Source organism: Acipenser ruthenus, chromosome 54 (assembly GCF_902713425.1).
Source record: "Acipenser ruthenus chromosome 54, fAciRut3.2 maternal haplotype, whole genome shotgun sequence".
Taxonomy (NCBI): Eukaryota; Metazoa; Chordata; class Actinopteri; order Acipenseriformes; family Acipenseridae; genus Acipenser; species Acipenser ruthenus.
Genome location: NC_081242.1, coordinates 1,721,895 through 1,793,983, shown reverse-complemented (window position 1 = coordinate 1,793,983; position 72,089 = coordinate 1,721,895). Strand labels below are relative to the sequence as shown.

Below are 72,089 nucleotides of genomic sequence, written 5' to 3'. Positions count from 1 at the left end.
GATGCTGAAACAGGCGTGCTCTGAGTCGCATTCTCCAGCACTGTGGTGACTGTGAAGCTGTAATGTCTCCCAGGCCTCAGCTTAGAGATGACAGTGGAATTAGAGGGTGCAGTAGTGGTCGTATCTTGGTCATTGTCATCAGAGCTAGAGTAGGTAATGCAAAAGCTGTGTGGGATCCCATCAATATTGCCAGGTCTTCCCCAGCTCAGAGAAACAGAGTCACTTTCCACTGAGTCTTTCTTTATCTCTCCAGGAGGGGACACAGACGCTGGGGTAGTGTATGGACTGTATGGACCGTTTGCTGGATCCTCAGGAACTGTACCGTCTGGAGGAGTGGAGATGACAGATGATGTTTCTGATGGACCCATGACAGGTGTAGTGTTTCCTGTAATCTCCAGGATATTGTGTGCTGGTGCACTGGAGGTGACAGGTGACACATCTTCAAATTTAGGGATGCTGTGACCTTGAGCAGTGGTGGTGACTGATGTAGTGTCTTCAGCAATCTCAGGGATATTGTGATCTTCAGCAGTGGAGGTGGCAGGTGCAGTGTCTTCAGCAATCTCAGGGATGTTGTGATCTTCAGCAATGGAGGTGGCAGGTGCAGTGTCTTCAGCAATCTCAGGGATGTTGTGATCTTCAGCAGTGGAGGTGGCAGGTGCAGTGTCTTCAGCAATCTCAGGGATATTGTGATCTTGAGCAGTGCAGGTGGCAGGTGCAGTGTCTTCAGCAATCTCGGGGATATTGTGATCTTGAATAGTGGAGGTGGCAGGTGCAGTGTCTTCAGCAATCTCAGGGATATTGTGATCTTGAGCAGTGCAGGTGGCAGGTGCAGTGTCTTCAGCAATCTCAGGGATGTTGTGATCTTCAGCAGTGGAGGTGGCAGGTGCAGTGTCTTCAGCAATCTCAGGGATGTTGTGATCTTCAGCAGTGGAGGTGGCAGGTGCAGTGTCTTCAGCAATCTCAGGGATGTTGTGATCTTCAGCAGTGGAGGTGGCAGGTGCAGTGTCTTCAGCAATCTCAGGGATATTGTGATCTTCAGCAGTGGAGGTGGCAGGTGCAGTGTCTTCAGCAATCTCAGGGATATTGTGATCTTCAGCAGTGGAGGTGGCAGGTGCAGTGTCTTCAGCAATCTCAGGGATATTGTGATCTTCAGCAGTGGAGGTGGCAGGTGCAGTGTCTTCAGCAATCTCAGGGATATTGTGATCTTCAGCAGTGGAGGTGGCAGGTGCAGTGTCTTCAGCAATCTCAGGGATATTGTGATCTTCAGCAGTGGAGGTGGCAGGTGCAGTTTCTTCAGCAATCTCAGGGATATTGTGCTCTTGAGTAGTGGAGGTGGCAGGTGCAGTGTCTTTAGCAATCTCAGGGATATTGTGATCTTGAATAGTGGAGGTGGCAGGTGCAGTATCTTCAGCAATCTCAGGGATATTGTGATCTTGAGTAGTGGAGATGACAGGTGTAGTGTCTTCAGCAATCTCAGGGATATTGTGCTCTTGAGTAGTGGAGGTGGCAGGTGCAGTGTCTTTAGCAATCTCAGGGATATTGTGATCTTGAGCAGTGCAGGTGGCAGGTGCAGTATCTTCAGCAATCTCAGGGATATTGTGATCTTGAGTAGTGGAGATGACAGGTGTAGTGTCTTCAGCAATCTCAGGGATATTTGGTCCAGGAGCAGTAGAGGTGACAAGAGACATGTCTGCTGGACCCTCAGAGCTGTCTTGGTCTTCAGGATTTGGGATAATGGGTGTAGTGTCCAGAGTTCTCTCTGAGCTGGGCACTTCTCTGGTGTCCTCAGGAAAGTGAGTGATTTGGCTGACCTGCGTTTTCTTCATTTCTACCTGGAGTTCAGCCTCTTGAGCCCTCTCACCTGGCACGCTCTTCTCTGATGACATCTCCGAGGTTCCTGCAGAGGGATATTTCACAGAGACTGAATTACAGGCATATATTGAATCTGAAGCAAAAGCAAAATCTAGTCCTCAGTGTTCATACTATATAGTAATAGCTAACAGAAACAGGTTTCACAAAACTGTATTTAATAGCATTTTCTTTTTATGAGTAGAAGAAATAAGATACAATAAGATACAAAAAAACAGTTATTAAATACAGTTTTGTTAAGTGTGATTAGCGGGTTGTCAAAGTTTTGATTTGGTCCTAGCCCTAATCACATTTGATAAATGGGTAGATTGTTACTGCATCTTTAGTTTGATACAACCAGCAAAATACCCTATAAAATGGTGTCAGAAAGTGGTACATAGTCAGACTGTGGTACCAGCACCAAAACTTGTCCCATGTAATCACTATGAAAAGGCAAACTGTAGTTCACCCACAAAATCATATATGTTTACAATTTTAGATAACCCAATGTGTTATCAGTTAAAGCCACATAAATGTGTTGAATTGTAAAAAAAAAAAGATATATTAAAAAGAACTTTAAGGGCCAAACTCAGTACATGGTACCCCTTTCAGACGGACGTTTCCTTGTTTTCTGAGCTAAAATCATTTGGGCTTGCCCGGGCACACATATGTTTTGACCGCATAGCACGAAATAACACAACACCAGTATTGTCATTTCTTTTCACAGTATTTAAACACGTTGGATACAGTTTCTCTTGTGTGACTTTTAAAGTGTTTTACCTGATAAACCTGTTTTGTGAGAAGACATTGTCTTGTGTATTTAAATACCTCTAATAACTGTCATTCTTTACGGTTGTCTTTTTACCTCAAACACACGGGAACAAACTCGCCTCCGCCCCTTTCTTTTTTAAAGAAATGAACTCATCTGCGCGAGACAGCCTGCTTAAAGTTCACTCTGAGGACAATTTAGCTTGGGACAGCAGTACCTTTCTGCATAATTATTAACACGCTGCAATATCGATCTCTTAACACACTGTTCAATATCGCAAGATAAAATCACCAATACAATATATATATATATATATATATATATATATATATATATATATATATATATATATATATATATATATATATATATTTATATATTTATATATATATATATATATATATATATATATATATATATATATATATATATATATATATACACACAGACGTGCTCGAATTTGTTGGTACCCTTACAGCTCATTGAAATAATGCTTCATTCCTCCTGAAAAGTGATGAAATTAAAAGCTATTTTATCATGTATACTTGCATGCCTTTGGTATGTCATAGAATAAAGCAAAGAAGCTGTGAAAAGAGATGAATTATTGCTTATTCTACAAAGATATTCTAAAATGGCCTGGACACATTTGTTGGTACCCCTTAGAAAAGATAATAAATAATTGGATTATAGTGATATTTCAAACTAATTAGTTTCTTTAATTAGTATGACACATGTCTCCAATCTTGTAATCAGTCATTCAGCTTATTTAAATGGAGAAAAGTAGTCACTGTGCTGTTTGGTATCATTGTGTGCACCACATTGAACATGGACCAGAGAAAGCAAAGGAGAGAGTTGTCTGAGGAGATCAGAAAGAAAATAATAGACAAGCATGGTAAAGGTAAAGGCTACAAGACCATCTCCAAGCAGCTTGATGTTCCTGTGACAACAGTTGCAAATATTATGAAGAAGTTTAAGGTCCATGGAACTGTAGCCAACCTCCCTGGGCGTGGCCGCAAGAGGAAAATCAACCCCAGATTGAACAGAAGGATAGTGCGAATGGTAGAAAAAGAACCAAGGATAACTGCCAAAGAGATACAAGCTGAACTCCAGGTGAAGGTACGTCAGTTTCTGATCACACCATCCGTCGCTTTTTGAGCGAAAGTGGGCTCCATGGAAGAAGACCCAGGAGGACTCCACTTTTGAAAGAAAAACATAAAAAAGCCAGACTGGAATTTGCTCAAATGCATATTGACAAGCCACAATCCTTCTGGGAGAATGTCCTTTGGACAGATGAGTCAAAACTGGAGCTTTTTGGCAAGTCACATCAGCTCTATGTTCACAGGTGAAAAAATGAAGCTTTCAAAGAAAAGAACACCATACCTACAGTGAAACATGGAGGAGGCTCGGTTATGTTTTGGGGCTGCTTTGCTGCGCCTGGCACAGGGTGCCTTGAATCTGTGCAGGGCACAATGAAATCTCAAGACTATCAAGGCATTCTGGAGCGAAACGTACTGCCCAGTGTCAGAAAGCTCTGTCTCAGTCGCAGGTCATGGGTCCTCCAACAGGATAATGACCCAAAACACACAGCTAAAAGCACCCAAGAATGGATAAGAACAAAACATTGGACTATTCTGAAGTGGCCTTCTATGAGTCCTGATCTGAATCCTATCGAACATCTATGGAAAGAGCTGAAACTTGCAGTCTGGAGAAGGCACCCATCAAACCTGAGACAGCTGGAGCAGTTTGCTCAGGAAGAGTGGGCCAAACTACCTGTTAACAGGTGCAGAAGTCTCATTGAGAGCTACAGAAAATGTTTGATTGCAGTGATTGCCTCTAAAGGTTGTGCAACAAAATATTCGGTTAGCGGTCCCATCATTTTTGTCCATGCCATTTTCATTTGTTTTCTTATTTACAATATTATGTTGAATAAAAAATCAAAAGCAAAGTCTGATTTCTATTAAATATGGAATAAACAATGGTGGATGCCAATTACTTTTGTCAGTTTCAAGTTATTTCAGAGAAAATTGTGCATTCTTCGTTTTTTGTGGAGGGGTACCAACAAATTTGAGCACGTCTGTATATATATATATACACTCTAAGAAATGCTGGGTTAAAAATAACCCAACATGGGTTGAAAGCCAACCCAGCGCTGGGTTACTTTTGCACCTTCCCAACGCTGGGTTATTGTAACCCAGCCAGTTTGGTTAAAGTTATAACCCAGCGTGCTGGGTAAAAAACAACCCATTTATTGGGTTATATTATATCACTGCTGGGTTAAATTAACCTTCATAGTTGGGTTGAAATTAGAACCTGCTATTATTTGATGTAAATGCTTTTTTTCTAATGCATCTTAGAAATCAATCCAAACAATCCAAACAGTGTCTTTATAAAGACATAATCTGAGATTGGTTTCCAAAACTCATTTGAAAAAACAGATGAACCTTATAATTTACAAGATAATAATGGTTTTGTCAAGTTCTTTACATCAAATAATTACTTCTGAAACACAAAAAAAGCTAAATACCCATAAGACCTATACAGCATGTATGTGTGTATATATGGAATGTTCGCGGTACGACGCTATATCGTACCACCTATTTAACATGATACACAATAAACCCACATTAGAAAAATTAATAATAATAATAATAATAGTAGTAGTATATATGACAGTTACCTGTATCTGTGACTTTCAATCTTGGCTGCCCGTTCTCAAATCACCTCAGGAGAAATTTGAACAACTTTTCACACTCGCGAGACCCTGGGGAAGCTCAAGCTACCTGGAGTTGATTGTGATTGGTTAAGAGAAATAACCCAGGCGCTGGGTTAAGATCTGTCCCTGCTCAGAACGGTGAACAACCCAACAAAGTGACCCAACACACATAACCCCATGGTTGGGTTACAAAAATAACCCAGCATTTTTTAGAGTGTATATATATATATATATATATATATATATATATATATATATATATATATATATATATATAGGTAAACAAAAATGTCATTTTGTGATACAGTGTGCAAGCATTCGGCTTTCAAAAAAAAAATACAGACTAAAACAAAACACAGCACACTTATCAGGAAAAGCGTACCTGCATGAAACCAACAGAGTGTGCGTTTAGTATATCAGATGTGTAAAACTTGTGTAAAATGTTGTGTGTTTTATGCTTAACACTTGGTAATTTTACAGTATGCAATCAGAATCAGATCATCTGGTTGCTCCTCAGTTGCAAAGTATTATATAGACAAGATATACATTTTAAAAATTGTACAGTATTTTAAGTTACTGTATTGTGTACATAACATGTCTTGGAATAATCAATCACCAAGATTTTCTTTTTTACACATTTTGGGGTTATTGGTTTAATACGGTTTAAAGGTTTAAAAAGCCGTTTTTTTTGTTGTTGTTGTTTTTTGTTTTTGATTTTTTTAGTATTTAACTTCTATTTAATTAGAGCATAGCGGTAGTAAAAATTTAATGCACCAGAAATAAACTTTCATTAACAAGTGAGCATTATTTTACATAACTTTAATTATTACATTATATCGTTTTTATCTAATACCCTCCCAAATAAAAAGTAAATTTCGCGTTGTCATGATTTTCCGTGTTCACGACAGAATCGTGCCCCTGATAATTGCACGTAAAAATAAATTGCACAATAAATGTTTACTAATTATTGATTTGTCCCAAACACAAAATAATGCATTTATGTATTTTACTTTAATATTTGTAACATTAACAACTTAAATTCGGTACCCAGGGTTATTATTATTATTATTATTATTATTATTATTATTATTATTATTATTATTATTATTATTATTATTATTAATTGGTCATTCAGCAGACTTACAAAGCGACTTACAGAGACTAGTAGGGGGTGAGCTATGAATCAACTACTGCTGCAGCGTCAATAGGACCTCGGTATATCTCATCCAAAGTTAAAATGACAAATTGTCTTTTAACTCTGGTGTGAGTTTACCACGTCTTTGTAAACTATGTGCTAAGGTAAAGTTAACCGCTCTAATTAAATAATACTAACGAGATTCCTTCCATTATAATAATGAATTTAACGGTATGTCATATTACAAAATGGTATTGTTAAAACTATACGATATTTTTGTCCCACGTATAATGTAAACTTTCATTAAACGATCGCGGAAGGCTTGTGTAAACGCACATATTATCTTGTCCGCTGATGTGAGTGAGTGTTGGATGTGAGTCTGTTTCGCCGGCTAATCTCTCTCTCCCTGCATCTCAGTTCTACTTGGGTGAGTATGAATGCGAGTGGTTATCGATGGGCCAATGGGTGATGAGTGGGCGGAGTCAGCGTCCATAAAAGGGCATGCCATAAAGCGCATATGAATATGAGAGAGAGACTCACTCCATCATAAAGCCCTGCAATACCAAGAGCTCAGCCCAGAAAAGAGTCCCCTCAGCCAGCTGGTCCTGAAGCTCACTGAGCTGAGCAACACTGACATCAGTCAGCTTCAGGACAGCACAGCAAAAACAATTCCAATTACTTTCAACCAAATTATAAAACACCTGAAACACTCCTATCTGGACCAATGGGATACAAACACTAAAACACAAAACAAACTAGAGTCAGATCCTGACCAAATACCGGCTCAGTGACCACAACCTGGCCATTGAAAAAGGCCGACAGAGGCAAACCTGGCTGGCCAGGGAGAACAGGCGCTGTGGTCACTGTGAGACAGGAGAGGTCAAGACAGAGATTCACTTCCTGACACAGTGTGAAAAATATAAAAACGTAAGGGACATTTTCTTCCCCAAATTCTGCGATTTAGTCCCAGAATTCCCCAAAATGTGTGATACCCAGAAGCTGTCAATCCTGCTGGGGGAAAACAAACACACAGCCAGGCTGGTCAATACGTGGAGACCTGTCATAGCCTGAGGGACAAACCGTGAACACGTCACAATAGAGAGGGAAAAGAGAGAGAGGGAGGCACTGTTTAATATAGAGGGAGGGATTCTGTTTAATATAGAGGGAGGGATTCTGTTTAATATAGAGGGAGGGATTCTGTTTAATATAGAGGGAGGGATTCTGTTTAATATAGAGGGAGGGATTCTGTGTAATACAGAGGGAGGGATTCTGTGTAATATAGAGGGAGGGATTCTGTTTAATGTAGAGGGAGGGATTCTGTTTAATATAGAGGGAGGGATTCTGTGTAATATAGAGGGAGGGATTCTGTATAATATAGAGGGAGGGATTCTGTTTAATATAGAGGGAGGGATTCTGTTTAATATAGAGGGAGGGATTCTGTTTAATATAGAGGGAGGGATTCTGTTTAATAAAGAGGCAGGGATTCTGTTTAATATAGAGGGAGGGATTCTGTTTAATATAGAGGGGGGATTCAGTGTAATATAGAGGGAGGGATTCTGTTTAATATCGAGGGAGGGATTCTGTTTAATATAGAGGCAGGGATTCTGTGTAATATAGAGGGGGGGATTCTGTTTAATATAGAGGGAGGGATTCTGTGTAATATAGAGGGAGGGAAGGGGGTACTGTTTAATATAGGGAGGAGGGATACTGTTTAGTATTATATATATATATATATATATATATATATATATATATATATATATATTAGGAGGCTGTGTGGTCCAGTGGTTAAAGAAACGGGCTTCTAACCAGAAGGTCCCTGGTTCACCTCAGCCACTGACTCATTGTGTGACCCTAAGTAAGTCACTTAACCTCCTTGTGCTCCATCTTTCGGGTGAGACGTTGTTGTAAGTGACTCTGCAGCTGATGCATAGTTCACACACTCTAGTCTCTGTAAGTCGCCTTGGATAAAGGCGTCTGCTCAATAAACAAATATATATATATATATATATATATATATATATATATATATATATATATATATATATATATATATATATGTCATGTATGTGCTTTGGCAACACAATTATTTTGATTGTCATGCCAATAAAGCCAATTTGCATTGAATTGAGTTCAGACAGATAGACAGACAGAGAGAGACCCTTTGAATAAAACAGCATGAAAACGACGACCTCCAGAACCCCCACACATAGCCGACAGCTACAATATATTTCTTGCCACTAAGCAGAAAGTTAAGTGTTTTGCAATATAAATTCCAAGTGCGTGCTGATTGTGGAATAAACAATACATGTATCTCAGGTTTTGCATACAACCAGACATATTGTATTACATGTAAGTCTCGCTGTGGTACTGGAACCCTCATACACAGGAATGCACAAAAACATAAAAAAGTTAATTCAAAAGTAGCACATTTTTATTATTATTATTTTAAATGCTTCATTGCGTTTCATTTATGCCTCGCTATGGTATTGGAATCCTCATACACAGGAACGCAGAATAACTACTTGCTTGTACTGTACCTACATTGCTGTATAATAAATTCAACAAGGTTTAACTTTTGACTGAAAAAAAAAAAATCACAATCTGAATTTAAACACATCGTGTACACAGTTGTTGCTTTTCATAGACCAAAATAAAAATAATTAGAAATGCAATCTATAATAAGTTCCTTACCTTCCTCCTTCTTCTCTTTCCTTCGTTTTTCTGACGCTTTTTTACTTTTTCTCCAGGTCCGGTTCTGGTTTTCTCAAGAAAGCGCTCCAGTATATATAGGGAACCTCCCCAGCAAATAAATTATCCATATAGCCTATCCCACAAATAAATATCCATATCGCCTATCCCACAAATGAATATGCATATAGACTATCCCACAACTAAAAAGTAAATGCTGACTTGCTTTCAGTTTCGATATCATGGAAGTTTTTTTTTTTTTTTTTTTAGTCAGACAGAAGCAGGGGATGGATTTCCAGGGAATCACGTGATAAGCTGACATACCTGGTTGCCAGTTCCGCTTAAAATCCGTGGGATCGGGCTTGGCCGTGCCGCCAGACGCCCTTATCCAGGGAGACTTACAATTGTTACAAGATATTACATTATTTTTACATACAATTACCCATTTATACAGTTGTGTTTTTTTACTGGAGCAATCTAGGTAAAGTACCTTGCTCAAGGGTACAGCAGCAGCGTCCCCCCGCCTGGGATGGAACCCACGACCCTCCGGTCAAGAGTCCAGAGCCCTAACTACTACTCCACACTGCTGACCCGTATTTTGGGCTCGTTTTTGTTCCTGATCGCCTATGTAAAAAAAAAAGTCTCATAAAGTACTGTCCTTGTTTTGAAGAACGAGGTTGCTATTTATTGTACTCTACTCACACATCACCACACGAGCAGAACATTTTAGGGGGGTTGTTTATAATACTTTTCATTCCTGCTCTAAAGTTAATAACTTGTAGTTCTCAATTTACAATGAAAGATTTTTTTTCTTTTTGGACAAAACGTTTTGACTCAAAGTCACTATCAAAGACACTGAGGCCCAAATTTATAAAAGGGAAATATGCGTGTTCAGTATGGCCGCACTCAGCGTCAAAATAACGACTTATTTTATAAGACTAATTAGGTAAAAGCAGGCGATTCCGCAAGCAATTTAAATACCCCTCACTGCAATTAACGGTGGAGAATTACACACCTCTCACTATAAATAGCGGGTTTGGGTCAACCCTGCGTGTGTTGGCCACACATTCCAAAATGAGCGCACACAAAGACCTCAGCCAGGTACTAGCCATGGTGATGAGGATGCTCGGAAGCGACAACTGAGACGTACCAATATGGAAGTGGAGATTTTGGTACAAGCACTATTTGTAACACATGAAGATGTGTTACAAGCTCGAAATACATCACCAGGACATAGGAATAAAATATGAAATGTGCGGTGGCTTCTTAATAAACAAATGAACCACTTCAGAGTTTGTATTCTAGGTTGCTTATACATTATGACGCATCATCCAGTTACTGTGCTTGGCATATTAGCTTCTTATTTTGTATAGAATAATTCCAGACATATAGACTTTTCAAACTTCAGAAACAATACGTTTTATTTACTTACATCCATGGCAGTCAAACGGGTGGAAAATCCTTCCATTGTACAGCAGTATGTTCAACAACAATAACTCCATACAGCTTCATACGAACAGTCTTCAGTTTAACTACGACTTATATCTTTTTAAAGTCTTATGCAGTTACAACTCTCCTTTTCTTATGTTTGTCTGTATTTCTTACTCTATGTATGATTTTAAAACATATCTTTATGGTGTATATGGTGCAACGGTTATTGTTGAAGCTGACACCCTGGGATCCTTCAAGAAGCTGCTTGATGAGATTCTGGGATCAATAAGCTACTAACAACCAAACGAGCAAGATGGGCTGAATGGGGCCTCCTCTCGTTTGGAAACTTTCTTATGTTCTTATGGTCGAAAAACTGTGTTTGCTGTAGCTACAAACTAACTGCGTCATCTCTCCCTCTTTATAACTCGATTTTAACAATACCGCATGCACCAGTATTGTTAAATACTAGAATGTCATATTACAAAAAATACATTCTGTAGGCATTACTCAAATAACAGTGGAGGATGCGCCCTCATTGTATATGAAACTTTTTTTTTCTTTCGTGCGCCTTGGAATATCGTTCCATCTTTTCTTAATCTCCTCCAGCGTTCTTTTAATAATGCCTACACTCTCGAAGTAAAGACTCTCGTTAGAACCTTGCTTTGTCACTGTGGGGAGAACTTTTTAGGTACTTCTAAGAACCTTTTTTACATGGATTCTATATTCTCTATTTGCAGACTTTCTGTTTTGACATGTAAAGCTATGAAATATGTATTGAAAACTGGAGTTTGCAAAACAATATGGTACTGGTATTATAAACCGTAATTTACAAACTGACTTGATCAGAAGGGTTAAAAAATAAGTTATTTGCAAAATGTTAATAAATGTTTAAATGTCCTTTGAAAACGATGTCTCCTTCTTGCTGCAGACAAGTCTGACTGCGGCAAATTAACGCCTGCTTTTCAGAGTTCTTAAATTAATCACGCAAATACGAGGCCCGCAATTACCGGCAGCTTCAATAAATTAGACGAAATATTTAATAGACCTCATTTGCAAAATCCTCTCAGAATTTTAGCGGTTTCGTTCAGAAACGCTACAGAATTACATATGCAAATTTAGGATTACATATGCATCAAGGGCTAAAGCGCACAGAGACATTGCCCCCGCAGATCACGTCTTAATTGCGTGTTTATTCCATTGCGTGTGTTTTATAAATCCCATCCAATAAATAGCTTCAGTAACGTTTCTGCATTCCCATTGCCTATGTTTGAAAAGTACAGAAGCGTATAGCTGCCATGCAGAGCAGTAAATAAACAAATCAGCACATACAACGCTAAAACGTAACTAATATTTCCGTTTTTAGGAGATCATCTTTTTCAGCTTCTGGGCCAATCTAGAATCGCCCGATTGGACGCGGGCGAGCGCCGAAAAAGTGGTTACTTGAGATTCATCCAGAAGCCCTTGTCGAAACTAGACTAGCCAGACCACCGGGTTTCAGCCTTACAGTGTACAATTTGTTTTGGCACTCGCCCACAGGACTACTGAGACACAGCCATCAACTAGTCCTCATCAGTTTTAATTCGTCTCGGGCAAACGGGCTAGCGTTAGTTTCTAACCCTGATAGACTTTCACATCATTACATGCATGAGAAGAAAGCGCGTTTGTAATACGTAGCATTCCTGCTCTAAAGTTAGGAATTTGTAGTTCTCAATTTACACTGAAAGATTTATTTTTTGGACGAATGTTTTGACTAGAAGTCAATATCGACGAAACTGAGAGACACTTGTCAATGAAGCTTCTGATCGCGTGAGACGACGTGTTGCTTGTTAAAATATTTTTGCATTACCCGTGTTTTAAAAGTTTGTGATGATTCTGTTTTTTTTGTTTTTTTTTATGAAATAGTTGTGTAAATAATTTAATACAGTTTTTTGAAATGTTAAAGCCTTATACAAGTTGCATTATAAAATAGATACACAGATAAGAAACTTAATGTGGTACAATTGTGCACGCAGTGACTGAAGGGGATATACCATTCACAATAAGGCGTCTGTTCAAATACTTCACTAAAGATACAAAAAAATATACTGTCAAGATTCAAAATACCTGGTCATTTTCAAAACCTAATATACGATTATCATATTCCAAAATAGGCCACTCTAAAAAACCACTTGCTCAAATTAACGGAGTTGAATACAAACTATTGAACTCTTATGGCAAGGCATCGGTCTTGGACTGCCTAATGTTATATTAGGTAAGGTAATCAAAAAATATTGCTAAATCAGGTATTGTGAAACCAGCCCTTGAACGAACGACTAGAAGCTACTACGCCCCTGTCCTGTTTGAGCTTGTAAAGAATTTAATTCAAGAGTTTCGTTTCTGCTCTACTCTGCGGTTTCAGATTTTAGTAGGGAGGGGTAACTAAATTACCAACACAGGACAAACAGGTAAATTTTAAAGCGAAGCAATGTGCACCTGTGGCGTGCAGACCCAGTACCAAATAAAGCCTTATTTTAAAACTTATATAAAACCTTCAGAACACACAGGAGATATTACTGATTCCACAGCCTTGATGTATCAAGTCTTAACACAGATATCAGTCACACACTTTGATACATTGCCACTGTTCTTAGTAGAGAGACATTATTTTATTTTATCAAATACAATCTTCTTACCCCGGCAATGGTTGGTTTTGTAAACTTCTTCTGTCCCAAATTAAAGCATTTGTGTTCATCCATGCAAGCTCACCCCTCCCATTAGATAAGTAATGTATTTGTTTTTTCTACTGTTAGCTGTAAAAAGAAGCAATAGTTTTGCTGATACGGGCTTGCAATGTATGCTTTACTTATCAATACTAACTATTCTGTAATAACACAGGGCAGTGGGGTCGCGAAATCATTTGTATTGGTAGCTGTATATCCATCTGTCTGTATGTTAAGCTTGCATGTTCCCATGTGCACACAGTGGCTCTAGGTCGTGGTGATCTGCTTTTCATGTGATTACAGCTCAGATTTTGTATTTACAGAAGTGGCAGATATTAAAGAGTAATTAATTTAAACAGTAAATGTTGCTACAACATTTACTGTTTAAATACCATAGGCTACCTGTCATTTTTCTTTGTATTGTTAACATCCTGACAATTTCTTATACAAAGTCTGTTTCAAAGCTCTTTTCAAAATGTCCGCTCTAGTGCACTCGGGTTTGAGATCTGTCCTCTAAATCACTGCAGGAAGACAGAAAAAAACATAACAAGTGCTCTTTTCTGTTCCGTACCACATCATGGAACGTTATTGTTGTGTTACTTGTCTGACAATGTGGGCAATAATCCTTACACTATCAGTGCACTAGAGCAGACATTATGAAAAGAGCTTTGAAACAGACCTTAAACTGAGAAGTGTAAAAAGTTGTCAGGATGAAATGAAAAATGACAGGGACATTATTTAAACAGTTGCAGCAACACATGGGGATGTGTAACGCTATATTTTTCTATATAGGAAGGCTGTGTGGTCCAGTGGTTAAAGAAAAGGGCTTGTAACCAGGAGGTCGCCGGTTCAAATCCCACCTCAGCCACTGACTCATTGTGTGACCCTGAGCAAGTCACTTAACCTCCTTGTGCTCCGTCTTTTGGGTGAGGCGTAGTTGTAAGTGACTCTGCAGCTGATGCATAGTTCACACACCCTAGTCTCTGTAAGTCGCCTTGGATAAAGGTGTCTGCTAAATAAACAAATAATAAAAAAAAAAATTCAGATATACTGTACATATTCTTGCTTTAGACATTTTCAAACTTTCACAAAGTATTCCAAGTTAATTACCACTTTGGAAACACACCCTCTATTTATTTAGGCAGGCTTTTATTTATATAGACATTAGTTGAAAAAAGTCAGTTTTGGTGTCAAAATGCAATATGTATCTCAAAAGTCAAATCTTTTTTTATATATATATATATATATATATATATATATATATATATATATATATATATATATATATTTGTAAAGCGTTTTTAAAAAGATATTTGTCTTGTTGCGATTGTGTATTGTTGATCAGGTCCGCAGTGTGGAGTAGTGATTAGGTCTCTGGACTCTTGACCGGAGGGTCATGGGTTCAATCCCAGGTGGGAGACACTGCTGCTGTACCCTTGAGCAAGGTACTTTACCTAGATTGCTCCAGTAAAAACCCAACTGCATAAATGGGTAATTGTATGTGAAAATAATGCGTAAAAAATAATGTAATTATATGTAAAAAAAAAAAAATAATAATAATAATAATAATAACGTGATATCTTGTAACAATTGTAAGTCGCCCTGCATAAGGGCGTCTGCTAAGAAATAAATAATAATGAAATTGTCAAACTGATATAAATGTTGTATGTTTTGATTACTGGTAAACTTTCAACAGAGTATATTTAAATGATCTATACTCCAGTCATCCTTTAACCTTAGCAGCATACTCAGCAAGAATAAATATTTAATAACATTAAAACACATTACATGTTTAAGTTGAATATGGTCATGCAGTCATTATAAATCTGTTTACAAGAAGTCACGTGCTATTCAGGAAAAATGGATTTTCCAAGAAAAGGACATTTTGGGGTGTGCTTCCAAGTTTCGTTTCTGGCATCTGATATAAACAGAGTTTTTGCACACTGTGCCATTGTTCATGAAGACCTGCAGAGGACAAGGTGTGGAGCGTTTGAAATTCTTCAGCAGGGAGTCTAACAGGTATTCACTTCATTTCTGAAGATTAAAAACACACACAAAATAAGAAAACTTAGTGCTGTTATGTACAGAAAAAGCCATTTGTGTTATGCAGATGAATATATGTATTATTATTACCTGCTGCTGTTTAATACTGGTGGTGGGTGAATGCAGTTCTTGGTTGTTGCTGTGCTTCAGTTACAGTAGATTCCCTTTTTTATTCAGTAATGTGTTTTAGGCACAGCTGTGTGGTTGGATCAGGTGCAGTAATTTACACAGAGGAGAACGAAAGAGAGAGGGAATGAGAGAGAGAGAGAGAGAAATAGAGAGAATAAAGTTGTTCATTTTGTTGTTGAATCTATAATGGGTCATTATTATTATTATTATTATTATTATTATTATTATTATTATTATTATTATTATTATTATTGCAACATGTAGATTCAATTGCCAGTGAGAATTAAGAAATGGAGAATTAAGTCGCACCATTTTTTGGCCGTGCGTGTCCTACAGTGTGAGGAATGTGCTGGTATATGTGCTGCTACGTCACATTCTCACAACAATACAGAGAGAATTTAGAGTTTCCAAACTGCATGGAAATTCTGCCTACGGGAATGGTTTGGTTTCAACAGGCTTTTTGCGTTTGAAGTTTGATGAGGCATTATTGTGTTTATTATACTGTGTATGTACAGTAATGCTCAAATAGTTTTCTCATTTTTTTGTGTAATTTGAGAACTACAAATTCCTAAGAGCAGAAACACGCACCTGCTTCATACACATACATTTGATGATGCGAGAGTCTGGTTATGCAGTACCGGTTAGCACACAGCGTACAGTACAGCTTTCAAATTGCAGGTATGTAACTTCATGTATATATAGGGTAGGCGTGGCATCCAGTACATTAGTTATTGAAACAAAATGATGAAATGAACAATATAAAGATCCATATATAAGGGTGATCATTTGTTTTTGTTTTTTCCAATATTGCGGTGTGTTAATAAATAATGGACCCTCTCCATAAAAAGTTTAAATTAGGTTTTGCATGAACCTGTTTCTGTTAGCTATTACTATATAGTATGACCACTGAGAACAAACTCCTGTGTCTGTAGCTTCAACTGCATTTAATCCTCAAGACCAGGACAAACCTCAGGGTCCAGCAGACACCTCGCCTGTCACCTCTACTGGTCAAGGGATCCAGAGCATGCCTGATTCAAGATTTCTCTGTACAAGTAAGAATTATTTATTTACAACTGAATATTAGTCTCTCAATCTACTTTGATGTTACATCAGTTCTCTTTTCTCTTCCAGAACCGTCTCCTCCTGGAGAGGTAAAGATAGACTCAGTGGGAAGCAACTTTGTCTCTCTGAGCTGGGGCAGACCTGCTGGTATGGACGAGATCCCTCACAGTTTTAAAGTTACCTATTCAAACTCTGTCGATGACAACCCTCTTTCCATCACTGCACCCTCCAATTCCACTCTCATCTCTAAGCTGAGACCTGGGAGAGAGTACAGCTTCACAGTCACCACAGTGTTGGAGAATGGGACCCAGAGCATGCCTGTTTCAATGGCTGTCTGCACAAGTAAGGCTCTCTAAAACTTTTTCCCATTGAGGGTCCAGGACTCTGAACTAAAAAAACTGAAGGTCCCAGAGGAAACTTTGGGGGTCCCAGTGAAAATGTTGGTGACCCCAATAAAGTACAAAGTCTTAAAGGGCACATAAGGACCTTTTTATTTTATCGTGTTACATGTTCCCATGTGTTTGCGTAAGGTGTGTGTACTGTTTTAATTTTTTTTTACATTTTGACCACTTCTTTAAACTTTGAATTGCATTCCCTGCCTTAAGATGGCTTCCCATGTACCCACATGGACATCTCAGAACTACATTTCCCATCATCCTCCTGCTCACATATGTAACTGAGATGGATTAACCAGTGAGCAGGAGGATGATGGGAAATGTAGTTCTGTGATGTCCATTCGGGTACATGTTTGGGTAAATGTTTGCATTGTTTACATGGAGGAGGCAGGCTTCCGTCCCTGTCGAAGCGATGCATCATGGGAATCCAAAGGTAGCGACTTCTTCCCTATCTATATAATTAGGACTTCTGTTTTTCGGTTTTTATTAATTGTATTTTTCGGTGCTTATTTTTAGCTATTTTCGAGATTTATGTAAGTAGTTTTTTAGGGGGCTTTCGTTTTTTATTTACTGTATGAAATTAGTGTTTTTGGTTACTTTCCAAAATGCTTGAGCATTTTTTTTTCTGTCAAAATATGTATAGTAGTAACTCGACAGCACTTGCACACTTAAGTTGTACCTTCTTTCCTTTGCTGTCTTCCACAACGAAATTCCTATGATCACGGGCACATTCTTCTGGGGTTTTTATGACAGGCATTTTTGTACATTTCGCCACAATTCTGTTTTAAATCCTCCGTATCTTAACTGTAATACAGTTTAAATCCCGCTAACAAGCCTCCTTCCTGATTGTAATCTCGTTTTAAATCTCGCAAGCGGAGTCTCCAATAGAAATGTAGGAATGTGCTGTCACTCAGTAGTTGGGGGCGGGTTTAAAGTCTTCAGAACGAATCAATGATAGATGCAAGTAAGGAAGGCGGGACATTTCTCAGCAGCACTGGGAAATGTATTTATTATTATTATTGTAGGTGGTTTTATTTTTTAATGGGAAAAGGGTAAAGTCAACATGAATTGCATGTCACGTCTCAAAGTTTACCCATGAAACTCACGGTTTTTCACAATTTTGAGAGTCTCACGGCCGTGCAATGGATTCTCACATATGTGCATAAGTTTGTTATTGTTCGCGAGGCTGCGAAACCCTTTATTATTTATTTCTTAGCAGACACCCTTCTCCAGGGCGACTTACAATTGTTACAAATTATCACATTGTTTTTATATATAATTACCCATTTATACAGTTGTTTTTTTTACTGGAGCAATCTAAGTAAAGTACCTTGCTCAAGGGTACAGCAGCAGGGCCACCCCACCTGGGATTGAACCCACGACCCTCCGGCCAAGAGCCCAGAGCCCTAACCACTACTCCACACTGCTGCCCTTTATACATGATACAGCGGTAAAGCCAATACAACTGTGCAAGCGATAGATAGAATTGCCTTGTCTCAGACTGACGGTTTGTCTGCGCGAGCCTTCTGTGTTTCTGTACACAACACGTCATCACTCGGACAGAGTCGAAGGAGAGGCTGTCACAGAAATAAGAGAGAAGTGGACATCAATGGGAATGTAATTATTCAAGTCGAAAAATATAATGTTCTTTATGATGCCAGTCAGAGGTTATAAAGACAATAATAAGAAAGACGCCATATGGTAAGAAATAACAGAACAATTGGAAATTGATGGTATGTTTATGACTTTATTTCACCTTAATTTTGGTCAAAGTGACGGGGAGCGCCGCACACTGGTTTCGTATTTCTGTAAAATGACGCTTCGTTGTTTTAAAAATGTTGACCAATAATAATAATAATAATAATAATAATAATAATAATAATAATAATCACAATCACACACTAACTGAAGATTTTATTAAAACTGATTTTTTTTTTTTTTTTTTTTTTTTTAAAAGTATATTAAACTAATTCTCAGTATTTACAAAGAAATATGTGTAGACGTATTATTTTTATGATTTTACATGTTAAACCAGGGCACATTCACTGTTAAATGTCATTTTTTAGTGTGTGGTGGACCCAGACTATTTCTTTGTTTTATTTATTTTATTTCGTCTTTACAAAAGGAGCAAAAGCAGACAGTATTTTCTTTTCATGACTAGCAAAATTATCTTTTTTTTAATGTACTTGTGCTGTATTTGTGTCGTTTGCTTCGCTGACAAGAGCTCTTCATCGCCGAAGTGCTTTCAGAAATTGCCACTGTCATGAATATTCATGAGCAGTCGAGACGGGGGCGTCGACAGGGACAGAAGAAAGGCGGAGTTGACTGACTTGTGATTTTTTTTTTTCGCAGCTCTCTTTCCCGCCTCTTCCATGCAAACAGTGTTTACGTAACCTCAAATGGGCGGGACTCATTTGCATGTCAGCGCTGGATGTGTCTAAATCTGCTCGCGGAGTGTAAAACAAAGAATTAAAAAAAGACATTTATAAATGTGCTCTCCGAGTGAATAACACAGAATTAAAAACTGGAGCTCTTTTTCTCGGATTTATTTCACATGCTGGATTTATATGTTTTAACATTGCTAAATATTTTCAGATTGATACATTATCTGGAAGTACACATTTAAACATTTATTTAAGAGATTTATAAATCTGAAAAACCCTGATTTAACAGTCAGCTTATATATTTATTTTGAAATTAAATATTTATTTGACAGAAAACATATTTATTTGCAAGCAGCAAAGATTTAACCAGCTAAATCTCTTCTCGACAAGTGTTAAAAAAAAAAAAAAAAAAAAAAAAACTGGAGCTTTTTTCTCGGATGTATTTCACATCCTGGATTTAAATATTGAAATTTACTAAATATTTTCAGATTTATAAATTATATCTGTAAGTACACATTTAAACATTTATTTAAATGTTTTTATAAAAAAAAAATAGACATTTTTTGTTTAAATCTGTGAAAAAATACAAGATTTAAGCTAAATCTGGGGAAAAAAAGACGTGTTTAAAATGTTAATGTTTTTTGGTTTTTGTTACACTTGGCGCCCCATATAAATGTTTATTTTATATCTAAAAGAACAAAGAGGCACAACAACAGAATCCACAAACCAAAATTCCATAAATATCAAACAACAGCCAACTGTTCTACTCAACCAGGCACCCCACTGCTCTTAATATTAAAGCAGACCAAATGCTTCAGAACCATAAAATATTTCAATATTTAGGAACATTTGTTTTGGAGAAAATAATCCATTTTGAATGTGACAACGCTATTTTTTTTTTCTGCATTATAACTATTATGCTTAATCGTGAAATATCTTGAAATAACTATTTTTAGACTGAATCAAGACGTTTTTAATACAGCCCTTCCTATCAGGGGAGTTGGTTCCAGACCCTCACAATTCTCTGTGTAAATAAGTGCCTCCTATTTTCTGTTTTCAATGCCCCTTTATCTATCTCCATTTGTGACCTCTGGTCCTTGTTTCTTTTTTCAGGTCCCCTGGGTCGACATTGTCAATACCTTTTAGGATTTTGAATGCTTGAATCAGATCGCCGCGTAGTCTTCTTTGTTCAAGACTGAACAGATTGAATTCTTTTAGCCTGTCTGCATACGACATGCCTTTTAAACCCGGGATAATTCCAGTCGCTTTTCTTTGCACTCTTTCTAGAGCAGCAATATCCTTTTTGTAACGAGTTGACCAGAACTGAACACAATATTCTAGGTGAGGTCTTACTAATGCATTGTAAAGTTTTAACATTACTTCCCTTGATTTAAATTCAACACTTTACACAATGTATCCGAGCATCTTGTTGGCCTTTTTTATAGCTTCCCCACATTGTCTAGATGAAGACATTTCTGAGTCAATTAAGCTCCTAGGTCTTTTTCATAGATTCCTTCTTCAATTTCAGTATCTCCCATATGATATTTATAATGCACATTTTTATTTCCTGCATGCAGTACCTTACACTTTTCTCTATTAAATGTCATTTGCCATGTGTCTGCCCAGTTCTGAATGCTGTCTAGATTATTTTGAATGACCTTTGCTGCTGCAACAGTGTTTGCCACTCCTCTTATTTTTGTGCCGTCTGCAAATTTATCAAGTTTGCTTACTATACCAGAATCTAAATCATTAATGTAGATTAGGAATAGCAGAGGACCTAATACTGATCCTTGTGGTACACCACTGGTTACCTCGCTCCATTTTGAGGTTTCTCCTCTAATCAGTACTTTCTGTTTTCTACATGTTAACCACTCCCTAATCCATGTGCATACATTTCCTTGAATCCCTACTGTGTTCAGTTTGAGAATGACTCTTTTATGCAGGACTTTTTCAAAAGCTTTCTGGAAATCTAAATAAACCATGTCATATGCTTTGCAATTATCCACTGTCGATGTTGCATCCTCAAAAAAATCAAGCAGGTTAGTTAGACACGCTCTCCCTTTTCTGAAACCATGCTGACTCCCAGGATATTGTTACCATATAGGTAATTTTCGATTTTGGATCTTATTATTGTTTCCATAAGTTTACATATAACAGAAGTCAGGCTTATTGGTCTGTGGTTACCTGGTTCAGTTTTGACTCCCTTTTTGTGGATCTGCATTGCGTTTGCAATTCTCCAGTCTGACGGTACAACCCCTGTGTCAAGAGACTGTTGCATGATCTTGGTTAGCGGTTTGTAAATAACTTCTTTCATTTCTTTGAGTACTATTGGGAGGATCTCATCCGGCCCAGGGGATTTGTTTATTTTAAGAGCTCCTAGTCCCTTTAACACTTCTGCCTCAGTTATGCTAAAGTTATTTAAAACTGGATAGGAACAGGTTGACATGTGGGGCATGTTGTCCGTATTCTCCTTTGTAAAAACTTGTGAAAAGTAAACATTTAATATATTTGCTATTTTTTTTTCTTCGTCTATGATTTTGCCATTTGTATCTCTTAGACATTTAACCTCCTCTTTGAATGTTCTCTTGCTCTTATAATATTGGAAAAACATTTTGGAATTGGTTTTAGCCCCCTTAGCAATATTGATTTCTATCTCTCTCTTGGCCTTTCTAACTTCCTTTTTGACTTGCGTTTGCAGTTCCAAGTACTTTTTCTGTGTACTTTGTTTTTGGTCCCTTTTAAACGCTTTGTAAAGTGCCTTTTTTCACTGAATATTTTTTTAAATTGATCTTTAAACCACTTTGGCCATTTTGTATTGATTTAGATTTGTCTATTTTTGGGATGTAATTGTTTTGCGCCTCTAGTGATACATTAAAAAAAACAGCCATCATTTTTCTTTGGATGTTTTCTCTATTTTACTCCAGTCTACTTCTGTTAGTCTCTGTTTCATACCTTCATAGGTTGCTTTTCTAAAATTGTAAACCTTAGCTTTAGTCATTACTTTTTGGGATTTAAATCACTTCAAATATATATATCCGTGGTGGGTCTGCCAGTGTCAGACAGACAGACACTTGTCCCTGGGACACAGACAACTGCAAAACTTAGAGTCCCAAGAACGCATGCGTGCGTAAAGGTACCCACGTCACCAAAAGCCTTGCAGTTAGTATCATTTTAAACAGTGTTTTGTATGCACAGGTAAGGATTTCTTATTCACAACTCTTGTGTTGATTGTTCATTTACCATTCTGCTCAAAGGTGACACCACTTTCTCTTCCAGAACCGTCCCCTCCTAAAGAGATAAAGATAGACTCAGTGGGAAGCAACTTTGTCTCTCTGAGCTGGGGCAGACCTGCTGGTATGGACGAGATCCCTCACAGTTTTAAAGTTACCTATTCAAACTCTGTCAAGGACAACACTCTTTCCACCACTGCACCTTCCAATTCCACTCTCATCTCTAAGCTGAGGCCTGGGATACATTATAGCTTCACAGTCACCACAGTGCTGGAGAACGGGACCCAGGGCACGCCTGTTTCAGCAGCTGTCTTCACCAGTAAGAATGATTTATTTACAACTCGTCTTTTGAATATTAGTCTCTCAATCTACAGTAGAACCTCAGAGTTACAAACCCCTTGGGAATGGATGTTGTCGTAAGTCTGAAATGTCTGTAACTGTGAATGTGAGTTTTCAATGGTTTTAATAAACGTGCACACCTGCTATCGACACCCTCAATCTGGAGTATCATACAAGGATGCCGCACAGTAATGCAATACTCATATTGTTATGGTTGGTTCTAGTCTTTCAAATGATACTGTAAATGGAATAAGGCTAAATTTAAGCTACCATTGAAATCGTAACTGTAGCAAGAACACAGAATTAAACGTCCAGAAGAACTTTTTATTTTAAATGTACTCATGCTGCTTGCTCAGTCATTCAGCCTAATTTGGCTTTGAAAACAAAAACCTGTGCATTGTTAAAACAAAAATTTTCCTTGTAAAATTTCTCATACTACCTTTGAGATCTGCCTCACCTTTGTCCGGATACATTTATTGGTTCAGTAATTTTGCCCTCTCCATGACCAGCACACTGCTTATAGGAGCGCCTATCTGGTTGCATTGCACGCATGGCTGAGTGATTGCATTCTTCCGGTTGAAAGTGGGGTGTTCGCTAGAGCGGTCAGTTCGGAGGTTTGGTGATTGTTACTCTGGGGTTCTACTGTACTTTGTCATTACATCAATTCTCTTTTCTCTTCCAGAACCAACCCCTCCTGGAAAGATAAAGATAGACTCAGTGGGAAGCGACTCTGTCTCTCTGAGCTGGCGCAGTCCTGCTGGTATGGACGAGATCCCTCACAGTTTTAAAGTCACCTATTTAAGCTCTGTCGAGGACAACCCTCTTTCCATCACAGCATCCTCCAATTCCACAGTCCTTTCTGATCTGATACCTGGGAGAGAGTACACCTTCACAGTCACCACAGAGCTGGTGAATGGGATCCAGAGCACACCTGTTTCAACATCTGCCTGCACCAGTAAGAATTATTTAATTACAACTCTAGTTCTGAATATAAGTCTCTCAATCTCCAGTGGAACCTCACAGAGTTACGAATCCCTTGGGAATGGAGGTTGTTTGTAAGTCTGAAATGTCTGTAACGCTGAATGAGGGCTGTAGAATGTTCGTGCCCACGAAGACAGTCCGAAACTCGCTGTCTACGTCTGTTTCAGTTATTGTAACAAAATGTTGAAATGAACAATACGAAGGTCCATATATGAGGGTGATCACTTGTTTTTTTTCCAATATTGAGGTGTGTTAATAAATAATGGACCCTCTCCATAAAGACTTTAAATGCGATTTTGCATGAACCTGTTTCTGTTAGCTATTACTGTATAGTATGACCACTGAAGACAAACTCCTGTGTCTGAACAGTCAACTGCATTTAGTCCTCTGATTTCTTAACTGCCCTCACTCAAAAACCATGCCCTAGGTTGTTACTGCAAGCAATGCACTAGTTTTTGCTCTTGCTTCAGATGTAAGACTTGCCTGTAATTCAGTCACTGTGAAATATCCCTCTGCAGGAACCTCGGAGATGTCACCAGAGAAGAGCGTGCCAGGTGAGGGGGCTCGAGAGACTGAACTCCAGGTAGAAATGAAGAAAACGCAGGTCAGCCAAATCACTCACTTTCCTGAGGACACCAGAGAAGTGCCCAGCTCAGAGAGAACTCTGGACACTACACCCATCATCCCAAATCCTCAAGACCAGGATAAACCTGAAGGTCCAGCAGACACATCGCCTGTCACCTCCACTGGTCAAAGGATCCAGAGCATGCCTGCTTCAAGATTTCTCTGTACAAGTAAGAATTATTTATTTACAGGTCTTCTTCTGAATATTAGTCTCACCTATTCAAGCTCTGTCAAGGACAACACTCTTTCCATCACTGCACCCTCCAATTCCACTGTCATTTCTAAGCTGAGACCTGGGAGCGAGTACAGCTTCACAGTCACCACAGTGCTGGAGAATGGGACCCAGAGTACGCCTGTTTCAATGGCTCTCTGCACAAGTAAGGCTCTCCAAAACTTTTTCCCATTGAGGGTCCAGGACTCTGAACTAAAAAAAAACTGAAGGTCCCAGAGGAAACTTTGGGGGTCCCAGTGAAAATGTTCGTGGTCCCATTAAAGTACAAAGTCTTAAAGGGTACATAAGGACCTTTTTATTTTATTGTGTTACATGTTCCCATGTGTTGCTACAACTGTTTATGTAAGGTGTGTGTACTGTTTTAAATGTTTTGGTTTTTTTTCACATTCTGACCACTTTTTTTAACTTTTAAATTGCATTCCCTGCCTCAAGATGGCTTCCCATGTACCCACATGGACCTCTCAGAACTACATTTCCCATCATCCTCCTGCTCACATATGTAACTGAGATGGATTTACCAGTGAGCAGGAGGATGATGTGAAATGTAGTTCTGGAGGAGGTGGGCTTCCGTCCCTGTTGAAGCGGTGCATCATGGGAATCCAAAGAGTTCCGGTAGCGACTTCTCCCCTATCTGTATACAGACGTGCTCAAATTTGTTGGTACCCCTCCACAAAAAACGAAGAATGCACAATTTTCTCTGAAATAACTTGAAACTGACAAAAGTAATTGGCATCCACCATTGTTTATTCCATATTTAATAGAAATCAGACTTTGCTTTTGATTTTTTATTCAACATAATATTGTAAATAAGAAAACAAATGAAAATGGCATGGACAAAAATGATGGGACCGCTAACCTAATATTTTGTTGCACAACCTTTAGAGGCAATCACTGCAATCAAACGTTTTCTGTAGCTCTCAATGAGACTTCTGCACCTGTTAACAGGTAGTTTGGCCCACTCTTCCTGAGCAAACTGCTCCAGCTGTCTCAGGTTTGATGGGTGCCTTCTCCAGACTGCAAGTTTCAGCTCTTTCCATAGATGTTCGATAGGATTCAGATCAGGACTCATAGAAGGCCACTTCAGAATAGTCCAATGTTTTGTTCTTATCCATTCTTGGGTGCTTTTAGCTGTGTGTTTTGGCTCATTATCCTGTTGGAGGACCCATGACCTGCGACTGAGACAGAGCTTTCTGACACTGGGCAGTACGTTTCGCTCCAGAATGCCTTGATAGTCTTGAGATTTCATTGTGCCCTGCACAGATTCAAGGCACCCTGTGCCAGGCGCAGCAAAGCAGCCCCAAAACATAACCGAGCCTCCTCCATGTTTCACTGTAGGTATGGTGTTCTTTTCTTTGAAAGTTTCATTTTTTCGTCTGTGAACATAGAGCTGATGTGACTTGCCAAAAAGCTCCAGTTTTGACTCATCTGTCCAAAGGACATTCTCCCAGAAGGACTGTGGCTTGTCAATATGCATTTTAGCAAATTCCAGTCTGGCTTTTTTATGTTTTTCTTTCAAAAGTGGAGTCCTCCTGGGTCTTCTTCCATGGAGCCCACTTTCGCTCAAAAAGCGACGGATGGTGCGATCAGAAACTGACATACCTTCACCTTGGAGTTCAGCTTGTATCTCTTTGGCAGTTATCCTTGGTTCTTTTTCTATCATTCGCACTATCCTTCTGTTCACTCTGGGGTCGATTTTCCTCTTGCGGCTGCGCCCAGGGAGGTTGGCTACAGTTCCATGGACCTTAAACTTCTTAATAATATTTGCAACTGTTGTCACAGGAACATCAAGCTGCTTGGAGATGGTCTTGTAGCCTTTACCTTTACCATGCTTGTCTATTATTTTCTTTCTGATCTCCTCAGACAACTCTCTCCTTTGCTTTCTCTGGTCCATGTTCAGTGTGGTGCACACAATGATACCAAACAGCACAGTGACTAGTTTTCTCCATTTAAATAGGCTGAATGACTGATTACAAGATTGGAGACATGTGTGATACTAATTAAAGAAACTAATTAGTTTGAAATATCACTATAATCCAATTATTTATTATCTTTTCTAAGGGGTACCAACAAATGTGTCCAGGCCATTTTAGAATATATTTGTAGAATAAGCAATAATTCATCTCTTTTCACAGCTTCTTTGCTTTATTCTATGACATACCAAAGGCATGCAAGTATACATGATAAAATAGCTTTTAATTTCATCACTTTTCAGGAGGAATGAAGCATTATTTCAGTGAGCTGTAAGGGTACCAACAAATTTGAGCACGTCTGTAATTAGGCCTTCTGTTTTTCGGGTTTTTTTAATTGTATTTTTCGGTGCTTATTTTTAGCTACTCGACAGCACTTGCACACTTAAGTTGTACCTTCTTTCCTTTGCTGTCTTCCACAACGAAATCCCTATGATCATGGGCACATTCTTCTGGGGTTTTTGTGTGTAGGCATTTTTTTTACATTTAGCCACAATTCTCTTTCAAGTCCTCCATATCTTAACTGTAATACAGCTTTAAATCCCACTAACAAGCCTCCTTCCTGATTGTAATCTCGTTTTAAATCTCGCAAGCGGAGTCTCCAATAGAAATGTAGGAATGTGCTATCACTCAGTAGTTGGGGGCGGGTTTAAAGTCTTCAGAACAAATCAATGCTAGTCAGGAAGGCGGGACATTGCCCAGCAGCACTGGGAAATGTATTTATTTTTATTTTTGTAGGTGGTTTTATTTTTTAATGGGAAAAGGGTAAAGTCAACATGAATTGCATTTCACGTCTCAAAGTTTACCCATGAAACTCACGGTTTTTCACAATTTTGAGAGTCTCACGGCCGTGCAATGGATTCTCATATATGTGCATAAGTTTGTTATTGTTTGCAAGGCTGTGAAACCCTGTATTATTATTTATTTCTTAGCAGACACCCTTCTCCAGGGCGATTTACAATTGTTACAAATTATCACATTATTTTTATATACAATTACCCATTTATACAGTTGGGTTGTTACTGGAGCAATCTAGGTAAAGTACCTTGCTCAAGGGTACAGCAGCAGTGTCCCCCCCACCTGGGATTGAACCCACGACCCTCCGGTCAAGAGTCCAGAGCCCTAACCATTACTCCACACTGCTGCCCTTTATACATGATACAGCGGTAAAGCCAATACAACTGTGCAAGCTATAGATAGAATTGCCTTGTCTCAGACTGACGGTTTGTCTGCGCGAGCCTTCTGTGTTTCTGTACACAACACGTCATCACTCGGACAGAGTCAAAGGAGAGGCTGTCACAGAAATAAGAGAGAAGTGGACATCAATGGGAATGTAATTATTCAAGTCGAAAAATATAATGTTCTTTATGATGCCAGTCAGAGGTTATAAAGACAATAATAAGAAAGACGCCATATGGTAAGAAATAACAGAACAATTGGAAATTGATGGTATGTTTATGACTTTATTTCACCTTAATTTTGGTTAAGGTGATGGGGAGCGCCACACACTGGTTTCGTATTTCTGTAAAATGACGCTTCGTTGTTTTAAAAATGTTGACCAATAATAATAATCACATTCACACACTAACTGAAGATTTTATTAAAACTGAAAATTAATTTTAAAAAAAGTATATTAAACAAATTTTCTCAGTATTTACAAAGAAATATGTGTAGACGTATTATTTTTATGATTTTACATGTTAAACCAGGGCACATTCACTGTTAAATGTCATTTTTTAGTGTGTGGTGTACCCAGACTATTTCTTTGTTTTATTTATTTTATTTCGTCTTTACAAAAGGAGCAAAAGCAGACAGTATTTTCTTTTCATGACTAGCAAAATTATTATTATTATTATTTTTTTTTTTTTTATGTACTCGTGCTGTATTTGTGTCGTTTGCTTCGCTGAGAAGAGCTCTTCATCGCCGAAGTGTTGTCAGAACTTGCCACTGTCATGAATATTCATGAGCAGTCGAGACGGGACAGAAGAAAGGCGGAGTTGACTGTCTTGTGATTTTTCTTTTTCGCAGCTCTCTTTCCCGCCTCCTCCATGCAAACAGTGTTTACGTAACCTCAAATGGGCGGGACTCATTTGCATGTCAGCGCTGGATGAAGCTAAATCTGCTCGTGGAGTGTAAAACAAAGAATTAAAAAAGACATTTATAAATGTGCTCACCGAGTGAATAACACAGAATTAAAAACTGGAGCTCTTTTTCTCTGATTTATTTTACATGCTGGATTTAAATATTGAAATTTACTAAATATTTTCAGATTTATAAATTATATCTGTTAGTACACATTTAAAAATTTATTTTAATGTTTTTATGAAAAAAATAGACATTTTTTGTTTAAATCTGTGAAAAAGTACAAGATTTAAGCTAAATCTGGGGAAAAAAAGATGTGTTTAAAATGTTAATGTTGTTTTGTTTTTATACTTGGCGCCCCATATAAATGTTTATTTTATGTCTAAAAGAACAAAGAGGCACAGCAACAGAATCCACAAACCAAAATTCCATAAATATCAAACAACAGCCAACTGTTCTGCTCAACCAGGCACCCCACTGCTCTTAATATTAAAGCAGACCAAATGCTTCAGAACCATAAAATATTTCAATATTTAGGAACATTTGTTTTGGAGAAACTAATCCATTTTGAATGTGACAACGCTATTTTTTTCTGCATTATAACTATTATGCTTAATCGTGAAATATCTTGAAATAACTATTTTTAGTCTGTGAATCAAGACGTTTTTAATACAGCCCTTCCTATCAGGGGAGTTGGTTCCAGACCCTCACAATTCTCTGTGTAAAAAAGTGCCTCCTATTTTCTGTTTTCAATGCCCCTTTATCTATCTCCATTTGTGACCCCTGATCCTTGTTTCTTTTTTCAGGTTGAAAAAGTCCCCTGGGTCGACATTGTCAATACCTTTTAGGATTTTGAATGCTTGAATCAGATCCCCACGTAGTCTTCTTTGTTCAAGACTGAATAGATTAAATTCTTTTAGCCTGTCTGAATACGACATGCCTTTTAAACCCGGGATAATTCTGGTCGCTCTTCTTTGCACTCTTTCTAGAGAAGCAATATACTTTTTGTAACGAGGTGACCAGAACTGAACACAATATTCTAGGTGAGGTCTTACTAATGCATTGTAAAGTTTTAACATTACTTCCCTTGATTTAAATTCAACACTTTACACAATGTATCCGAGCATTTTGTTGGCCTTTTTTATAGCTTCCCCACATTGTCTAGATGAAGACATTTCTGAGTCAATTAAGCTCCTAGGTCTTTTTCATAGATTCCTTCTTCAATTTCAGTATCTCCCATATGATATTTATAATGCACATTTTTATTTCCTGCATGCAGTACCTTACACTTTTCTCTATTAAATGTCATTTGCCATGTGTCTGCACAGTTCTGAATGCTGTCTAGATCATTTTGAATGACCTTTGCTGCTGCAACAGTGTTTGCCACTCCTCTTATTTTTGTGTCGTCTGCAAATTTATCAAGTTTGCTTACTATACCAGAATCTAAATCATTAATGTAGATTAGGAACAGCAGAGGACCTAATACTGATCCTTGTGGTACACCACTGGTTACCTCGCTCCATTTTGAGGTTTCTCCTCTAATCAGTACTTTCTGTTTTCTACATGTTAACCACTCCCTAATCCATGTGCATACATTTCCTTGAATCCCTACTGCGTTCAGTTTGAGAATGACTCTTTTATGCAGGACTTTGTCAAATGCTTTCTGGAAATCTAAATAAACCATGTCATATGCTTTGCAATTATCCACTGTCAATGTTGCATCCTCAAAAAAATCAAGCAGGTTAGTTAGACACGCTCTCCCTTTCCTGAAACCATGCTGACTGTCTCCCAGGATACTGTTACTATATAGGTAATTTTCGATTTTGGATCTTATTATTGTTTCCATAAGTTTACATATAACAGAAGTCAGGCTTATTGGTCTGTGGTTACCTGGTTCAGTTTTGACTCCCTTTTTGTGGATCTGCATTGCGTTTGCAATTCTCCAGTCTGACGGTACAACCCCTGTGTCAAGAGACTGTTGCATGATCTTGGTTAGCGGTTTGTAAATAACTTCTTTCATTTCTTTGAGTACTATTGGGAGGATCTCATCCGGCCCAGGGGATTTGTTTATTTTAAGAGCTCCTAGTCCCTTTAACACTTCTGCCTCAGTTATGCTAAAGTTATTTAAAACTGGATAGGAACAGGTTGACATGTGGGGCATGTTGTCCGTATCCTCCTTTGTAAAAACTTGTGAAAAGTAATCATTTAATATATTTGCTATTTTTTTTTCTTCGTCTATGATTTTGCCATTTGTGTCTCTTAGACATTTAACCTCCTCTTTGAATGTTCTCTTGCTGTTATAATATTTGAAAAACATTTTGGAATTGGTTTTAGCCCCCTTAGCAATATTGATTTCTATCTCTCTCTTGGCCTTTCTAACTTCCTTTTTGACTTGTGTTTGCAGTTCCAAGTACTCCTTCTGTGTACTTTGTTTTTGGTCCCTTTTAAACGCTCTGTAAAGTGCCTTTTTTTCACTGAATATTTTTTTAAATTGATCTTTAAACCATTTTGGCCATTTTGTTTTAGATTTAGATTTGTCTACTTTTGGGATGTAATTGTTTTGCGCCTCTAGTACTACATTAAAAAAAACAGCCATCATTTTTCTTTGGATGTTTTCTCTATTTTACTCCAATCTACTTCTGTTAGTCTCTGTTTCATACCTTCATAGGTTGCTTTTCTAAAATTGTAAACCTTAGCTTTAGTCCTTACGTTTTGGGTTTTAAATCACTTCAAATGTATATCCGTGGTGGGTCTGCCAGTGTCAGACAGACAGACACTTGTCCCTGGGACACAGACAACTGCAAAACTGAGAGTCCCAAGAACGCATGCGTGCGTAAAGGTACCCACGTCACCAAAAGCCTTGCAGTTAGTATCATTTTAAACAGTGTTTTTTATGCACAGATAAGGATTTCTTATTCACAACTCTTGTGTTGATTGTTCATCTACCATTCTGCTCAAAGGTGACACCACTTTCTCTTCCAGAACCGTCCCCTCCTAAAGAGATAAAGATAGACTCAGTGGGAAGCAACTTTGTCTCTCTGAGCTGGGGCAGACCTGCTGGTATGGACGAGATCCCTCACAGTTTTAAAGTTACCTATTCAAGCTCTGTCAAGGACAACACTCTTTCCATCACTGCACCCTCCAATTCCACTCTCATCTCTAAGCTGAGGCCTGGGATACATTATAGCTTCACAGTCACCACAGTGCTGGAGAACGGGACCCAGGGCACGCCTGTTTCAGCAGCTGTCTTCACCAGTAAGAATGATTTATTTACAACTCGTCTTTTGAATATTAGTCTCTCAATCTACAGTAGAACCTCAGAGTTACAAACCCCTTGGGAATGGATGTTGTCGTAAGTCTGAAATGTCTGTAACTGTGAATGTGAGTTTTCAATGGTTTTAATAAACGTGCACACCTGCTATCGACACCCTCAATCTGGAGTATCATACAAGGATGCCGCACAGTAATGCAATACTCATATTGTTATGGTTGGTTCTAGTCTTTCAAATGATACTGTAAATGGAATAAGGCTAAATTTAAGCTACCATTGAAATCGTAACTGTAGCAAGAACACAGAATTAAACGTCCAGGAGAACTTTTTATTTTAAATGTACTCATGCAGCTTGCTCAGTCATTCAGCCTAATTTGGCTTTGAAAACAAAAACCTGTGCATTGTTAAAACAAAAATGTTTCTTGTAAAATTGCCTGTGCTTGCTTTGAAATCTGCCTCACCTTTGTACATTTGTTGGTTCAGTAATTCTGCACTCTCCATGACCAGCACACTGCTTATAGGAGCGCCTATCTGGTTGCATTGCATTCATGGCTGAGTGATTGCATTCTTCCGGTTGAAAGTGGGGTGTTCGCTAGAGCGGTCAGTTCGGAGGTTTGGTGATTGTTACTCTGGGGTTCTACTGTACTTTGTCGTTACATCAATTCTTTTTTCTCTTCCAGAACCAACCCCTCCTGGAAAGATAAAGATAGACTCAGTGGGAAGCGACTCTGTCTCTCTGAGCTGGCGCAGTCCTGCTGGTCTTGATGAGATCCCTCACAGTTTTAAAGTCACCTATTTAAGTTCTGTCGAGGACAACCCTCTTTCCATCACAGCACCCTCCAATTCCACAGTCCTCTCTAATCTGATACCTGGGAGAGAGTACACCTTCACAGTCACCACAGAGCTGGAGAATGGGATCCAGAGTACACCTGTTTCAACATCTGCCTGCACCAGTAAGAATTATTTAATTACAACTCTAGTTCTGAATATAAGTCTCTCAATCTCCAGTGGAACCTCACAGAGTTACGAATCCCTTGAGGATCGAGGTTGTTTGTAAGTCTGAAATGTCTGTAACGCTGAATGAGGGCTGTAGAATGTTTACTCCCACGAAGACAGTCCGAAACTCGCTGTCTACGTCTGTTTTAGTTATTGCAACAAAATGTTGAAATGAACAATACGAAGGTCCATATATGAGAGTGATCACTTGTTTTTTTCCAATATTGAGGTGTGTTAATAAATAATGGATCCTCTCCATAAAGACTTTAAATGCGGTTTTGCATGAACCTGTTTCTGTTAGCTATTACTGTATAGTATGACCACTGAAGACAAACTCCTGTGTCTGAATAGTCAACTGCATTTAGACCTCTGATTTCTTAACTGCCCTCACTCAAAAACCATGCCCTAGGTTGTTACTGCAAGCAAAGCACTAGATTTTGCTCTTGTTTCAGATGTAAGACTTGTCTGTAATTCAGTCACTGTGAAATATCCCTCTGCAGGAACCTCGGAGATGCCTTCAGAGAAGAGCGTGCCAGGTGAGAGGGCTCGAGAGGCTGAACTCCAGGTAGAAATGAAGAAAACGCAGGTCAGTCAAATCACTCACTTTGCTGAGGACACCAGAGAAGTGCCCAGCACAGAGAGAACTCTGGACGCTACACCCATCATCCCAAATCCTCAAGACCAGGACAAACCTCAGGGTCCAGCAGACACCACGCCTGCCACCTCTACTGGTCAAGGGATCCAGAGCATGCCTGCTTCAAGATTTCTCTGTACAAGTAAGAATTATTTATTTACAACTCTTCTTCTGAATATTAGTCTCTCAATCTACTTTGACGTTACATCGGTTCTCTTTTCTCTTCCAGAACCGTCTCCTCCTGGAGAGATAAAGATAGACTCAGTTGGAAGCAACTCTGTCTCTCTGAGCTGGGGCAGTCCTGCTGGTATGGATGAGATCCCTCACAGTTTTAAAATCACCTGTTCAAGCTCTGTCGATGACAAAAGTCTTTCCATCACTGCACCCTCCAATTCCACTCTCATCTCTGAGCTGAGACCTGGAAGAGAGTACAGCTTCACAGTCACCACATTGCTGGAGAATGAGACACAGAGCACGCCTGTTTCAGCAGCTGTCTGCACCAGTAAGAATTATTTATTTATTTAACTCTTCTTTTGAATATTAGTCTCTCAGTCTGCAGTAGAACCTCAGAGTTATGAACCCCTTGGGAATGGATGTTGTTTGTAAGTCTGAAATGTCTGTAACTGTGAATATGAGTTTTCAGTTGTTTTAATAAACGTGCACACCTGCGATCTACACCCTCATCTGGCAAAAAATACAAGGATGCAGCACAGTAATGCAATACTCATATTGTTATGGTTGGTTCTAGTCTTTCAAATGATACTATAAATGGGAAAAGGCTAAATTTAAGCTACCATTGAAATTGTAACTGTAGCAAAAACACACATTTAAACGTCCAGGAGAACTTTATTTTTTAAATGTACTCATGCAGCTTGTTCAGTCATTCAGCCTAATTTGGCTTTGAAAACAAAAACCTGTGCTTTTTTAAAACAAAAATGTTCCTTGTAAAATTTCTCATACTAGCTTTGAGATCTGCCTCACCTTTGTCCGGATGCATTTATTGGTTCAGTAATTTTGCCCTCTTCATGACCAGCACACTCCTTATAGGAGCGCCTATCTGGTTGCATTGCACGCAAGGCTGAGTGATTGCATTCTTCCGGTTGAAAGTGGGGTGTTCGCTAGAGCGGTCAGTTCGGAGGTTTGGTGATTGTTACTCTGGGGTTCTACTGTACTTTGTCGTTACATCAATTCTTTTTTCTCTTCCAGAACCAACCCCTCCTGGAAAGATAAAGATAGACTCAGTGGGAAGCGACTCTGTCTCTCTGAGCTGGCGCAGTCCTCCTGGTCTGGATGAGATCCCTCACAGTTTTAAAGTCACCTATTTAAGTTCTGTCGAGGACAACCCTCTTTCCATCACAGCACCCTCCAATTCCACAGTCCTTTCTGATCTGATACCTGGGAGAGAGTACACCTTCACAGTCACCACAGAGCTGGTGAATGGGATCCAGAGCACACCTGTTTCAACATCTGCCTGCACCAGTAAGAATTATTTAATTACAACTCTAGTTCTGAATATAAGTCTCTCAATCTCCAGTGGAACCTCACAGAGTTACGAATCCCTTGGGAATGGAGGTTGTTTGTAAGTCTGAAATGTCTGTAACGCTGAATGAGGGCTGTAGAATGTTCGCACCCACGAAGACAGTCCGAAACTCGCTGTCTACGTCTGTTTTAGTTATTGTAACAAAATGTTGAAATGAACAATACGAAGGTCCCTATATGAGAGTGATCACTTGTTTTTTTCCAATATTGAGGTGTGTTAATAAATAATGGACCCTCTCCATAAAGACTTTAAATGCGGTTTTGCATGAACCTGTTTCTGTTAGCTATTACGGTATAGTATGACCACTGAAGACAAACTCCCGTGTCTGAATAGTCAACTGCATTTAGTCCTCTGATTTCTTAACTGCCCTCACTCAAAAACCATGCCCTAGGTTGTTACTGCAAGTAATGCACTAGATTTTGCTCTTGCTTCAGATGCAAGACTTGCCTGTAATTCAATCACTGTGAAATAACCCTCTGCAGGAACCTCAGAGATGCCTTCAGAGAAGAGCGTGCCAGGTGAGGGGGCTCAAGAGGCTGAACTCCAGGTAGAAATGAAGAAAACGCAGATCAGCCAAATCACTCACTTTGCTGAGGACACCAGAGAAGTGCCCAGCTCAGAGAGAACTCTGGACGCTACACCCATCATCCCAAATCCTCAAGACCAGGACAAACCTCAGGGTCCAGCAGACACATCACCTGTCACGTCTACTGATCAAGGGATCCAGAGCATGCCTGCTTCAAGATTTCCCTGTACAAGTAAGAATTATTTATTTACAACTGTTCTTCTGAATATTAGTCTCTCAATCTACTTTGTCGTTACATCAGTTCTCTTTTCTCCTACAGAACCGTCTCCTCCTGGAGAGATAAAGATAGACTCAGTGGGAAGCAACTCTGTCTCTCTGAGCTGGGGCAGTCCTGCTGGTATGGACAAGATCCCTCACAGTTTTATAATCACCTATTCAAGCTCTGTCAAGGACAACACTCTTTCCATCACTGCACGCACCAATTCCACTCTCATCTCTAAGCTGAGACCTGGGAGAGAGTACAGCTTCACAGTCACCACATTGCTGGAGAATGGGACACAGAGCACGCCTGTTTCAGCAGCTGTCTGCACCAGTAAGAATGATTTATTTACAACTCTTCTTTTGAATATTAGTCTCTCAATCTACAGTAGAACCTCAGAGTTACAAACCCCTTGGGAATGGATGTTGTCGTAAGTCTGAAATGTCTGTAACTGTGAATGTGAGTATTCAGTGGTTTTAATAAACGTGCACACCTGCTATCGACACCCTCATCTGGCAAAAAATACAAGGATGCAGCACAGTAATGCAATACTGATATTGTTATGGTTGGTTCTAGTCTTTCAAATGATACTATAAATGGGAAAAGGCTAAATTTAAGCTACCATTGAAATTGTAACTGTAGCAAAAACACACATTTAAACGTCCAGGAGAACTTTATTTTTTAAATGTACTCATGCTGCTTGCTCAGTCATTCAGCCTAATTTGGCTTTGAAAACAAAAACCTGTGCATTGTTAAAACAAAAATGTGCCTTGTAAAATTTCTCATACTACCTTTGAGATCTGCCTCACCTTTGTCCAGATACATTTGTTGGTTCAGTAATTTTGCCCTCTCCATGACCAGCACACTGCTTATAGGAGCGCCTATCTGGTTGCATTGCACGCATGGCTGAGTGATTGCATTCTTCCGGTTGAAAGTGGGGTGTTCGCTAGAGCAGTCAGCTTGGAGGTTTGGTGATTGTAACTCTAGGGTTCTACTATACTTTGTCATTACATCAATTTTCTTTTCTCTTCCAGAACCAACCCCTCCTGGAAAGATAAAGATAGACTCAGTGGGAAGCGACTCTGTCTCTCTGAGCTGGCGCAGTCCTGCTGGTATGGACGAGATCCCTCACAGTTTTAAAGTCACCTATTTAAGCTCTATCGAGGACAACCCTCTTTCCATCACAGCACCCTCCAATTCCACAGTCCTTTCTGATCTGATACCTGGGAGAGAGTACACCTTCACAGTCACCACAGAGCTGGTGAATGGGATCCAGAGCACACCTGTTTCAACATCTGCCTGCACCAGTAAGAATTATTTAATTACAACTCTAGTTCTGAATATAAGTCTCTCAATCTCCAGTGGAACCTCACAGAGTTACGAATCCCTTGGTAATGGAGGTTGTTTGTAAGTCTGAAATGTCTGTAACGCTGAATGAGGGCTGTAGAATGTTCGCTCCCACGAAGACAGTCCGAAACTCGCTGTCTACGTCTGTTTTAGTTATTGTAACAAAATGTTGAAATGAACAATACGAAGGTCCCTATATGAGAGTGATCACTTGTTTTTTTCCAATATTGAGGTGTGTTAATAAATAATGGACCCTCTCCATAAAGACTTTAAATGCGGTTTTGCATGAACCTGTTTCTGTTAGCTATTACGGTATAGTATGACCACTGAAGACAAACTCCTGTGTCTGAATAGTCAACTGCATTTAGTCCTCTGATTTCTTAACTGCCCTCACTCAAAAACCATGCCCTAGGTTGTTACTGCAAGCAATGCACTAGATTTTGCTCTTGCTTCAGATGTAAGACTTGCCTGTAATTCAGTCACTGTGAAATATCCCTCTGCAGGAACCTCAGAGATGCCTTCAGAGAAGAGCGTGCCAGGTGAGAGGGCTCAAGAGGCTAAACTCCAGGTAGAAATGAAGAAAACGCAGGTCAGCCAAATCACTCACTTTGCTGAGGACACCAGAGAAGTGCCCAGCTCAGAGAGAACTCTGGACGCTACACCCATCATCCCAAATCCTCAAGACCAGGACAAACCTCAGGGTCCAGCAGACACCTCGCCTGCCACCTCTACTGGTCAAGGGATCCAGAGCATGCCTGCTTCAAGATTTCTCTGTACAAGTAAGAATTATTTATTTACAGCTCTTCTTCTGAATATTAGTTTCTCAATCTACTTTGACGTTACATCAGTTCTCTTTTCTCTTCCAGAACCGTCTCCTCCTGGAGAGATAAAGATAGACTCAGTGGGAAGCAACTCTGTCTCTCTGAGCTGGGGCAGTCCTGCTGGTATGGACAAGATCCCTCACAGTTTTAAAATCACCTATTCAAGCTCTGTCGATGACAAAAGTCTTTCCATCACTGCACCCTCCAATTCCACTCTCATCTCTAAGCTGAGACCTGGAAGAGAGTACAGCTTCACAGTCACCACATTGCTGGAGAATGAGACACAGAGCACGCCTGTTTCAGCAGCTGTCTGCACCAGTAAGAATTATTTATTTATTTAACTATTCTTTTGAATATTAGTCTCTCAGTCTACAGTAGAACCTCAGAGTTATGAACCCCTTGGGAATGGATGTTGTTCGTAAGTCTGAAATGTCTGTAACTGTGAATATGAGTTTTCAGTTGTTTTAATAAACGTGCACACCTGCGATCTACACCCTCATCTGGCAAAAAATACAAGGATGCAGCACAGTAATGCAATACTCATATTGTTATGGTTGGTTCTAGTCTTTCAAATGATACTATAAATGGGAAAAGGCTAAATTTAAGCTACCATTGAAATTGTAACTGTAGCAAAAACACACATTTAAACGTCCAGGAGAACTTTATTTTTTAAATGTACTCATGCAGCTTGTTCAGTCATTCAGCCTAATTTGGCTTTGAAAACAAAAACCTGTGCTTTTTTAAAACAAAAATGTTCCTTGTAAAATTTCTCATACTAGCTGTGAGATCTGCCTCACCTTTGTCCGGATGCATTTATTGGTTCAGTAATTTTGCCCTCTTCATGACCAGCACACTCCTTATAGGAGTGCCTATCTGGTTGCATTGCACGCAAGGCTGAGTGATTGCATTCTTCTGGTTGAAAGTGGGGTGTTCGCTAGAGCGGTCAGTTCGGAGGTTTGGTGATTGTTACTCTGGGGTTCTACTGTACTTTGTCGTTACATCAATTCTCTTTTCTCTTCCAGAACCAACCCCTCCTGGAGAGATAAAGATAGACTCAGTGGGAAGCGACTCTGTCTCTCTGAGCTGGCGCAGTCCTGCTGGTATGGACGAGATCCCTCACAGTTTTAAAGTGACCTATTTAAGCTCTGTCGAGGACAACCCTCTTTCCATCACAGCACCCTCCAATTCCACAGTCCTCTCTAATCTGATACCTGGGAGAGAGTACACCTTCACAGTCACCACAGAGCTGGTGAATGGGATCCAGAGCACACCTGTTTCAACATCTGCCTGCACCAGTAAGAATTATTTAATTACAACTCTAGTTCTGAATATAAGTCTCTCAATCTCCAGTGGAACCTCACAGAGTTATGAATCCCTTGGGAATGGAGGTTGTTTGTAAGTCTGAAATGTCTGTAACGCTGAATGAGGGCTGTAGAATGTTCGCTCCCACGAAGACAGTCCGAAACTCTCTGTCTACGTCTGTTTTAGTTATTGTAACAAAATGTTGAAATGAAAAATACGAAGGTCCATATATGAGAGTGATCACTTGTTTTTTTTCCAATATTGAGGTGTGTTAATAAATAATGGACCCTATCCATAAAGACTTTAAATGCGGTTTTGCATGAACCTGTTTCTGTTAGCTATTACTGTATAGTATGACCACTGAAGACAAACTCCTGTGTCTGAACAGTCAACTGCATTTAGTCCTCTGATTTCTTAACTGCCCTCACTCAAAAACCATGCCCTAGGTTGTTACTGCAAGCAATGCACTAGTTTTTGCTCTTGCTTCAGATGTAAGACTTGCCTGTAATTCAGTCACTGTGAAATATCCCTCTGCAGGAACCTCGGAGATGTCACCAGAGAAGGGCGTGCCAGGTGAGGGGGCTCGAGAGACTGAACTCCAGGTAGAAATGAAGAAAACGCAGGTCAGCCAAATCACTCACTTTTCTGAGGACACCAGAGAAGTGCCCAGCTCAGAGAGAACTCTGGACACTACACCCATCATCCCAAATCCTCAAGACCAGGACAAACCTGAAGGTCCAGCAGACACATCGCCTGTCACCTCCACTGGTCAAAGGATCCAGAGCATGCCTGCTTCAAGATTTCTCTGTACAGGTAAGAATTATTTATTTACAACTCTTCTTCTGAATATTAGTCTCTCAATCTACTTTGACGTTACATCAGTTCTCTTTTCTCTTCCAGAACCGTCTCCTCCTGGAGAGATAAAGATAGACTCAGTGGGAAGCAACTCTGTCTCTCTGAGCTGGGGCAGTCCTGCTGGTATGGAGGAGATCCCTCACAGTTTTAAAGTTACCTATTCAAACTCTGTCAAGGACAACACTCTTTCCATCACTGCACCTTCCAATTCCACTCTAATCTCTAAGCTGAGGCCCGGGATACATTATAGCTTCACAGTCACCACAGTGCTGGAGAACGGGACCCAGGGCACGCCTGTTTCAGCAGCTGTCTTCACCAGTAAGAATGATTTATTTACAACTCTTCTTCTGAATATTAGTCTCTCAATCTACAGTAGAACCTCAGAGTTACAAACCCCCTGGGAATGGATGTTGTCGTAAGTCTGAAATGTCTGTAACTGTGAATGTGAGTTTTCAATGGTTTTAATAAACATGCACACCTGCTATCGACACCCTCAATCTGGAGTATCATACAAGGATGCCGCACAGTAATGCAATACTCATATTGTTATGGTTGGTTCTAGTCTTTCAAATGATACTGTAAATGGAATAAGGCTAAATTTAAGCTACCATTGAAATCGTAACTGTAGCAAGAACACAGAATTAAACGTCCAGGAGAACTTTTTATTTTAAATGTACTCATGCAGCTTGCTCAGTCATTCAGCCTAATTTGGCTTTGAAAACAAAAACCTGTGCATTGTTAAAACAAAAATGTTCCTTGTAAAATTGCCTGTGCTTGCTTTGAAATCTGCCTCACCTTTGTACATTTGTTGGTTCAGTAATTTTGCACTCTCCATGACCAGCACACTGCTTATAGGAGCGCCTATCTGGTTGCATTGCATTCATGGCTGAGTGATTGCATTCTTCCGGTTGAAAGTGGGGTGTTCGCTAGAGCGGTCAGTTCGGAGGTTTGGTGATTGTTACTCGGGGGTTCTACTGTACTTTGTCATTACATCAATTCTCTTTTCTCTTCCAGAACCGTCCCCTCCTGGAAAGATAAAGATAGACTCAGTGGGAAGCGACTCTGTCTCTCTGAGCTGGCGCAGTCCTCCTGGTCTGGATGAGATCCCTCACAGTTTTAAAGTGACCTATTTAAGCTCTGTCGAGGACAACCCTCTTTCCATCACAGCACCCTCCAATTCCACAGTCCTTTCTGATCTGATATCTGGGAGAGAGTACACCTTCACAGTCACCACAGAGCTGGTGAATGGGATCCAGAGCACGCCTGTTTCAACATCTGCCTGCACCAGTAAGAATTATTTAATTACAACTCTAGTTCTGAATATTAGTCTCTCAATCTCCAGTGGAACCTCACAGAATTACGAATCCCTTGGGAATGGAGGTTGTTTGTAAGTCTGAAATGTCTGTAACACTGAATGAGGGCTTGTGGCAGGATGGCTCACAGTGGTGAGGTGTGGTGACGTCACGGACCAGGAAGTAACAGAACCACAACAATGGATGGGCGGGTGAAACTGAACGCAACGGCGTTCAGCTGTATTTATTAACAAACAAAACTAATGATTTGAACCAAACAACAAAACAAAGGGCACGAGGGCCAAACGAATCAGACAGACAAACAAGTAAGTGTCGTGCTGGCTAATCCAGCACGTTTTAGCAATTGTTAAATTCTGTCTCCTCTCTATCTCCCCGTACCTCCTCTCTGTACACCCAACCCTGCAGCACAGACAGCTGCAGGTTCTTATACTCTGGCCGAGGGGTTAACTAGCTGTTAATTATCTTATTACCCCTCGGCCACAGTCTGCACGCGTTTGGTAAGGATGCGGACTGTCAGCTAGTTAAAGTAGCTGATCAGTCACGCATCCTCACGGGTTTTAAATTATAAATAATAAGAAATACGCGGCGCTGTTATCCGCGCCGCAAACAATAATACAAATAATAATAAATAGGGACGGGACACTCCGCCACACATGCCCCCCCTTGTGCGCAGCACACATGGCCTTTTCAGCCACCTCCCCCCCTTATTCCCTAAAGTCCCGGCTAGCAATCCCGGCCCAGGAACAGGGGAAGCAAGGTGTCTCCGGGGGCGGGCACGGCGGGATGTCCTACTCCCACCCCAACAACTGTAGCGTCCCAGTGGACCACGCACAGGCCGGCTCCTTTGGCCAGAAAAATTTTGGGGGTGGTCTCCTGACCTCCCCACCCTTCTTCATGGCTGGCAGCTGCCCTTCATGGGGCTCCAGCCACAGTATTTCCTGCCGTGAAAGTGCGGCTGGGGGAGCTGGTCTTCTGACCTCCCCCCCCTTCTTCGTGGCCGGCAGCTCCCCTTCATGGAGCTCCAGCCATAGTATTTCCTGCCGCATGGCAGGACTGGTAGCGACCCCAGGCAAACCAGGACCCTCAGGAGGCGACAGCAGCAGCAGACCCTCGGGAGGCGAACTCGGGAGGGGAGCCCCTGGCCATGGAGGCGGCAGCGGGAGCTCCACTTCTCCCTCGTACCCTGTAACTGGTGGCTCTCCAGGCGATGCGGAGCAACAGGCAGCCCCAGGCAATGCGGAGCAACAGGCAGCCCCAGGCGAAGCGAGGCAGGAATCTTTGGGCGGTGCGAAGCAAGCATCCTTGGGCGGTGCGAAGCAGGCATCCTTGGGCGGTGGGAGGCAGGGCAGGAGCAGTCCTTCCCATGACGGTGGATGTGGAACCAGCAGGCATTCACCCTCTGCTGGTGGAGCTGGGAGGGGCAAGCAGTCCTCCCACGGCGGTTGAGGCAGAACCAGCAGGCATTCACCCTCTGCTGGTGGAGCTGGGAGCGGTAAGCTGTCCTCCCACAGCGCTTGAGGTGTAACCAGCAGGAATTCACCCTCTGCTGGTGGAGCTGGGAGCGGCAAGCTGTCATCCCACAGCGGTTGAGGCGGAACCAGCAGGAATTCACCCTCTGCTGGTGGAGCTGGGAGCGGGAAGCAGTCCTCCCACGGCACTTGAGAAGGAACCAGCAGGCATTCACCCTCTGCTGGTGGAGGTGGCGGAGGCAGAGACAGCTCTTGCTGCTCTGCTCCTGGTGGTGGAGGCAGAGGCAGCAGGTATTCTTCCTCTGCTGCTGGAGGCCTGGGCGCTGGATGCTCGCGCTCCCCCCTTCTGGGCGCTGGATGCTCGCGCTCCCCCCTTCTGGGCGCTGGGTGCTCGGGCTCCCCCCCTCTGAGCTCTAGTTCCTCCTCTTCATAATAGCGGAAGGGACAGTTGGCAAATCGATGCTTCTGGTCGCAGAGGGGGCACACCTCCGATGGCTGGCTATATCTCCCTGGGTGTCTGGCCATTAGGCGACACTCCTCCTCCCTGTCCTTCACCTCTCGGTCTTCCTTCCATCCCATTTTTTTTTTCAAAACACAAAAACCACTATTTGAGAAAAAATAAAAAACGTCCTTTCCTTTCCTGGTCTGGCTCCTGGAGGCGTTGTTTGTCCCACGCAGGACACCATATGTGGCAGGATGGCTCGCAGTGGTGAGGTGTGGTGACGTCACGGACCAGGAAGTAACAGAACCACAACAATGGATGGGCGGGTGAAACTGAACGCAACGGCGTTCAGCTGTATTTATTAACAAACAAAACTAATGATTTGAACCAAACAACAAAACAAAGGGCACGAGGGCCAAACGAATCAGACAGACAAACAAGTAAGTGTCGTGCTGGCTAATCCAGCACGTTTTAGCAATTGTTAAATTCTGTCTCCTCTCTATCTCCCCGTACCTCCTCTCTGTACACCCAACCCTGCAGCACGGACAGCTGCAGGTTCTTATACTCTGGCCGAGGGGTTAACTAGCTGTTAATTATCTTATTACCCCTCGGCCACAGTCTGCACGCGTTTGGTAAGGATGCGTGATTGTAAGCTAGTTAAATAATCAGTAGCTGATCAGTCACGCATCCTCACGGGTTTTAAATTATAAATAATAAGAAATATGCGGCACTGTTATCCGCGCCGCAAACAATAATACAAATAATAATAAATAGGGACGGGACACTCCGCCACAGGGCTGTAGAATGTTCGCGCCCACAAAGACAGTTCGTAATTCGCTGTCTACGTCTGTATCAGTTATTGTAACAAAATGTTGAAATGAACAATTCGAAGGTCCATATATGAGGGTGATCACTTGTTTATTTCCAATATTGAGGTGTGTTAATAAATAATGGACCCTCTCCATAAAGACTTTAAATGCGGTTTTGCATGAACCTGTTTCTGTTAGCTATTACTGTATAGTATGACCACTGAAGACAAACTCCCGTGTCTGAATAGTCAACTGCATTTAGTCCTCTGATTTCTTAACTGCCCTCACTCAAAAACCATGCCCTAGGTTGTTACTGCAAGTAATGCACTAGATTTTGCACTTGCTTCAGATGCAAAACTTGCCTGTAATTCAGTCACTGTGAAATATCCCTCTGCAGGAACCTCAGAGAAGAGCGTGCCAGGTGAGAAGGCTCAAGAGGCTGAACTCCAGGTAGAAATGAAGAAAACGCAGATCAGCCAAATCACTCACTTTGCTGAGGACACCAGAGAAGTGCCCAGCTCAGAGAGAACTCTGGACGCTACACCAATCACCCCAAATCCTGAAGACCAGGACAAACCTCAGGGTCCAGCAGACACATCACCTGTCACCTCTACTGATCAAGGGATCCAGAGCATGCCTGCTTCAAGATTTCCCTGTACAAGTAAGAATTATTTATCTACAACTGTTCTTTTGAATATTAGTCTCTCAATCTACTTTGACGTTACATCAGTTCTCTTTTCTCCTACAGAACCATCTCCTCCTGGAGAGATAAAGATAGACTCAGTGGGAAGCAACTCTGTCTCTCTGAGCTGGGGCAGTCCTGCTGGTATGGACAAGATCCCTCACAGTTTTATAATCACCTATTCAAGCTCTGTCAAGGACAACACTCTTTCCATCACTGCACGCACCAATTCCACTCTCATCTCTAAGCTGAGACCTGGGAGAGAGTACAGCTTCACAGTCACCACATTGCTGGAGAATGGGACACAGAGCATGCCTGTTTCAGCAGCTGTCTGCACCAGTAAGAATTATTTATTTACAACTCTTCTTTTGAATATTAGTCCCTCAGTCTACAGTAGGAATGGATGTTGTCGTAAGTCTGAAATGTCTGTAACTGTGAATGTGAGTATTCAGTGGTTTTAATAAACGTGCACACCTGCGATCTACACCCTCATCTTGCAAAAAATACAAGGATACAGCACAGTAATGCAATACTCATATTGTTATGGTTGGTTCTAGTCTTTCAAATGATACTATAAATGGGAAAAGGCTAAATTTAAGCAACCATTGAAATTGTAACTGTAGCAAAAACACACATTTAAACATCCAGGAGAACTTTATTTTTTAAATGTACTCATGCAGCTTGTTCAGTCATTCAGCCAAATTTGGCTTTGAAAACATAAACCTGTACTTTGTTTAAAACAAAAACATTCCTTGTAAAATTGCCTGTGCTTGCTTTGAGATCTGCCTCACCTTTGTCCGGATGCATTTATTGGTTCAGTAATTTTGCCTTCTCCATGACCAGCACACTGCTTATAGGAGCGCCTATCTGGTTGCATTGCACGCATGGCTGAGTGACTGCATTCTTCCGGTTGAAAGTGGGGTGTTCGCTAGAGCAGTCAGCTTGGAGGTTTGGTGATTGTAACTCTAGGGTTCTACTGTACTTTGTCGTTACATCAATTCTCTTTTCTCTTCCAGAACCAACCCCTCCTGGAAAGATAAAGATAGACTCAGTGGGAAGCGACTCTGTCTCTCTGAGCTGGCGCAGTCCTCCTGGTCTGGACGAGATCCCTCACAGTTTTAAAGTTAGCTATTTAAGCTCTGTCGAGGACAACCCTCTTTCCATCACAGCACCCTCCAATTCCACAGTCGTCTCTGATCTGAGACCTGGGAGAGAGTACAGCTTCACAGTCACCACAGAGCTGGTGAATGGGATCCAGAGCATGTCTGTTTCAACATCTCTCTGCACAAGTAAGGATCAGTTCTCTGCAACTCAGGGTATTAGCCTCATAGATTATCTCTATTTCCTTCTTGTCTCATTCCAGCTCAAGTAGACCAATGTATTGTATTTCATACAACAGTTGAACACTATTATATAACAGTGGAACTTACTGACTTCAACAGGGATTGTAAATCAGTATATCCTACAACATACCGACTCAGTATAGAGTGGTTACATGCTGTAGTAAACCCAGTGGGCTCTATTTAATAAACAGAAACAGAGACAATTACACCTAGGTTTGTTTTGATCTCTTTTTAAAGATTGTGATTCTCAAGGACAGACATAAACTCTCATACAGTAGTGCTAGAGGGGTTATTGTTTTGTATTTGAATTTAAAGGGTTCATGAGGACCTTTTTATTTTATTGTGTTACATGTTCTCATGTGTTGCTCCAAATGTTTACGTAAGGTGTGTGTATTTTCATTTTTTTTGTATATTTTGACCACTATTGTAAACTTGGCATGGACCAACATTTCCAATCATCCTCCTGCTCACTGGTAAATCCATTTCAGTTACATATGTGAGCAGGAGGATGATGGGAAATGTAGTTCTGAGAGGTCCATGCAGGTATATGGGAACTTGGGAAGTACTTAAGCTAAATGCATACCTGTTACTGCTTCTATTTCAGAAACACATATAGAAGATTTGCTGTGCAGGCTGGGACTGAAGAACTACTTCCCAGGCAAGATTACATTGAGTACTGTCCTTGAGATCGGTAGAGAGAGTATTACAGATGAACCGATTCAGTCACTAAACAAACTTCCCTGGTGCTTTCTGAAAAGACTCATGATGGTAAATGTGACAGCTCGGAGTACCAAGTGCAGTGCTGCTGAGGCAGATACAGACACAGCTTTGCAAGACCTTGATAGTGTTCTTGAACTTATTGGTAGTAATGATGGTCAAGACACAAATATAATCAATCCACTTGATCTCTTAGCAGCACTCTTTCTGTGCTCAAATAGCTTCCTGCAGCAGGAAATGATGTCAAAAATGTCGATGTGCCAGTTTGCTGTACCTCTCTTGCTCCCTGACTGCAGCACCAATCAGTGTACATTAATGCTGTGGGCCATGCGAGACATTGTGAAGAAGTTTAGACCCAGTTCATTAGCCGACTCAAAAGGGTTTGTAGAAGACAGTATTGTCAGCACTGCCATGCCAATGATCTCTTTTGTCAGGATGGGTGACTGCAGTTTATCAAAGTCTCAGATTCTGAATCAGGTTCTCAGCAACCCCCAGCAGTACCATGATGTCTTCATCCATCGTAATATGGAAAGTGGAAATGTTCCACGGAGGATTGCAAACGGTCTAGTGGAAATATGTTGGTACCTTCCTTGTGGAAAGAACAACTTGGACATCTTTCCAGAACCTGTAGCTGTTGTCAACCTTCGTGGAGATGTCCTTTCCTTTCAGAAACAGTTTTCCATTTTATGTCAAACATCCTCAGCAGTCTTCATATTTTTTGACAGTATTGCGGAGAGCGAGTGCAATCTCTTGTCCTCTGCAGGAAATATTAAAGCCCAATTGTTTTTGGTTGCAAATTTTCCAAATAAGACAGAGAAAAACATAAACTCTCTGAAAGGCTTGGCATCAAAATTAAAATTAAGTGGAAGTCATTTCCTATTTAAGAAACAGCAGACCAATGATGCAGAATTTATGACAAAACTGCGCTTAATTATGAATGACATCATGGAAAACTGTCAACACAAAACAACCATTGAAGACATGTCTACTGTAGCACATGAATTGGGAATTCGTGTAGATGAAGACTGCACTGAATGTCAGAATGCTAAGAAAAGTGCTGCAGAAATCACATCTAGAATCAACGATGTGGTGCGATATAAAGAGGATCAGTTGCCATTGCAAGGGAAGCTTTGGAAGGAGCTGGCTAAAATAGAAAAGGAGGAGTGCAGGCTACAGAAGACAGGAGACCAGCCTATTGAAGAATATAAAGCCAGTCTGCAAAGTGAAAAACAGAAACTGAGACAACAACAAAGTAGTTATGATTTGTCTGAAGCAATGCAGTGTTTCATCGCTGCCATATCCACTGAAAGCAAAGAAGAACGATCCTATTTTCTAAAGTGGATGAGGATAAACTTGGATGTTACGGCACGAAATAAACTTTCCGGTCTTCGTGTTGAATATAAAGAAAAGTGTTGCAAGTTGTCAGAGAACAAAGAGATAATTGCAGCCCTGGATAGACAAATATCAAACAGCTCTTTAGGAATGGAACATTTCATGCGTGAGATGGGGCAGCTTTATGAAGCAGCGTGCTCCCTTCCTCCAAATAATGCATTTCGTCTGCAATTTCAAGATCTTCCAAGTTTGGGAGCAGATCTGCTGTTGGATGGCTTCCCCCTTGAGCTGGTGGATGGAGATGCATCAAATATCCCTCTGAGGTGGGTGTCTGATGTTCTTAAAGAGCTCCACAGGAAAAGCCAACACAAGAGCAGGCTACTGGTTGTAACAGTGTTGGGAGTTCAAAGCACTGGGAAGTCTACCCTCCTCAACACAATGTTTGGGGTTCAGTTTGCAGTTAGCAGTGGCAGGTGCACAAGAGGAGCCTTCATGCTGTTAATCAGAGTCAAAGAGGATCTTAAAGAAGAGCTGAACTGTGACTTTATCTTGGTAATCGACACTGAAGGTCTAAAATCTCCAGAGCTGGCACAACTGGAAGACAGCTACGAACATGACAATGAGCTTGCAACACTGGTCGTTGGATTGAGTGACATCACCATAATAAACATTGCAATGGAGAACTCCACAGAGATGAAGGATATCCTACAGATCGTGGTGCATGCCTTTCTTAGAATGGACAAAGTGGGAAAGAAACCAAAATGTCACTTTGTGCACCAGAATGTGGGGGATGTGTCTGCTCATGACAAAAACATGCGGGACAGGAAAATGCTTCTAGAACAGCTGAATGAGATGACACAGGCAGCTTCTAGAATGGAGAAGCAGGATATTGACAGAAAATTCACTGATATAATGGAGTATGATCCAGAGAAAAATAACTGGTACATCCCAGGCCTGTGGCATGGTAACCCTCCAATGGCACCAGTAAACACTGGCTACAGTGAGACTGTGTATCAGTTCAAGAAGAGCTTGATTGAAGATTTGAAAAATGCCAACAAGCAAAAACCTCCTGCACCAGTTACAGAGTTCCTGGAGTGGGTGGGGAGTTTGTGGAAAGCCGTTAAATATGAGAACTTCATCTTCAGCTTCAGAAATAGTCTAGTGGCTGAGGCTTACAATAATCTGTGTGTTGAATATGGTAAATGGGAATGGGACTTCCAAAAGCACATGTACAACTGGCTGGAGACGGCTAAGACAAAAATTTCAAATACCAAAAGCCAGTCCTCAAACCTTGATGAGTTTCTCAACAGATTACAAGATGAGCTGGAATCACAAGAAAATATAACTCTGGATAAATTGACTAAATACTATGAAAGTAAGGATGGACGTGTTAACCTTGTAGAAAGCTACAGAGCAACCTTTGAGATGAGCATCAAAACTCTTAGGATTGAAATTAAAAACTCTGTGACAAACAAGTTGACAGCAGCTATTGATTTTCAAAACGGAATGAAAAAGGTACACGATGTCAATGAAAAGCATAAAGCAATATTAGAAGAAAAAGTGTTGCAACTGCTTGGAGTCTGCAGGGAAAGAAATGAGGATTTATCCGAGGAGCAGCTGAAAAAGGAATTTGAAAAGATGTGGGATGAGACAGCGAGGAGGCTGGACCTTAAAGGTTTAGAGAAGCGAGACATTGTATTAGATGTTTTTAATCAATTGAGAAAGCAATTAGATAGACATGGAGGTGGAGTTAAGATGGTGATAAATCAGGCCAGCGATTTGACTAAATATGGAGTGACCTCGTTTACAGTCAACGACAAATACTTTGAACGTTGCTGGTTCAAGAAAAACATAACTGATGTTATTGGCATAACTGTGCAAAAGTTCAAAAAGGAGGAAGCAACTGATATAGCACAATGTGTAATAACAGAGAGCAGCCAGTTTGTGTCAGACAGAAAACACACTACAACTGACTACCACGAGACCTACACCAGAGAGTTGTTGGAAATGATAGACGGCAAGCTGAAGGAAATTAAGAAACTGAACGCACAGTTTGAAGTTGATCTGAAGCTGCACATCTGTGGGTTTGCGGCCAGGGAATTTCAACAGATGCACGAAGATTTTATTAAGTTCAACAGCCCCCCGAAACATCTGGAAAAGTCCAGGCCGCAGTACTGTGCTGACTTCATAGATCTTTACCGTGAGAAACATCAGAGCCAAAAGAAGGCTGAAGAATTCACTGAGCGCTGCCTCAAGCCTGCAGTGAGGGAGTATGTCAACAAAGCCCTTGGGATAGATATTGTAGATGCAATGCTGACTGGTGCAGACTCTGTGAAATACAGCACCCGGTCATATTTCCAGCATTCAATTCTGAAGCAGTTACTGAAAGACAATAAATGCAAAAACTATGTGTCATACATTAGAAACTACAATAATTTTGTCAAGAAGTGGATATTTGATTGTATTCTTGAGTTTTTTAAATTCAACGGCCTTTCAGGTTTAGAATTGAAACGTCTCGAAGCCATAACCGAGAAAATACAAGCAGCAGTGAAAAGGGCAGAAAACGAGGGAACCTCGACACGCAATATCAAAACCATATCGGGGTTTGTTGAAAATGTCTGCAGTATTCTGAGCAGCGATATTGTGATTTCCACAGATGATCTTGGATTAAAACTTATTCAAGACAAAGCAAGTGTGAAGGAGTTCATTGGGCATCTTCAATATTACCTTAAACAAATGAAGACATCTCTAAGTGCCGAATTTCCTCAAAGGTGTGATATCCAAAAGAAACTTATCAACCTGCCATTCAAGCCGCAGCACGAGCTGTTCAAGAGGGTATTTGGTTGTGGAAAGCTGTGTCCGTTCTGCAAGGTCCCCTGTGAGGCAGGAGGCAAGGACCACAAAGAACACCACGCATCAGTGCATCGACCACAAGGGCTGGGGAGATGGACATATTTCGTATCTGAAAAACTATGTGTAGATTTATGCTCAACTGATGTGCACAGTGAATGTACATTTCAGAATAGTGACACAGAGTGGGAGCCTCATCCCTATAAAGACTATCGGAGATTCTACCCTGACTGGAACATTCCCCCAGATCCCAGTATCGAAGCCTCTGACTACTGGAAGTACGTGCTGACTACATTTAATGAAGAATTTGCAGAGGAGTACAAGGCAAAGCCTGCTGACATCCCAGCAGAATGGAAAAAGATAACAAAGGAACAAGCACTGAAGAGTATAAATGAGTTGTTTAATATGAAGTAAATAAAAGCTAAAAGAAAAGTGTCAAAATCCTCCCGAATGTCATGCTGGAACAGCAACTGAATCAAAGAACAAGTTTCAGGACTGACGAAGCAAGTGATTAGAGCAGGGGGGTCAAACTCAGCTCCTGGAGGGCCGCAGGGTCTTCTGACTTTCATTCCACCCGAGCTCTCAATTACTTAATCAATCTAATTATTTGATTCATTGGACACATTTAACACTTCTCTCTCCAGGCCTCCAAATGTTTCACAGGCCGTGTACCATGAATTTTGAATCAAGCGCATTTCTTAAGTCATTAACTATAAAAGACCTTGAAAAAATATGCAACCTGTCCAATTCTACAAATGAATAGATCAATTAAGTTAATTGAGAGATTAAATTGGAACGAAAACCAGAAGACCCTGTGGCCCTTGTGAATTGGAGTTTGCCCCCCAGGATTAGACTCTGGACCTTGTTTTGAATTGAGTGATTGAAATTGATGTGAAAGGAATACAACTGTTCAAAATGTTTGAAAATTCAAAACAACCCTGTATGTTCCCTGGGATTTATATATATATATTGTAACAAAGCCCAGCCGCGGGCGTAATTTTTCGTTCAGTAACTGGACAGACTCATAGTGTACACAGGTGAATTACTTTAATTTAAACCATAAGCAAACGTATATCACCCCCACCCAAAGTATCATGCCCTGTACGGGCTACTCACTATCTCACTTATAGTCCCTATCTAAACCTACCCCAGGAGTTCACTTATTCAAGTGGGTACAGTCTATAAGGTCTCTTGGCTGCAGACCCTGAGTTCTTCAGTGTACAACCGGCTGAAGTGCCAAGTACAGGTTGGTGTGTTCCGGTGATGGCTCCCTCTGCTGTAGCACGGTGAGCTGGAACTGGCTATCCCTGCTGGAGCACGTTGACCACACGGTTAAGTAGACCAGAACTGGCTCTCTCTGCTGGAGCACGTTGAACAATACGACAGTTCCTGCTATTGTGGAAAACTGTAATCCAAGTAGTGAACTGGAGTGCGTAGAAACCATATGATAGCCCCTGCTATCTTGGTGAACAGTACCTCCAGGAAACACACTGCAACGCGTTGAAACAGAACGACAGCTCCTGCTATCGTGGTGAACTGTATTTTCCAGGAAACACACTGCAACGCATTGAAACAGAACGAAAGCTCTGTCTATCCTGGAACAGCGGATACACTGAAGTGTTATTAAATAATAAAACCAAATGTCCAGAACACTTTGTCTCGATGTCTGTGTTTTATTTTGTCCAGAATCACACAGTACCCAATCCCAATTAAATGTTATGATCTCTGTTCACTTTGCAGAGAGTATAATTTGCTAAACTCCAAACAGTACATTTTATTTTTTTTATTTTTATTATTCTATTAAAGAAAATAAAAAATGGTCCCGTCTCTAAACTATGTCACCGGCACTGGCCCCGCCCGGAGCCGAGACGAGCTCTGTGCACTTTTAACGTGCAGAGGTTATACTCTCTGCTCTGCTACTTCTAACCCAAAAGTCCCAAAGTTAAACAATAATACAGCTGGGCACCAAAACAGCAATAAAGTAAACTGGTTTCTAATACCAGCCAACCTACTTTGTAATCCAAACGACTTTGCAAGAAAAACTTCCACACACAAAAATAGTACCTTCCAACAACTAGAATCCTGTAGAACTCCGTCAGTGTATACCCCACAGCCCCTCAAGTGATCTGCTGGCTTCCTTATATGTCAGCAGACTCCTCCCAATTCATTAACCCCCAGGGCTTCTGGGGAATGTGGTTTTCAACCAGACAGCCATTTCTTAAAGGGCCTCCGCCCTATCCTCACAATATATATATATATATATATATATATATATATATATATATATATATATATATATATATATTCTCCTGGATATAAAAAATATGTTTCTATTATTATTATTATTATTATTATTATTATTATTATTATTAATCATTAAGAATCTTTAGTTGTCTGATTAATTGGTGATTGGAACAACAAAAGCAAAAATTACTTCTATTGGCAATTTGTAGCACACAAGTAATATAAACTGTATGTTTTTTAATGTATACAATGACCATGTAAACTTGTACAAAACATGTCAGCATTATCACACTGCGCAACATTGAGTGTGCTTTGTAGGATCTGTGTGCAATAATGAAAGCTATTCTTTTAATGCATCATATATTTTATACTCTGAATGTCATTAACACTTTAACACAGCAGAGAATCATTTTACTTAAAGCTGTAGCCTATTTCTGGTAGTGATTTTGCATGCTGGACACCAAGATATCTTTTCTGTTAATGTTTTGCTAATTAAATGAGGTGTGGGATTCATGTTAATCAACTTGATGATGCGCTGAATATTTTTTTTTTCTGTGTAAAATGAATTGTTCGATAAACCTTGTTTCTGTGCTTCCTGCTTCTATAACGTTATGCTCATGCTTTCAAATTCCTTGAAATATATTTCAAAATAAAGTGGAGTTCAACTTCAAGCAAGATTTGTGTTGTTGTATATTATTATTATTATTATTATTATTATTATTATTATTATTATTATTATTATTATTTAGTCACCAAGCAGACACTTTTATCCAAAGCGACTTACAGAGACATGGGGGTGAACTATGCATCAACAACAATTGCTGCTGCTGCAGAGTCACTTACAATAAAATCTTGTTTGTTTTACATCTCATCCGAAGGATGGAGCACAAGGAGGGTAAGTGACTTGCTCAGGGTCACACACAGGGAGTCAGTGGCTGAGCCGGGATTTGAACCTCCTGGCAACAAGCCCCTTTCTTTAACCACTGGACCAGCAAGTCCCTTTGTATGTCTGAAAATTGATCTTTCGAAAAGAATCCAGTGCATACACACATACTGGGGGTCCTCCTAGTTTCTCATGCATTCATGAAGGAGGCTGTGTGATCCAGTGGTTAAAGAAAGGGGCTTGTAACCAGGAGGTCCCCTCAACCACTGACTCATTGTGTGACCCTGAGCAAGTCACTTAACCTCCTTGTGCTCCGTTTTTCGGGTGAGATGTAGTTGTAAGTGACTCTGCAGCTGATGCATAGTTCACACACCCTAGTCTCTGTAAGTCGCCTTGGATAAAGGCGTCTGCTAAATAAACAAATAATAATTCATCTATAGAAGAATCCAGTGCACACACATACAGGGGGTCCTCCTAGTTTCTCATGCATTCATCTATAGGCTCACATCAGAAGGCAAAACAGATTCTCCGTCCTTGAATTTTAGGATTGAGACATAATCAAAAACAAAAACTATGCAAAAGCTGAACTCAATGCTCCTCATGTATTACAGCAATAGTGACAATGCCAGCAACAGTGTCAGCATTACCCATGCACGCGACAACACCAGCGCACAAATCCATTGTTTACAAAGACAATTTGCCAGTTCCAATGGGGAACGCTAGGCTAATATGCCTTTATGGCAGACCAGACCTGTCGGTAAACTTTGATAGAAAAAAGTTTCCTTAAACATTACTAAACTTTGTTTATCACTTCAAACTCCCAAATGAGCAGTTCATGAGGAGATAACAAGCCACACAGTCTGGATTGGTTAAGAACATAAGAACATAAGAACAAAAGAAAGTTTACAAACGAGAGGAGGCCCCATTCAGCCCATCTTGCTCATTTGGTTGTTAGTAGCTTATTGATCCCAGAATCTCATCAAGCAGCTTCTTGAAGGATCCCAGGGTGTCAGCTTCAACAACATTACTGGGGAGTTGATTCCAGACCCTCACAATTCTCTGTGTAAAAAAAGTGCCTCCTATTTTCTGTTCTGAATGCCCCTTTATCTAATTTGTGACCCCTGGTCCTTGTTTCTTTTTTCAGGGTCCCCTGGGTCGACATTGTCTATACCTTTTAGGATTTTTAATGCTTGAATCAGATCGCCGCGTAGTCTTCTTTGTTCAAGACTGAACAGATTCAATTCTTTTAGCCTGTCTGCATACGACATGCCTTTTAAACACGGGATAATTCTGGTTGCTCTTCTTTGCAGTCTTTCTAGAGCAGCAATATCCTTTTTGTAACGAGGTGACCAGAACTGAACACAATATTCTAGGTGAGGTCTTACTAATGCATTGTAAAGTTTTATCATTACTTCCCTTGATTTAAATTCAGCACTTCTCACAATATATCCGAGCATCTTGTTGGACGTTTAGTTTAATGAATGTTTGCGATACACAAAAGACTTCTTCCCACACTCCGACTATTTAACGAAACAGTATTCACAACACCAATGATTGAAGAAAAAGGATGGCTGTTTTTTTGCTCTGTGAGCACAGTGTTTTTGTTTAAATATTTGTTTTATTTTTGTTATTTAAAAATAAAAAGACGCGCCGCGTCATTTACTGCAGTACTTGCCTGGTGTGTGTTTACCTTCCTCCTTCTGACCTGACATCAGACGACTCAGCTACCCTGCCACACGTGGTGTCCTGCGTGGGATTGCAGCACCTCCTGGACGCAGGCAGAGTAGGATACTGCAGTTTTTTTCCGTTTTTTTTCTAATTACTTGTGTAGAAAAGGAGAGTGAGGAAGGAGGATGAGCTGCCAGAAGCAGCAGCAGGAGAGAGGTGTGAGGAGATGGTGGTCACGGGACCCCACCCAGCTGGGACCCCCATACTGGGACAAATAACAGGAGCAGTGGAGAGCCCCCCTGTGTGTCATCTGCAGGGAGTTTGGGCATGACCAGGGGGAATGCCCCTATGAAGACCCCTGCTTCTGGGAAGCTTACACAATGGGGAGAGTGTCCTGTGCATCAGGGTGGTTTTGGCTGCTGGAGCAGCAGACCCCATCACCTCTACAGGCCAAGGGAGAAAAGGTGAGGAGAAGGAGGCAGAGAGGGGACACGGACCTGGAGTGGGAGACAGTGCGTCCACAGCCCAAGAGGGAGGAGACTGAGCGTCCTCAGCCCAAGAGGGAGGAGTCGGTGCGTTCACAGCCCAAAAGGGGGGAGGCCGAACGTCTACAGCCCACGTCTCCACCAGCAGAGGGAGAATTCCTGCTGGTTCTGCCTCCATCTCCGTGGGAGGACTGTGTGTCTCTCCCACCTCCGCCAGCAGAGGGAGAGTACCTGCTGGTCCCACCTCCGCCAGCAGAGGGAGAGTACCTGCTGGTTCCACCTCCACCAGCAGAGGGAGAGTACCTGCTGGTCCCACCTCTGCCAGCAGAGGGTGAGTTCCTGCTGGTTCCGCCTCCATCGCCGCCACCAGCAGAGGGAGCATGCCTGCTGGTTCCACCTCCATCGCCGCCACCAACAGAGGGAGCATGCCTGCTGGTTCCGCCTCCATCGCCGCCACCAGCAGAGGGAGCATGCCTGCTGGTTTCACGGCTGCAGTCAGAAGGGGAGGAGCCCCTGCCGCCTTCGCAGCCAGAAGGGGAGGAGCATGTGCCGCCTTTGCAGCCAGAAGGGGAGCAGCAGGAGCTGCCTCTACCTCCACCACCTGAGGGAGAGGAGCAGGAGCTGCCCCTGCCTCCACCACCACCACCTGAGGGAGAGGAGCAGGAGCTGCCTCTCCCTTCACGACAGGATGGACCGGAACAGGAGGCTGGCAGTCCGCAGCCGCCCTTGCATAGGCTGCTGAGCAGAGGAAGGGGGAAAAACGCTGGGTCGCAGCGGCTGAGAAGAGGGCCAACCCCAGCACCAACACTGGTCCTGGCTCCCCTCCTGCAGTCGCTTCCCGAGGGTCCACTGCCACCGTCGCCTCCTGAGGGACAGCTGCCGCCCTGTCGTGCATCGCCTGGGGATGCCAGTTCGCCGTCGCCCGGGGACGCCCGTCTCGCACCGCCCAGGGATGCCTGCCTCGCACCGCCCAAGGATGCCTGGAAGGATGCCTGCCTCGCACCGCTCAGGGATGCCACGCCTGGATCGCCTGGGTCTGCCTGCTGCTCCGCATCGCCTGGGGCTGCCTGCTGCTCCGCATCGCCTGGGGCTGCCTGCTGCTCCGCATCGCCTGGGGCTGCCTGTTGCTCCGCATCGCCTGGGGCTGCCTTTTGCTTCGCACAGGGTACAGGGTACGAGGGAGAAGTGGAGCTCCCGCTGCCGCCTCCATGGCCAGGGGCTCCCCTCCCAAGTTCACCTCCCGAGGGTCTGCTGCTCCTGCCGTCGCCTGGGGTCGTCGAGGATCCTGCTTCGCCTGGGGTCGCTACACTGTGGCCGGAGCCCCATGAAGGGGAGCGTCCGGCCACGAAGAAGGGGGGTGAGGTCAGGAGACCAGCTCCCCCAGCCGCACTTTCGCGGCTGGAGATCGTGTGGTCGGAGCCCCACGGAGGGGAGCTGCCGGCCATGAAGAAGGAGGGGGAGGTCAGGAGACCAGCCGCACTTTCGCGGCAGGATAGGATGTGGCGGGAGCCCCGGAAGAGGGAGCTGCCAGCCACGAAGATGTGGGGGGTGGAGGACATTCCACCATGGCCTCCCCCAGAAACAACTTGCTTCCCCCTCTTCCGGTACTTTGAGACTGAGGGGGGAGGTGGCCGTTGGGGCCAAGTGTGCGTTGCACAAGGGGGGGATATGTAACAGGGCGAGGTGCCCTGTACATTGATTTGTTTATTTTATTTTAGAACGGGGTCCCCCTCCGTCCCTCTGTTATTTTGTAGTATTATTATTATTGTATTGGTTAAATGTATAGATGACGGCGAGCGCTGTATGTTTTGTTATTGTTTTCTTTAAATGACGGCGTAGCCAAATGTTTGTTTATTTTGGTTAGTAGCATGGATGGGAAACCCCATCCACAGTAACTGAAAAACTCGTGCAGATTGTGGTAATAGAATAATTAATTGCAAGCTAGTTAAACCCCTCGGCCACGATATAAAAAGGCTGCAGCTCTCCAGCTCGTGGTGGCTGTTGGAAGGAGAGAGTGAGCGAGAGGAGTGAGACGAAACTAAAACGTAAAGGATCAGTGACGGCTATTTGCCCAGCCTGATCGTATATTTTGTGTTCGTGATTTTGTTTTGTTTACCTGTTTTATTTTCGCTCAGTGAGCAAGTTTCTTTTTGTTAAAACCTTTTATTTATTTTTGTTATTTGTAAATAAAACGGCGGCTCCGCCACGTCTTTCTTTTTGAAAACTGCCGTGCCTGGTGTCAGTACTTACCTTCCTTCTTCTGCTGTGACGTCACTGCCCAGTCACCCTGTCACATTCTTCTATTAAGATATTTTGGCACCAACAGTTTTGAGTATAGAGCCCACTGCACATAGATCTGTGCTGTGGATTTCTCTGTGTAAAACTAATCATTAGATGGGTCTAGATTCTGTCACTAATGCTTTCGCTCATACGCACTAATAAACTTTAATTACACTTTGCAATGTTTTGTGTGTGAGTTGATTTCCTAATCGGGATTTCTGTTTAAATGGGATACAACGCCGGGAGACGATTCTTCCAATGCTATTTATGTTGTTTGATCGGGACGTCACTTCTTTTAATTGGAATGCAGTATTTTCAAATGATGAACAGAGATCGCTTTTCAGAGCATAAGAACATAAGAACATAAGAAAGTTTACAAACGAGAGGAGGCCATTCGGCCCATCTTACTCGTTTGGTTGTTAGTAGCTTATTGATCCCAGAATCTCATCAAGCAGCTTCTTGAAGGATCCCAGGGTGTCAGCTTCAACAACATTACTGGGGAGTTGGTTCCAGACCCTCACAATTCTCTGTGTAAAAAAGTGCCTCCTATTTTCTGTTCTGAATGCCCCTTTGTCTAAGCAAGACAGGTTAGCGTCAGGGATGCCAGGTGCCCAGGCAGTTTCAAAGCCAAATAATTCCCTCAAAAAAGTCCAAAAAAGCCAAACGAGGCCAAACAGAGGAAACTGACTGGATCACAAAGCATCTCCAAGATTATACATGCCTTTTACCGAGTATCCTGGCTACTAGCTGGCTCATGACATGAAGTAGGCCTTTAGCTCTTCCCAGTTCAGGAGGATGTTAAAAATAACTTTTCCCCTGAGCAGCCATCGTGTTGCAGAGAGCTTTTCAAAAGGAAGGGCTGTTCCTTTACACTCACCATCAGGATTCATGATGGCAAAAAGTGATTTGACTGACTTTTGTCGCACTGAGCTCTTTGAGAACCATTTAGGAATTTCAGCCAGCAGAAAGCCCAGATTTGCATGGAGTTTGTTAAATGCATGCTGAACGCAGGGAGCTAGCGAATGGCAGACACATTTGACCTGAATTCAAATACAATTCGGGTCTTCATCAGCAATTCTTGACCAAACAGAATTGTGTTTTCCCACCATGACTGATGCGCCATCTCTTCCAAAACCGATACAGTCCGACAGCTTGAGGCCAATACTCTCAATGCATACTTTCACAGCTTTGAATAAATCTTCCCCTGTTGCCTGTACAACAGAAAGCAGATCAACAAAAGTAGAAACTATCTCGCTTTCCTTCTCACTGAAATATTGTTCAACCACGCACATTTGCTGGATTTTGAAGTAGCTCTTGGTCTGAGCTGGGTGCACTTTGTGCGGTGGAGCTCGATTTTGAAGTAGCTTGGTCTGAGCTGGGTGCACTTTGCGCGGTGGAGCTCGATTTTGAAGTAGCTCTTGGTCTGAGCTGGGTGCACTTTGCGCGGTGGAGCTCGATTTTGAAGTAGCTCTTGGTCTGAGCTGGGTGCACTTTGCGCGGTGGAGCTCGATTTTGAAGTAGCTCTTGGTCTGAGCTGGGTGCACTTTGCGCAGTGGAGCTGGATTTTTTCAAGTGTATTTCCTTTAGCATTTCTTGATATAACTTCACCAAGGTGGTTGATGGTCGTAATAGCGCAGTGACAGGACACGGTGACAGCTAACTCGATTTCAGCTCGCTTGACTTCTTCATTGGCCCTAGAAACTCTTTAACAATCTGCTTGAATCTCTGCAGTCTGGCTTCCGGCCGCATCACAGTACCTAAACTGCTCTGCTCCGCATTGTGAATGATCTTCTACTCAATGCTGATGCTGCTGTTCCCTCTGTGCTTGTCCTCCTTGACCTAACAGCCGCTTCTGACACCATAGATCATGGCATTCTTCTTGACTGCCTTCAGAAGCATGCTGGGATCTCTGGAACCTGTCTCTCCTGGCTGTCCTCTTACCTATCTGAATGCATGCAGTCTTTTTTCTATGACGGAAGCAGTGCTGACGCAAACCCGGTCACGTGCGGTGTCCTTCAAGGATCTGTTCTCGGGCATCTTCTCTTCAACATCTACATGCTTCCCTTGGGTCACCTCATCCGCCAACATAGCCTCATGTTTCACTCCTATGCAGATGACACCCATCTCTACCTAAAACTAGACCCTGGATGCCCCTCTGCCATGGTCTGGCGCTCAGCTTTTCTTCAGCTCAACACTAACAAATCTGAACTTTTTCTAGTAGGATCGAAAACTCAACTCAAGAATCTCAATATTGCTGCCTTGAACCTCGGAAACTGTCTGCTCCTGCCTTCCCCGCTGTACGAAGCCTTGGTGTGCTTCTGGATAGCAACCTCTCCTTTGATGCTCAAATCTCCTCTGTAGTCAAATCCTCAATCTACCACCTCCGAAACATCTCAAAGGTCCGTCCCTATCTTTCCCTCCCGGATGCGGAGATACTCTATCATGCATTCATCTCCTCTCGACTCAACTACAGCAACTCTCTCTATGGTGGTCTTCCATCACGTGCCATAAACCGATTGCAGCTGGTTCAAAATGCCGCTGCTAGGATCCTTACCAGATGTAAAAATCATGATTACATTACCCCCTGTCTTGCCCAGCTGCACTGGCTACCTGTAAAGCTCAGGATTACTTTCAAAGTTCTCCTGCTTGCCTACAAGGCCCTTCATCACACAGGTCCAGAGTATCTCTCCAACCTGCTGACCAGCTATGTCCCTGCACACAAGCTGAGGTCCTCCGACTCAGGCTTGCTTGTTATACCCAAGCAAAACTGCACCACACTCAGAGAACTCTCCCTTAGCTTCATGGCCCGACTCTCTGGAACTCTCCCCCATCTCTATTGCGTGCAGCTCCCACAGTCGCTCGCTTCAAATCAACTCTCAAGACCCGCTTGTTCTTGCTTTCAATGCTCTTTAAGCCTGATATCTGTTATTAGCTGTTGTCTAAATTGCTGTTTCAGGGTTTTCACTCCATCTTATTTCCTATGATTCTGTATGACACACACGCATCCACAATGCTTAGACTTCACATCCTAGCCTTGTATTTAATGCCTGTAGTTAATGTATTTGCATTGTTTTTACTGTTTGTATTTAATGTCCTATGCCCTGTATTTCACTGTATGTAATGTATTATGCATTGTTCCTCGCTATCTTGCAAAGCTCTTTGTGATGGTGGTCCACTATGAAAGGCGCTGTATAAAATAAAGATTGATTGATTGATTGATTGATTGAATCATTGCATTGAGCACCACCTGGGTAAAGCCCAACATTGTGGATTTTATATTTATTGTCTTAATTAGGATACGTTTAGTATCACTGTGCTGGATAGATAAGGTGGAGCACATCAGTAGGACTGGGGGAATACACCAGAGGCACAGTAATTCATTGCAATGTTTATTGAAGGAGGATAAGCATTGTTTAGAGGTAGGCTTCAGTATATCTTTGCTGGGGAACTTTAATATTGGTTGACGAAAAATCCTCTATTGCTTGTGCATTGTTTTATTATTTTACTTGTGTGTTAATAAAATATATTCTTGTGGAGCTCATTATATATTTGACGTAGTTTGCATGTTATTTACTATACTGCATAATTTATTATTATTATTATTATTATTATTATTATTATTATTATTATTATTATTATTATTATTATTATGTATTTCTTAGCAGACGCCCTTATCCAGGGTGACTTACAGTCGTAAACAAAAATATATTTCAAGAATCACAGTACAAGTAATAATACAATTAAGAGCAAGATCAATACAATGACTTCAGTTCTAGTACAAGTACAAGTATATGACAAAATACGATTCAATAACGGAGCAGATAACAGTGTCAGTGATAGTTACATCAGGATATAATTAAATACAAAATACTACAGATTAAATAACACTTGTGACAGATTACAGTACTCTAAAGTACAGGATTAAATGCAGTAAAATAGAGGGCAGATAAGAGCAAGTAAAGCGCATTTAAGGAAAGGTGATAAGTGTCCAGAGGGAAAAACAGAGGAGTTCTATCTAATATATATAATCTTTATTATTATTATTATTATTATTATTATTATTATTATTATTATTATTATTATTATTTTAATTGAAGGCTTCTGGTTGTTGGTGTTTTCGCCGTGGTTACTTCCCTTTTAAAATGAGCCTAAGCACTGTTTAATGCGTTTTGGTTTCTGAATTAAAACAGAGATATGTGTTAAAGGCGAAAAGTCGGACGAAAGCACCGAAAACCAGAAGCCTTAAGCGTGTGTGTGTGTGTGCGTAAAAACTCTCGACACGGAGTAGAGAGGTAGTCCGTTTTTATTTACTTATTAAAAAAAAAAAAAAAAACTTTCAACTGAACGTACATTTAAGGCAAAAAAGCAGCACAGATCTAAAGATCATTTTCCTGAAAAAGTGTACAATCCTGCCTCCCGTTCCTCCGCTCTGTCTTCAAGGTTCTGCGCATGCGAACTTAGCAAAAAGACACTCATTTGGGGAGACTGGTGGTTATGACACTTGTCTTGGGTGCAGTCTAGCTTCGGACGCGTAGATGCAAATGCAGCTTTCTGGTAAGTACAGACTTTACATGCATGAAACTGAGAGTCTGTGGACAGAGAAGTGCAACAACCTTTTGACTTTTGTTTTTGTTTGTTTGTTATTATTTTTTTAAAATCATAAAAGTTAATGGGTGTTTATTACCAACATTGTTATTTATAAAACGGTATTCTTCTATGTAACTTTTAACAGGGTAAAATAATATAAGTGACCTTTCTTACTACCCTTGTTAAAAGTTACATAGAAGAATAAAGTTTTAGAAAAAGTGGAGCAAAATTTTGCACTGGAGCAAAAAGTTTTGGAAGTTGTCCTGTAAATGTTTCTGTACTTCATAACATTATTCTGTCTGCATTCTTGTATACAGAGCAGAACAGCGCAACACTTGCAACTGATTTGTTGCACTATAGTCCCACCAGATACACAGATACCTCAGTGTTTCCTTATCGATGCAATGAAACATGAATTGTTATGATTTTAATATATTGCAGTGATACGGGTGGGGGGGGGGGTGGTTGTGTGTGCAGGGGTAGGATCGTGCATGTGCATGTGTGTGTGTGTGTGTGTGCGTGAATGTGTGCGTGTGCATGTGTGCGTGTGTGTGTGTGTGTGTAGGGGAATTGGGTTGCAGGAATGGCATGAAAGACGTGGGGGGCGGGGGTCTGGCGTGTGGGGCGTGGGACAGAGGGGATATAGTTAGGGGTCTACTTAAATCGTGGTAAATTGACGTATTTTTCACGGGTAGGTTATGGAATAAAAATAGGATTTCGCGGACCTGTTCAAACATTAAATAGTCCTAAGTAGACAATATTTCAGAGCACTATAAAGCCTAATAGTAGTGGTACTATTACTAAAACAGAGTGTTGTCATTTGTTAAAAGGCAAGCATGCAGCATCTCCCAACAGTTGCTGCCGACGTTCTCTGTCTGGTGTGGACTTGCCCATACATTGAGACTGCACGTCTGCATCCACTGAATTGGTTGGAAGTGTAAGGCAAAGCTTTGCCAAGTTACACAGATGTGGAAATCAATTAGAAACAGCCCAAAACTCGGTTACCCAAGGGCATGTGGCATACTTTAATAAAGGCCATATATGCAGCACATTCGTAGTCATGTTATTTGTCCCATCCAATAATATATTTTATTAGTATCGAGTCAAAACAAAGAAAATGCGTCTAAAATTCTAACTTGCAGACAGGAATACTTCTTGTCTGGGCTGACTTTCCAGTTTGTTTTCTGAAAGCTGTTTATTTTCCGTTCTGTTCAGCAGCCTCTATAGTACCCTTTCGTTTAATGTGTGATTCTGAAGCTAAATAGCGATCGACTGTATTTTCTCCAAAGACACATTACAAGACATGCAAAACAATTACCTCCATCTGCATGTACAGTTTCTTTGGGAAATATCTTGACACGATCATCAGACAAGGAACAAGTGTGCAGAGAAATAAACAAAAATGAATCCCTTTATTTTCATTTTCAACTCCCAGTTCCCTTCCTTTACTTTATACTTTTATTGTTGTTTAAAAATAAATGGCTTCAATTCAATCCAGTCTCATTTCAATCCAGCCTCATTTCTATACCAAGAACCCGAAACACTACATTGGTGTCAGAGTGGGATAGAGCCACATGAACGTGCCCTGTACAGTGGGTGAGGTACAGTGCAGAGCCCTGGTCCATACCAGCGTCACCATCACTCTCATTCAAACGGGACTGTTACCACGCTGTGGAGAAGCCAGGCTCATTAGTCAGATTCAGATTAAAAGTGATACCAGAACACAATCTCATAACATGACAATGACAATATAGGCAAGAAAGAGGATATGTTAAATATACAGGTAGAGCTAGGTTACTCATACATTCAGGTAAGAGCAGCATTACAATTAATGATAGGGCTTTTAATAAAATTTGTCAGAAAATAAAAAAGAAAGCTCAATATTTAATTCTTAAATCATCTTATTCTTCCTTTCCCCCATACCCGACTTCATAATATTATAAAGAAAATCCACACAATTCCGTTTTTGCTTTTTTACTACTGTAGGTTAGAAGGCTCACGATAACAACACATTTTGTAAAAACGTTTAATGCTGATCAGTAGCTGCTTTTCAAGCTGCGTTTGTCTTCTGCAACCCACTGGCTTTGTGCATTTTGCACGTACTGTGGTTTTAGTGGCCTGGTGTTTATAAATGCAGACAGAGCAAGAGAGGCATTTTGTGCACGTAGCTTAACATGTTTGATATTTGTGGTCAGAGATAGCTTCTTAGGTGTAGAGAGCAAAGAAATACCTCTGTGACTAAAACTATTCAGCAGCAGAACCAAGGCTGACCAAGAACTCTTGTCCCGCCTTCGTCAACTTTTGTTTCAGTTTCGCTTTTGGTTTATGAAAAAAATAAAAGCCAAAAAAGAGACAACAATATTTAAGAAAAGTTGAATATTATATTTTGTTTTTGACCAGATTTGATTTTGGACTCTCGCATTTGATCAATTCCAATGACATAACCCAAGCTTGAAATAACGGAAGCAATGTAACACAAAAGAATGATGGACAGACAGACAGACAGACAGACAGACGTAGACAAGCAGACAGACATATTTTCTCAGCATGCTCCTACACAAGCAGTACTGCTGAGTAGGGCCTTGTGTTTTACACTTGTCTTTTAATCTGTAATTTAGTCCTACAGCCACAAGATGTCGATATAGCCTCCACAATAAGCCACATACTGTGAAATCATTAAACAACCTTCTCATTGTGTTACTTGAACTATTTGAATTGGTCAACCCATTACTACAAAGTACGTATCGGCAGATTTTAATAAACTGACCGCTGTAGATGGCTACTGACATTTATTAAACCCTTACATCCCTGTGAATACGTATAACAAGCAGCTGTTTCTGAACTAGAAATACTGGCTGAGTTGGGCATAAAAAGTCTGCTGGATTTGATGGTATTGATCCATCTTTTTTTTAAATTAGCTACTCATTTTATAGTATCACCTTTGACTCAATTTCTTTAATCTTTCCTTCATAACAGCAGAAATTCCTGTAGACTGGAAGTCAGCCCTTGTCATGCCTCTCTTAAAGGTGGTGATTTGACCGCCCCTAACTGTTATAGGCCTGTATCGGTTTTATCTTGTATTTCTAAGATCATGGAAAGATTTGTGAATAAGCGGTTAAGTCTTTTTTTTTTAGATAGCAATAATATTCTATCTGATTTTCAGTCTGGTTTTCAGTTCTGGGCATGGTTGTGTTACAGCAGTTTTAAAAGTTTTAGAGGATATCATAATGAGTCTTGATAAAAATTATAGCTGTGCTGTTGATACTGTAGAGCACTCAATTCTCTTGAATAAGGTGTGCGATATTGGTTTTGATAATTAATTCTCTTGCATGATTTCAAAATTATTTTCAAAATAGAGCTCAGTGTGTAAATCTGATGGATTTGTTTCACAATTTCGCTACTAAAGGTGTTCCTCAAGGCTCTATATTGGGCCCTACCCTTTTTTCAATTCATATTAATAATATTGCTCAGTTAATAGGCAACTCTCATAATCATCTTTAGGCAGATGACACTATTTTGTATTCAGTTGGTCCTACGCTGCCATTAGTAATGTGTGATTTGCAACTTAGCTTTGATAAAATAAAACAGGCCTTCTATGACTTGCGTCTTTTGCTGAACATTGATAAAACTAAACGTATGCATTTTAATAGAAACAATACGACAGGTTCTCTTAATAGTGTCTGCAAAATTGTTACTTCTAGTAAGACTGAATTAAAGCAAGTAGCAGTTTATCCATATTGAGGTGTCTGGCTGGACAGCGCTTTGTCTTTTAAAACCCATATTGATGAAGTTCAATCTAAAGTTAAGTCTAGAATTGGTTTTCTCTTTTGCAATAAATCCCCTTTTCCAGTTCCGCTAGGTATACTCACGTCCAGGTGTCTGTTCTTCCAGTACTGGATTATGGTGATGTTGTCTACGCAATGACCTCGAAAGCTGCTTTGGGGAAGCTTGATGCTTTATACCATTCTGCTATAAGATTTATAACTGGTGATTCTTACCTTACTCATCACTGCAATCTTATTATGGTTGAATGGCCTTCATAGGGCGATTGGATCATTGGGTTAGGTTAGCTTATAGAACCCTGATTGGAAAAACCCCACTATATCTGCGCAACCTAGTACAGTTATCTGCTTCAGTTTACAATTTCAGTTCAGATTCATTTATTAGATTGGTTCTTCCCAGAGTGTCCACTGTTTCTGGGTGTAATTAATTTCAGTTTGGGGCTGCTCATGACTGGAATGAATTTCAAATCAAGTTAAAACTACAGTGTTTTGTTTTGGAGGATTTGAGAATTTGTTCTCAATCTTCTTAAAATGTATTGTAACAGGGCTCCCGAGTGGCGCATCCAGTAAAGGCGCTCCACGTGGAGTGCAGGATGCGCTCTATCGTCTGGACGTCGCGAGTTCGAGTCCAGGCTATCCCACAGCCGACTGTGGACAGGAGCTCCCAGGGGGCGGCGCACAATTGGCCAAGCGTCGCCCGGGGGGAGGGAGGGTTAGGTCGGCCAGGGTGTCCTCGGCTCACCGCGCACCAGCGACCCCTGTAGTCTGCATGGTGAGTCTGCAGCGTGTAAAGATGCGGTCGGCTGACGGCACACGCTTCGGAGGACAGCGTGTGTTCGTCTTCACCCCTCCCGAGTCAGTGCAGGGGTGGTAGCGGTGAGCTGAGCTTAAAAAATAATTGGTGATTCCAAATTGTGAGAAAATAATAAAAAATAATTGGCAATGACTAAATTTATAAAAAAAAAAAAAAAAAAAAAAGTATTGTAGCAAGCCTTCAAAATGACTACTTTTGGCGGTTCTAGGTAGAAGTGCTCATAACTTATTTTTGCGATTCTGACTTTCAAATGCCGTCAGGGTATTTAATACACGTATTTAGGAAAAGTCAAGAACAGACAAACACGGATCTTTAACACACGTAATTTAAATTTTAAAAGTGAAAACCTTCAAAATGACTACCGTGGTGGTTCTAGTGTTAAAGCTGAACGCACGTTCTCCTCTCCTTTTGAATTTTACCTTTGGAAGGCACAAAAGTCCAGCGTTAGCCGACCTTAACTGTGCAGAGGTTTATATGGGGACAGAATCTCTCTTAGGTACTCTGGTGCTAAGCCATTTAGTGCTTTTCTATGTTAAACATAAGATTTTAAAATCAATTCTAAAATGTACTGGAAGCCAGTGCAGTGAGGCCAGCACAGGAGTTAAATGAGCCCGTTTTTTCATTCTAGTCAGAATCATCCCAGCTGCATTCTGAACAAGCTGTAAACGTGATGAGGCGTGATGAGGAAGCCCAGCAAATACAGCATTGCAATAATCAAGTCTAGATGAAATGAAAGCATGAATTAGTTTCTCTGCATCAGCCAGAGAAAGAAAATACCTACTTTTAACAATGTTTCATAGCTGAGAAAAAGACACTTTATAATTTTTCGAATATGTGGCTCTAAACTCAAATCAGAATCAAATATAACCCCCAAGTTTCTCACATCAGGTTTTATTTCAGAGGTCAGGTTGCCAAAATCATTTTTTAGGGAGTTTGCAATCTCTAGTTGTTGCCGAGAACTTATTTGAGTTTGATTGCAAAACATTTTTAGACATCCAACCTTTGATGTCAGCAAGACACTGTAGTAAGACTGAAATAGCAGTGGAGTCTCCAGGTTTTACAGAAATATAAAGTTGCGTGTCATGAAAAACAAAAAAAATAATTCAGAGCTCTTGTGCATTATATTTTGCTATTAAACTTAAGGATCATTAGTTGGTTAACCTGATTTTACGTTGCTCTGTGAAAATGTGTCCACATGAAGAAACATTTCTTTAAGCATCCACAGAATTGGTAAAAACTGACAATATATATTTGCTAAACTGGGAATTAGTTCTTCTGCATTTCTCCAAAATTCGAGAGAGAGATTATAGATTATTGTTATTGTATCATACCTACCTAGTGCGGGAACTATATCATTGCACCAATAAATGTTAAACTAGTCTAAGGGTTACGCATATAACACATCAGCCCCAGGACAGTCATACAAGACAAGGTTTCTTCCTCGTCGTGACACACCACTGAAGGGAGTGTGAAGAAAGTAAAACTGTGCTTTTCAAAGTTTAACTGATTTGAAAAACTATAGTGGAGCCACATGTTTATGTATGTAAGTAAATTTGAAGCACCTGAGGCTGATGAAGCCCTCGATCAAAGCAGAGGAAACCCCATTCACAGGGTCATGTGTAGTCAGTGCTGTGTGCCAGGCTGACGACGTTACAAGCCATGTCGGGAGTAGACCTGTGTGGTCAAAAAGCACACACTGTGTGAACCTTAGTGGAGTGGAGAAACTTGTAAGCCGTGTTTAAAACAAGGGCTTTTGCAGGTAAGGCTTAGCCGTCAGTTAGAATGAGAAGAAAAGTTTCTGATTTGTATTAATAAAAGTGCTGAAGTACTGTTCTGTGTCTGGTGTGTTAAGGGTGAAAAGAGAGCCAAGTAAATAAGGCTATGTTTATATGTATATATATTAGCTCAAAGAGCCAGCTGCCCTCGAGATGTAAAATCCGTTTTTAGTAATATTTGAAATATATATATTTCTCTTTCCCTCCCACCTCCCTTGCTCTTTCTTTACTCATTTCCCATCCTTCCCTCTCTATCTCCACTCTTTCTGGCTCTATCCCTCTCTCCCTGCCCCTTATCTCCCTCTCCCCCGCTCGTGTTCCCCCTCTCCATCTCCGCATTTCGTGCTTAGCTCTTTACACAAAAAGACGCGGCTGAACCGGGATGGAGAAAACGGTGAAGGACCACATTATAGACATTTTAGAGGACCTGCCCGACAACGGGCTAAAGAGGTTCAAGGACAAGCTGGGCGAAACGTCGTTCCAGGGGCGCAAAATCGGCAAGAGGAAGCTTCAGAAGGGGGGAAGCGTGAAGGTAGCTGATTTGTTAATCGGCACCTACACAGAAACGCACGCCGCTGAGAACACGATCAAGGTTTTAAATGCCATTAACGAGGCAGACCTGGCTGAACAATTGAAAAAAAAAATTGAAGCTGGTAAGTAGTATTACACCGTGTAACAATTTTTTTTTTTTTTTGTTCCTGGGTAGTAAGTGTTATTTCCTAATTGCTTATGCCTCAAAAGTATAGAAAATGGCTATTATTCCCCACAAACTTTGCTTTTGTGACCAGGACAGTGATATTTTGTAATTTACCTATTTCCAATGAGAAAACGGGTGAATTTGTGTCTTTTCGTTCACATAAAGTCAGCAAAAAACAACATATGAATCCAAATTAACATGTATTTATACTAAAGTAATACAAAAATGACTACAAAAGATTTAGAAGTGAGTAGTTTTTCGAGATTTACGATTATACTGTAAATCACTTTCACGAATCAGCCCCCAAATGTAGTCTCCCATCATGTTCTCGTTATACTGTCCTTGGTAGCGGCGTTCAAAGTCCAGTATATCCTGGTGGAAGCGCTCGCCTTGCTCCTCCGAGTACGCTCCCATGTTCTCCTTGAATTTATCAAGATGAGCATGGAACAGCTTTGTCACAGTGGTTCAGGGCTTCCTGGGCAATCACAAGGCCGAAAACTATGTGGAGCTGGTTGAGACTCTGGTGAAGAACTAGGGCACAATGGGCTGTAGGATGTCCCTCAAAGTCCATCTCCTTGATGCTCATCTTGATAAATTCAAGGAGAACATGGGAGCGTACTCGGAGGAGCAAGGCGAGCGCTTCCACCAGGATATACTGGACTTTGAACGCCGCTACCAAGGACTGTATAACGAGAACATGATGGGAGACTACATTTGGGGGCTGATTTGTGAAAGTGATTTACAGTATAATCGTAAATCTCGAAAAACTACTCACTTCTAAATCTTTTGTAGTCATTTTTGTATTACTTTAGTATAAATACATGTTAATTTGGATTCATATGTTGTTTTTTTCTGACTTTATGTGAACGAAAAGACACAAATTCGCCCGTTTTCTCATTGGAAATAGGTCAATTTCAAAATATCACTGTCCTGGTCACAAAAGCAAAGTTTGTGGGGAATAATAGCCATTTTCTATACTTTTGAGGCATAAGCAATTAGGAAATAACACTTACTACCCAGGAACAAAAATTGTGTTACATAGTGTTATTATTATTATTATTATTATTATTATTATTATTATTATTATTATTAAAAAGGTAAATACTACATATTTGACACAATAACTGCAGAATTTAACTTAATACAGGTTGTGTTCATTATTGCTAGATTAACAATCTAAAATGATTATTGTGTTTTTTGGTTTGCAGCTTTGTGCTAACGTGGAACTTTAGTGACCTCGCGTTTTCCTTCAACAACTAACATGTACCTAATTTAAATATGTGCCATGCCCTACTTTGATTGTTTCAGATTGATTCATTATTTACGTTGCTCTAATCTACTGCTATTTTATAAACGAAGGATATCGTCTTTGGAAAGCACCACTCTCTGTTTGGGTTACCTGCGATGTGTTGATGTGTGTGTTTTTTTTGACAGCTTTATGCAAATAAAAATATATATATTGTCAGAGTTAATTATGTTCTCAAACTGATTTCTGTGGTCATATGTGTGATTCAATTTTAGAAAGTAACAGGTTACTTTCAGACAGTCTGGATTTGATGGTTCAATGCGTAACCTTTTTCATTTCTAGCTGGGGAATCTCTAGCAAAATTAT

General features: G+C 40.9%; 2 protein-coding genes across 2 annotated transcripts in view; one reads left to right on the top strand and one right to left on the bottom strand.

The window, feature by feature from the left end:
• The window catches only part of LOC117398260 (interferon-induced very large GTPase 1-like), a 7,487-nt gene extending 6,208 nt beyond the window's left edge, over positions 1–1,279 (bottom strand). The window contains exon 1 of the mRNA XM_059016994.1: positions 1–1,279. This exon is cut by the window's left edge and continues 11 nt beyond it. Within this exon, the coding sequence (XP_058872977.1) occupies positions 1–368 (368 nt within the window). The 5' untranslated portion in view covers positions 369–1,279.
• Positions 1,280–22,590: 21,311 nt separating this feature from the next.
• On the top strand, positions 22,591–52,205 carry LOC117398046 (tenascin-X-like). Its single transcript, XM_059016870.1, has 21 exons — positions 22,591–22,848; positions 23,551–23,823; positions 24,368–24,643; positions 31,737–32,009; positions 32,706–32,948; positions 33,522–33,797; positions 33,885–34,157; positions 34,862–35,134; positions 35,678–35,953; positions 36,041–36,313; positions 37,015–37,287; positions 37,831–38,106; positions 38,194–38,466; positions 39,171–39,443; positions 39,988–40,263; positions 40,351–40,623; positions 41,320–41,592; positions 44,736–44,999; positions 45,087–45,359; positions 46,037–46,309; positions 46,968–52,205. The coding sequence occupies exons 1-21, from the start codon at positions 22,656–22,658 to the stop codon at positions 51,674–51,676; spliced, it is 10,065 nt and encodes a 3,354-aa protein (XP_058872853.1). The 5' UTR covers positions 22,591–22,655; the 3' UTR covers positions 51,677–52,205.
• Positions 52,206–72,089: the final 19,884 nt, after the last annotated feature.

Coding starts and splice junctions, on each gene's coding strand:
- LOC117398046 (XM_059016870.1), top strand. CDS start 22,656: ATGGACGAGATCCCTCACAGTTTTAAAGTTACCTATTCAAACTCTGTC. Junction 36,314..37,014: donor TTCAGCAGCTGTCTGCACCA/GTAAGAATGATT, acceptor TTTCTCTTCCAG/AACCAACCCCTCCTGGAAAG. Junction 38,467..39,170: donor TTCAGCAGCTGTCTGCACCA/GTAAGAATTATT, acceptor TTTCTCTTCCAG/AACCAACCCCTCCTGGAGAG.